General features: G+C 44.7%; 1 pseudogene; it reads left to right on the forward strand.

Moving 5' to 3' along the window:
* The first annotated feature begins 32,873 nt into the window (after positions 1-32,873).
* On the forward strand, positions 32,874-32,990 carry LOC136650066 (5S ribosomal RNA; annotated as a pseudogene).
* Positions 32,991-72,089: the final 39,099 nt, after the last annotated feature.

The raw sequence follows: 72,089 nt of genomic DNA on the forward strand, positions 1-72,089 counted from the left end.
AGCAAATATGGCAACCCTGCACTAAGTGAAGAGTGAAATATGTGCCTACAGCCAACACAGGGCCCCTCACCCAAGGTGCTAGTCCAAATGCTGTATCCCCTTACCTAGTGATGTGCCAGCCTTTGCTCCTCCCATTCCCTGAATTGGAAAATTAATACCAAAGAGACAGTGGAATAGAGCAGAAGAGAAAGTGTGGAACACCTCTAGCTCCGACTCTATACTTCCTCTTCTGCTCTGTCCCCCTCTTAAATTTCTAATTCAAGAGGGGGGGAGCAGCAACCCCCTACAGAAAGCGGTAAGTGCCCTATGTCTATGCATTAGGCAGCTGCATTCAATCAACCTCATACTTGGGGCAGACCTGCAGCTGCCTCCATTTTTATAACAGTTTTGTCAGTAAGACAATACACGATGGTTGTGCATATCTAACTACCACATTTGAAACACATGAGATGTTGTAAGGTGAATGTAACAATAATAGAAAGAATATACAGGTGAACCAGGATACCTAATGATTGATGCAAACCTGAAGGGAATGGGGTGGAAGAGAACAATTTCTACTCAGGAACAACTGTGGCCAATGTTTTCAAGAAACTGACAGTAGGTAATGGTCTTATTTAGAATCTCTTGCTGCCATTTCCTCTGAAACAAAACAGTAAATAAGCAAGGGCTACTCTGTAGAGGCCCTGGGCAAAAAAAAAAAAAAAAAAAAAAAAAAAAACCAAAAACAAAAAAAAAAAAAACTGCAGGCAAAGTCAATGTCAGATATACTGACAGAATCTTTTTTTTTAAAAAAAATACCATAAAATACAACCTTGAATTGACTCCACTATTAGCACAGTGGTCATGTTAATATCAACAGCCCTGTGCAAGAGAGCCAGGAAAGGGAGGCACATTCTATATAGACACCTGGTCCTAGTAAAGTTGGCAGCTGATTAGGAACAAAATGGACTAGCCACTATTATGCATCTGAACCACAGCTTGAGCTGCAAGAATGATTAGGTGTCCACAGCATGGAAAGAGGCATTATCATCTGCTAATATCAGTAGGTCAGGCTGTAGTTAAGGGCACAGAAACAGGTGGTAATCCTAACTCCTGGCTCAGCTGAACAGATACCGTACCATTTGGGTTTCAGAAAATAAATTAAATCCAGTTTCAAATAAGAGGTTGGAACACGTCTTCCATATTATGTCATGCAATTGTGATTTGTTTTTATTTAGTTGTTGATGGGTTTATAAACCTATGTCTTTTTAAAAAATCCCTTTTATACTGCTGTACGTTGGATGCTTGGCAGTAAAGCAGCTGACAAACTGCAGCTAGAAAGTTAGACAGACAGGCTGTTTGAAAAGTTTGGACCTCAAACAACTAGAACTCACTAACTTTTTGGCCTGGAAAAACAAAGACACTGAGACACAGACAATGACAATACCCCAGAATGCCTCAAGCAACTGGAAGTTGCAGAAGCAAACTGTAAGTGCCACTTCTGTGAGGCATTCTGGGGCCTGTGGAAGTCAATGGAGTGGGTTGAGGGTCTGGTATGTCCTGGAAGCAGCCTTGAGGGCTCTCAGAAATGCTTTGCAGTGCAATATTGAGCATTAGGTCATGACCCACCACTAAGGATGAGGTGGGTAAGAATGGTTAAAAGATTGGGAACTGCTGCTCTATTGCATACAGGAAAACGATCCTCCTTAATTCTTAAAGGTACAAGGGTACTTTCTTTTTTATCTGGTTACTCGTATATCTGAGCAAGGGTGAATTCTGTACAAATCACTTCCACTTCCCCTAAATGTAACTCTGTAAAGCAAATGTTGCCTGAGTTTTGAGACTGAAAGAGAGGGACCATCCTGTCTCTTGACTAGCTCATTATTGTGAAAGAAAATGCAGTTTTAACCCACTGCAGTTTATCCTGCCTGTTCCTCCACAGATCCTGTCACATACCCTTTTGTCCCACAAGCTAGCACAAAGCTTTCTGTTGCCCAGCAATTGAGAGGGAATGGAAGACACTCTACTAGAATAAAAAGATGGTGTAGAATTCCTGTTTTATTAGCCGTGAAGCTGAGAATGGGGTGGTGCTATATCTGCCACCATCTTTTTGCTAGTGTTTGAAATACACAGTCTCTAGTGCCTAATACATCACTTGAATAGAAGAAAAATAACAAAAGGATACCTTCTCCAGTGTCATTACCACCAGTGGTCTTCTTCACTAAGTCCAATCCTATGTTTGTCTACTCAGAAGTAAGTTCCATTAAAGTCAATGGTGCACACTTACAATGGAAAGTGTGGATGGGATTGTGGCCTCACTCACCTCTCAAGACTATGATTTCAGTGAGAAAGTGAAGCATGTGCTTAATTCTCTTGCATTAGAATAAGTGGGACTTTAAGGCTGCAGTTCAAGATACACTTACCTGTGAGTAAGTCCCATTGAACTTAAAGGGCCTTGCTTCTGAGTACACATGCATCAGTTTGTGCTGTTAAGTATTTGACTGTGGCTAGATTGTGCCCTATAGTTATCCCCAGAGGTCTATTTCAGAAGAATGCATCTCTGTCTTTCACTTTTTAAAATGTACCATGAGTTATCCCTCCCCAAAGCTGTCATGTCTTCATTCCTCTTCTGTTTAAATTCCTGAGTCTGGGCTAAACAGACCTTGAATAATACTCACATCTGTTGAGTTTCTGGTAAGGAATGTTTGTTTAAATGAGTTTGTATGATGAATAAAAAATCAGGGAGCTATTATATTGGGACAAACAACTTCTAAAGAAGTTTTGTAGCTATTAAAGAAGCTAGTAAAGAAGCTATTGCAGCAACTGTTACCCTGCACGTGCCTGATCTCGTCTGATCTAGGAAGCTAAGCAGGGTCAGGCCTTGTTAGTATTTGGATGGGAGACTTCCTGGGAATACCGGGTGCTGTAGGCTTATACCATAGTCTTTCAAGACTGAAAGTTGCCAGTCAACTTCTAAATAAGTCACTGTAATAGAGATTATGGTTTGGTAAGTAAAGACCTGGCAAGACAACACTATTTAATTGTTGGGGTCCTTTTTGGGTTACTTAACCCATTTCTGCCTGGCCAATGCTGTACACATTTGATCCCTGTTGCGTATATGCAATGTTGGGCAGAAATGGCTTAAATATTAATTTTTATTTTAATGTAAGGTTCCTTTAGCTTTCTTTGTGATTGGAAAGATGGGGTTAAAAAACATGCAGGCTAAAAGTGACAACAAACTTGCCTGTGCTTGGTCACAGAGAATGATTATTTTGGTTAAAGTTGGTCTTCCTACAGATGGGGAGAAGCAATCAATATGGCAGAGTTGTAGTCCTAAGATCTTTTATTCAATAACTTTTTATACCATAATAACCAGAAATAGAAAGGAGATGGCAAGGAGGGGAATCCTTTTTAGGAAATGGTCTCAAGGTGGCCAGGTTTCACACCAAAATGATGGCATCAAATTATTCAGGGCATTGAAAGTCAAAATGAATTGCAAAAGAAGAGGAGCTTCAAGAGGAGCTTTCCACATTGGATAAATGATCAACAAAAGTGTGCATGAAGTTCAATATAAAGTGATGCATATTAGTAGAAAATTTCAAACTTCACATATACACTGATGGGGTCTGAGCTATCTTTGTCAAACTGGGAAGGAAATCTTGGGTTGTGGTGGATACGTCAAAGAAAATACTGGCTCAGTGTGTGGCATTGATAAAGAATGCTAATTTCATGCTAGGAAAGGTCACTAGGAAAGGAAAATAAAACTCACTCAATCCTGTAAGTCCACATTGGCAGATTGAACAGACACAGATGGAGTTTTACTATCTTGATAAGAACTAGGCCTCCAGACTGGAAGAAATACAAAGATCTCCCTTTGAAGGGACTCTTTGTTAGGTAGATGTCCTTCCTCAGCTTCTCCTGTTGTCCTTCAGCCAAAAGTTGACAGTCATGGCTCTGCTCCTTGCCAAAGATTTGCTTCCACCATTCCAGGGTCTCCTTTGCAATATGATTTCACCGCCTCTCCCCTTGATCATAATACATTAATTAATTAAAGTATCTTAGGTCATCTTCCAGCCAGAGCTGCCAAGGGGATGATTGGTGCTTAATTTGTCAACTGAGGGCCCAATCCTATTCAGTTTTTCAGTGCCAGTGCAGCTGTAATGCAGCCCTGAGGAAAGAGAAAAATGCTCTCTTACCTGGAGGAGGCTTGTGTGATTGTCTCCCTTCCGCAGAATGTAGCAGGATTGCCCTGTTGGCAGTGCTGCATCAGCGCTGGAAAGTTGAATAGGATTGGGCCCTGAGGTGTCTGGACTCAAACCTCCTTAGAATCCATATTCTATGGCCTGGAAATCTTGACTCTTAATGCTAGATATATTAAGCCTAAAGCTGATTATTCATTGCAGCCAGGGACTTTATTCCAAAGAAATCTTGCATGAGCTTTAGAAGAAAATCAATAAGGCTTAAGGGTCTATCATTCTTACACTCTCCCCTACCATCTGCCATGTCAACTCGAGTAACACTTCCCTGATGAATTAATATAAGAAGACTGTATAACCAAGAAAGGGGCTCACTACTTGTTCTCCTATACTTCTGTAATGACAAATTCTTTTCTATGCTTCTTACACTGGTAACTCAGTGATGAAAGACTTTCAGGGGTCGAGCCCTTGTCCGACCCCTGCCTTACCTGGCTGCAGGCCAGGGGCAGAACTGTCTGGCCATACAGCCACCACCACCTCTCCAGCTGACCAGGTAAGATGTAGGGTAGCTGGGTGGGAGAGACCGATCCCCCCAGGGCTCACCTGACCTGAGCAGGGCCGGGTCACCATTAACCACCAAAGAGGAGGGAAGCAGGCCAGGGTCAGGGCCCCTTTAAGCCTAGAGGGGGAGGAGCCGAGGGTGTGGCTGGGGAGGATAAAAGCAGGGAGGCTTGTGATGACAGGCAGTTCTGGAGAGGGAAGGCAGGAGCCCTGCCTGAAGACCAAGAGCCGCAGGTCCTGCCTCCAGGGAGGAGGACAAGGGTGTTGTGAACCCCCTCCCCCTGGCTTGGTCTGAGGCTTCCCCTGCAAGGAACCCCAGGGGGGTGGACACCCCACCCAGGGGTCCCATAAGACCATCCAGCTGACCCTCGACACCCTGCCAGATGACGTCCTGAGACCCCCCCCCCTTTTCGGGGCACCCCTCACAAAGACATTTATTTTAAAACATTTCTACCATACTTCTCCACAGCTTGAGGCAGCCTACAGGGGATGTGTTTGTGTGTTAGAAACACTTCATTATACTAAAACACCAAGACTAAAATAGACCAATAATTAGAAATGAAGAAAAGAAAACTGTAAATGATCAATAAACATTTTCAAAAATCAACTGACACTGGTCTTACCAGGCACAATCTAAGATGTGTAACATGTACACACGGGGAAATCTATTTTAGGTGCAGAAGTCAAGTGCGCTAGCACATGGCACAACTCAATGGAACAACAAGAAATCAGGAACACGGCTAGGTTAAAGGTGCAACAATAGGTAGCCTTTTTGGGGAGGGATAAGAATAGAGGAACTGGTAAAGAGAAGTGAAAACAAAATGCAATGCAATGCAGAGGATTACCCAGGGGAGACAGGGACTGGCAAACCAGGGGTTAAGAAGTCGCAGGAAGTTCAGAGACAGAAGAAAGACCAGGAGAAAGAAAAGTAAAAGCAAGAAAACACCAAGGCGTCAAACAAGGGAATGAGACCTTTTTATTCTCTATAGCTTGAACGAGGTCTCTAGGCAAGGAGTGAGTCCCTTGGTGGGCTGTGAAAACATTTCACAGTCTTGCATTGAGAGGGTTAGGGTCTCATACAGATGCATTTTCTTAACTGGTATATAGGCCAAGGACTCCTCGGTCCCCATATACAGGCTCATCACAGCATACACACTAAGCGCTGTGGCTAGCCAGAACACTCCATTTGCTCCCTTCCATGCATTCAGGAATAACATTAGCCCAATGGTATAGATTGTAATACTCAATCCTTATATAAGAATGAATTTGTGTGACAGTATCCCTTGTATCCAGAAGGAAAGGCTCTCTGCACATGTTAAAATACATCCTCCTCTTCTACCTTTCTGCAGATAGAAGAAAAAGCCCCTGGATCTAAGTACGGCTCAAAAGCCACATTGAGATTTTTCTTTCTCCTATTACGCTATATCTTTTCCAGCTTTCTTAAATGTCAGGCAGCCCAATCTTGAGTGGCCAGTTGTGTGGGGCCGCAGCAGCGCCAAAAAAGGCTGCCGCTGCATCCAGCACACCCCAGGCAGCTGCTGCCGCCTCCTCGGGAGAAGGGGACTTTTGTCCCCTTCCCCCAAGTAAAGCAAGTATCCCCACAAAGGGGCTACTCAATTCTATGATGACTCAAGAGTCAGTGTAGAATTCAGAGCCTCTGTGTTGGGCGAATTGCCCTACATGGAGGCTTAGGATCCAGTGAAGCAAAGCTGGACTGGTCCTGTCTTCCACCCTGCTCCCTCCCCCAGCACGCCACCTCCCTGCCCTCTCTGCCCTCTCCCCACCTCCGCCATGCCAGACTGCCTCCTCTCCACCTCCACCACCTATCTCTCCACTGCCAAGTGGTCCACGTGACCGCCAAGCAGCAGAGCTCCAGGACTCCACTGGCACTAGCCTAGTGCCGGCCAGTGCTGGGATAGTACTGGCACTCCACCAGCACTAGGGCCCATAAATGTGCCTTACAGCACATTTGCAACAGTGCGTGCTTGCAGTGAGCTGACATGCACTGAATAGGATCGGGCCCATATCTGTTTCATAAATGAGCATTCAAACATTCCTTTTTAAAGGGTCAACATTGTTTAATATTATAAATTTTTAAACATTGAAAGGGTGTCTAAAGCTCCATGCTATACTCCCAGGAATAAATGTAACTTTAATTTCTGTTAATAAAATAACAATTGATTTTCATCTCATATTGGAATTAATGTAATTATCACATGTTCATCGATTAATAAATTCATCATGGTATTGCAGCTTTTATGGTTCAAGAAATGTTCCACTTAAATGATTCTCAAGTCGAGGATGAATCTATTTCTGAGTTATAAGTGAGTGCACATTCAGACAGAGCCTGGAAATAATTTAATATTGGGATGCCAAAGAAGTTTAATGTGAAGGAAAAATATATGGCAAATTGTAAAGGATCTTAATATTTTTTATTATACGTCTACATGTCACGACATCAATCTTACTTATACAATGCTACTGCCTAGAAGATATTTCATAATTTGGGGTGCAATCCAGACAAACAACAGAATCATTCTGTGGCAGTGCCTGGGAAGATTTCTAGATCCTGCACTATGATCAGAGTTTATTGAGTTTGCTCTGAGCATGTACAGAGTGCCTAGTCAAAAGAAAGAAGTCTATTCGACTTGCAGCTTGCTTCAGCTAAATGCTAAGAGACGTTTGTGTCTGTGCTAAGAGGAAATGAAACTTACCACAGACGAGCTGAAACCACAAGGAGTTATTTTGCAGAAGTTTTGTAATTCATACAAGAAACGCTAGCTTAACCGCAGTGCAGGTGGTCGGGGAGATAGAACTTTCCAGTTAGTGAACTACCACCTCCCTCTTGTATGCCCTATATGGTAAAATGTAAATAAGGGCTACGGGATGCTTTGGGCTGAGGAGTGAGAGATGTAAACAAGGGCGGAGCTTCACGTGATATGCTAGCGTTGCTGGGATAGGTTGCTTGTCATATGTCAATCAAAGCCGTGACTTGCCAATCAGAAGTGTAACCAATGCCTTGTAATGTAGTCCAATGTGTATAAAAGCTAGAAGCCCTGAGTCTTCGAGGCTCAGCCTTTGGAAAAAGATTTCAGCTGATACACATTGCTAGCAATGGAATAAACTTACTCTTTTTGACCTCCTTGGTGTCCATCTGATGCTTGCTTTAACCTGCTACAATTCTGTCCTGCTGGCTTTAGAAAGAGAGTTAAGAAGCTGAAGTGCTTGTCTGACCCAGTAATGTTCTTTTGTGTGGTGGAGGAGTATGAGTAGCTATGCCTCTTTTCCACATGGAGGGAAAAAAAAAAGTGTAACATATGGGTTTTGGACATACAACTACACTAGCCTTATAGTGAATTCCGGAGAGACCATGGGTTCATAGCAATCTGTTTGGGAAAGTGTCTGGGCTACTCCTCCAACAGCCCAATCCTAAGCTGCCTGGCACCCAGAGGAGCAGCAGTGCCAAAATGGCTACCACTGCATCCTATGGGCACTGCAGCAGCTGCCGGAGTCTCCTCAGGGGAAAGGGCGTAGGCCCCACAATGAGTCTCTTCCAGTCTACGCTGGCTATTTTGCCAGCACAGACTGGAGGAGTACTGTGTGGACTTTTCAGCCTGACATGGAGCATAGGATTCAGCGGAGCAAGGCTCTAGCAGTCCCAACCCCCTGCTGCCCCAGTTCCTCCCTTCTCCCCATCCTATCCCCACTCCAGAATCCCTCTCCCCAGCTCTGAAAAACCTTACAGCCACCCGGAGTTCTTCCCTTGCTCTGGGCAGCGTTTTTCCAGTGCTGGGCTTAGCACCAATGGGCCCTACACAGAGGGTGCCGTAAATGTGCTTTATAGCATGTTTACAACACCCAGCAACAGCAGTACACTCGTACCACCAGTGCTGAAGAGCTCAGGATTGGGCTCAAAAGGAGCTGTTGTGGGCCTGTCGTCAGGACTAGAGTTGCCACTGCTGACCTCTTCTTCCTCCCCAGCTCCCTGTCTGCCTACCTTTCAAAAGGCAGGGAGGGAAGGGAAAGGGAAGGAAGAAGTAAGGAGAGAAGGAACATTAGGAGGACATATAATCCCATGGACAAAATCAGCAGGATAAAATTTGGGTTACACAACTACAGCCTACAAGCGTTTCTCAACAGCAAAGATCATTCCATGCAGTACATGACAAGCATAACCAAAACATGTTATAGAAAAACAATAGAAATCTCAGGAAATTGTAGATATCTAATGGTGGTTTGCGAGCATCTGCAATATTATAGCAAAATTAATATTTCATGTAGAATAGCACAAGGGAGGAGAAAAATTAATTTTCTAGCAATATGGACATCTTTTCAACACCTGCAGAGAGATGAAAATGACCCAATGCATGGGATCATCCTTCTTTACTAAATATCCAAGCAATCAACACACTTTCCTCAATTGCTGCATGTTTTGAAAGCATTTTTGGCTGAGTGTTTCTTAATTAGGATGCTAAATTTAGCCATGAAGTGTATTTTGCTAGATAATTCTATGGAACTTTTTCTTCCCTGGTGGTGACGGTTCTTGTCTTTAGTATGCAGGTATTCCTGAAAACAAGAATTAAATGCATTTTTGGAAGTAGGCTGCAGGCAAGAACTTATAGCTTCAGACACATGACCTCTCCATGCCTGGTGACACTGAGCTGCGTGTTCCCATGTAATATTTCATATTGTACATGAAGAGCCACGCTACATTATATCATCCAGCATAGTGTTAAATGGTCCATATTTTATTTCTGTTTGATGTGTGAAGACGTGTACTTGGTGCTCAACACCTGCTTGAATAAAAAGGGCCAAACCAGTAATGTGCCTATTAGGTATATGCGGTTGGCATGAGGCCATAGATCCTGGCCAGCGAATGCATCTAAAACAATGACATTAGATGACATTTTGATTAATGGTCTATGACTCTGGCCACTTCCCACAAAGAACAGGTTTCAATGGACTTTCAATGGTTCTCATCAATGTCATAATGAATTTAGGAAATGGCTGTCCACTCACACCGCAATCCTATCCTGCACTGATACAGACAGGCCACATGGCCTGCATTGTATCCAATGCAAGTAGGAGGCTGCTGGAGGCCATCTTGGGGTAAGGGGATATTTCCCCACTCACTGCATGTAATACCCCAGCCTGCCTTAAGGGGCTACTACAATCTGTGCCAGCTATTTAGCTGGCACATATCTGAGGAGCTGGTATAGGGCCACCTGGCCCAGGAGTCAGGTTTAGGATACGGCATGTGCTACCGCCACCGATCCTTACCCTCCAAGCCTAATCCTTCCCTGTTCTGTCCTCCCCCACCCAGAAACACCCCCCAGAACACCATCCTGCCACCCTCTCCCATCCCCGGCGCCACCCAACAGAATCCTACTTGTGTCAGCCAGTGTAGCTACAGGAACTGGTGCCAGCAAGCCAGCACATGCCCTTGCAGCATGTGCCAGCTCTCTGAGTCAGTGCAAATGTGCTTTATGGCATGTTTGTGGCATGCGGGAGCTGGCAAAGCGCAGGAGGTCTGCACCGACACCATGTGCTTTAAGGATTGGGCTGTTAGTAAGCAAACCCTCAAGCTGGTGGGTAAGACAAACTCCTCATGTGTCTTTTCCTAACAATAAGAACCCTATGATTGAGTTACTCCAACAGAGAATCTCAAATAATTCAGTGGTGCAAAATTTATAAAAATCCTAGGCTTTTGAACTTTGTATTCTCTGTTCTTTGGTTCATATTTGTGTTCCTGCCCTGCAGCTGGTTTTTGGAACTTTAACCCACTGGTGGTGTGTTAAGCAGCCTGACTCCACCCTCCCTCCAAGAATTCCTGTGCCAGCTGGCACCCAAAATGGTAACTCCATGCAACCCCCTTTCCTTTCTCTCTTCTTCGGAGTGTTGCCAACTTATTGAAGCCCATATGGGCTAGTCAGCTATTTTGGGCTTCCTGCCCTACTTCCTTGGGCTGCTTGTCTTCTTTGTCCTAGTGATTTTCCCACGTCAGTATGCGGGGTCCGCTGTTAATAACAACAACAACAACAACAACAACAACAGGTATTTATATACCGCCTTTCTTGGTCTTTATTCAAGACTTTATTCAAGGCGGTTTACATAGGCAGGCTTTATTTAAATCCCTTATTAAATAGGGATTTTTACAATTTGAAAGAAGGTTCTTTCTTTCAAGAACCACTACATTCAGGTGTTTCATTCCGATCTGGCTTCACATTCTGGCCTCCATCCTCCCACGCTCAGAGCAGATGGAATAGCTCGACTTCAGCTTGTCAGCTGCTTCAAGGTCGCACAGTGCCGGTGGCCTCGAACTGGCAACCTTGTGGATGTTATCTTCAGGCAGACAGAGGCTCTATCTCCTTATCTTCAGGCAGGCGTGCGGCTTGTTCTGCAAGCCGTACGCCATTTGGCATGATCCAGGGCATCTTCTGGGGCAATGTCAAGTGCCTGCAATGTTCTTTGGGCCACTTGTATTTGTTGGAATTTTGGATGCAACTCTGCCTGCAGAGACCTCTTTACCTGCCCTCTATGATCCTTATGCCGCCCCCCCCAGCTCCATTTCTGCTCTCTTCCTTCCGAACTATTGACGCTGGAGGATGTGGTCTGCCTGTGCTCCATGCTTGCAATCCCTTTCACCCAGAGTGGACCACTCTAGGGCCCTCTGTTCAAAAGTAGTAGGAACCTCTGACCACTCAAATTATGTATATGCAACAATGAAACTGTGAGTAAAGTAGTGAACCCTCAGTATCTGTGGGAGATCCATTCCAGGACTCCCTGCATGGATTTCCATGGATAAAGAAATCTGTGGGGAGAGCCTCACAGAACCTCAATGTGCAAGATGGTCCAAAGCATTAAAAAACAACTCTTTTCTAACACTTTCCAGGATTTGAGGAACCTGCACACTCAAATGTGTCTGTAAAGAAGCTGTGGCTTCTTGGGCTACAATCTTAATCATATTTACCTGAGAACAAGCCTCATTGAACTAGTGGGATTTACTTCTGAGTAAACATGCATAGATTGTTCTGTTAATTTTGAGTGTAGCTCCCTGTGTTACAACAGAAGTAAGTTCCTTTACCACGCATTCCCCAAATAAATACAGCCGACAACAGGTATGGAATTAAAATTGGGCCACTTTATTGAATACAAAACATTGCAACAAGGCAGCAAAAGGAGTAAACAAAACCCATCCCAAGTGCGGGGTTCTACGCAGCAGAAACGGTCCTAGCCGTCTTCATCCCCCAATCTCAAAGGGCGTCCACCCAACTGCAGGCGTAACTCAATGGTTATTAAGCCCATCTTTCAACGTCGCCCGAAGAGGGTAAGTCAGCCGAACTGCTATGCCGTCAGGTCACCCCTGCAAGGCCCCCAGTTCGGACAAGGGGCTAGCCAGCCTGCCTCCTCGAGCTGGTCAGGCATCATGGGAGCGGTTCTGGTTCACCCCCTGTCCTTGCTGACTGAGATTGGACACTGAGAAGGTCTTCTGCCTACCCACCCCGCACTTCTACCACCAGTGACCAGGGCATTAAATGCCTATATCATAACCGAACCCGCTCCACAGCCAGTCTGAGGTAGGCGAAAAAACCACCATCATAGAGCCAATTTAGATGGTGATTAAAAATTCCTACCCAGCCCACGGAGAGCAACCAGCTATTCCCAGACTAGCTACAGGGCGGGTGGGTGGGCGGGCGGGGGTCGCTTGCCAGGAATGGACGGAGCTCCTATCAGTGCTTGCGCGCTGGAGAAGCTCTCCCGTCCCACCCCCCTAACAGCCAGCCCAGCCAGCCAATCAGCCGGCAGCAACTTCCCTGTTGCCGGCTGTCAGAGGGAAAGCCCAGCAATCTCTGCTAGCGTGCCAGGGAGGCACGCCAGCAGTCTTTCTATTGAAAGAGGCTTCTGGGGTGGCACCATTGAGGGCTTGCATAATGTACGTTCGATGGGGCTTATTTTCAGATGCCAAGGTGCAAGTGTAGGGCTTGCATGGCTGTTGGATGCTGGCCACTGTCATTTTTCACCACCCACCACTCCCCTAAATTCCTAGAGAATTAAGATCTCCTTCACTAGAGGAGAAAGGAACATATTCTAAATCTATTCATTATGGAAGGGATTTAAATGTAACACTGGTAATTACAAATCACTTAGCTTGAATGACAGAACTATTACTGATGGAAAGAATGAAGGTATGAGAAGAAGTAGTAAATAAGATAAAAGACAATCTGGACTCCCAAACAGAAACACAGCAGACTAATTCGTTATCTCTTGAAAAAAAGAAAAGTGAAAGAAATACAGTCAAATCATTTGATAAAGCTCCAAAAAGAATTTCTTTTTCTATTATGAACAGTGACAAACTTCAAAGAGGAAATAGTAGAGCTCCCCCAGGACCAGATTTGGAATCCATCCCATTCAATATTTTGATAGCAGCCTATCAAAACTGAGAGGGAAACTATTGATTCAGTTTGCAGATGACACAATATTGGGAGGACTTGTCAATACAAATGGCTCAGTAAGTGCTGTGAAGAGGCAGTGGATGACTTGTGAACCAGAGTAAGCAAAACAGAATAGCATTGCACTTGGGGATTAATAAAGGCTATTGCTGCCTGATGGGACTTTTCAGCTACAAACAACTAGAGGTTGATGAGCTAGAGTTAAGAACATTTAAAAGAAATCCATAAAAATGCACAAGGAATAACGTGATGTAGACAGTCTTCTGCTAGCATCAGGTTTTAGCATCAGCTTCCCCCCCCCTCAATCTACCTACTTTCCTAAGCCAAAGGATGTGTCAGAACAGGCTTTTGCAGGATTGGTTTCTTATGAGGAGAAGCGTCTGAAAATTTGTGGACTTTTTTGTATTTTTATGTTCCTAAAGTATACAAATTGATAACGGGGGGAAAAGTGTTACACAGTCAATATTTTATTTCTGTTTATTTTCTTTCATTCAAGGTGTGTAGGAGACAGGCCTCTGAACTTCCAAAATGCTCTTGTCTCTGGTTGAGCAGGTGGAGGGAAGGCAACAGCTAATAGTTCCAGTGGTCCAAATCCATAAGGTTCATTTGTGTAGGCATCCACAACCCCTAGATGCCTGTTGAGGAAGCAGTTTTAGCTAAGAGCCTAGAGCAGGGGTGCCCAAACCCCGGCCCTGGGGCCACTTGCGGCCCTCAAGGCCTCTCTAGGCAGCCCTCAGGGAGCCCCTAGTCTCCAATGAGCCTCTGGTCCTCCGGAGATTTTTTGGAGTCCACACTGGTCCAACACAGCTGTTCTCACCATGAGGGCAACTGTTTGGACTCTCAAGTGAGCTGTGGGAGGAGGGCTCCCTCCACTACTTGTTGTTTCACGTCTGTGATGCAGTAGCAGCAGCAAAGGAAAGGCCAGCCTTGCTTTGTGCAAGGCCTTTTATAGGCCTTGAGCTATTGCAAGACCTTCATTCATTCATATAAGTTCACCTTTAATATATTCATTTATGTAAATTTATTCAAATTTGAAATGTAAATTAATTCTGCCCCTGACACAGTGTCAGAGAGATGATGTGGTCCTCCTGCCAAAAACTTTGGACACCGCTGGCCTAGAGCAGTGGTTATCACACATTTAGCACGAGGACCCACTTTTTAGAATGAGAATCTGTCAGGACCCACCAGAAGTGATGTCATGACAGGAAGTGACATAATCAAGCAGGGAAATTTTTAACAATTCTAGGCTGCAATTCTACCCAACTTACCCAGGACTAAAAGTGTAAGCATAGTAGCCTGTTCAAAGTATAGACCTGTGACATTTCCCCAAATGCAGTCACATACCATGGTAGCATCAAGTCAAATATATTAAAAATAAAATATTGAAATGAATGGGGACCCACCTGAAATTGGCTCGCAACCCACCTAGTGGGTCCCGACCCACAGTTTGAGAAACACTGGCCTAGAGAAAAATTTACTCATTGGCAAGCGCCATCACGCTGGTAGAGTCTTTAGTGAGATCCTGCTATCTTAGAGAGACTTCCCTGGGAATCTTGTTGAATTCAATGGGGCTTACTTCAGAGTAGACATGCATAAGATTGCACAGTAAACTTAGGCTGGATGGACCTATGCACAGGAGTAAATCCAACTGAGCTTGGATGCACTGTCTGAGTAATCCTGCATAAAACTGTGTTGTTAATGGTCTGAGATCTGTAGGAATCAAATAATTACTATTGCCTAATGCCAAGCTTCTCAGGTGAGGTTTGATCATCCTGCTTCTTCACATAAATGTCACTTGAACTGGTATATGGTCTGTAAATAAGGCATAGTGCAGGGATGGGTAAACTTTCAAGTTTAGGAATCCTGGACCTTTAACAATTGTATAGAAGAGGGAATTTCAGCAGGTGCAGCTTGTCATCTGGGAGATGACAAGCTGCACCTGCTGAAATTCTCTCTTCTACATAATTGTTAAAGGTCCAGGATTCCTAAACTTTTGAGACTGAAGGTTGCCAACAGGGTATAGTGCATACAGTAAGCACAGAGACAACTTAAATGCCCACTGGTGAATTTTCTCTGGAGAAAGGCACACAGAGCCATATCTAAGGTGGAGCCTGTGGGGCACCCACCCTGGGTACTCCACCACGGCAGGGTGCAAGACTGGCTTCTCCCTACTTACAGTGTGTCCTGCAGTGGCTTCCTGCACCCCATTCCATCTCCTCTGGAGAGAGCCTGGAGGTGACTGCTTACAGCATGAAGATAGTCTATTCCAGGCTCTCCCTGGATGAAGAGGGGCTGCACATGCCTCTAAATGCACACATCCCTGCTGGGGATCCACAGGAAACATTATCACTGGTTGTTACTGTAGATTCTCTGTGGGTACCATTCACCTTTTCCCAGGATTGGATATTGTACAGGTATTTGTGCCACATCACAAGCACCTGTTATAACAGAAAGACAAATGGAATGTGTCATTCTATATATGAATCGGCATTTAACACATATGATTCCGCAAAACTGCAGCCAAATGTTGACATAGGTTCTGTGAAGTGCAATCCACCAAGGTCTGCTCTTATAGAACTCCGACGGAAAGAAAGTAGGGAGGAGGTTGGCTGATTGCTCACTTTGTTACTCTTGAGGGTTTTTCAACAGTTCCATTCACAGGAGCAAGAGACAAGTACACAAGTGGATGCATGATTTTGTGCAAGCGTATTTTACAATTGCAGGCAAAGCGATTAAGCGGCATTAAGAGAACTAATCCTATACTTTGAGCCCTGTGATTCTGGTAAGCTTTTGTCCAGTGACAACTTAAGGTCCACTTTTCTTCTAGTTAATGCAATTGAGCTAGAGGAGCTGGAATCAATCAATGATCATAGAAAGGAATACCCTTAATTGAAAGGAATACCCTTAATTGAAAACAGGCATTGGGGATGCTGACAAAAATGGGAACAGTGTACCAAACTGAATTGAGAGGAAAGATGCCTTAACAGAACATGGGCTGCATAAAAGCAACTGGAACCTTGTAAGAATTCTTCAGTGGCCCATATTTCTTACAGATAATGGCCAGCATGTCATGGGAGAAGGGGAAGCCTCTCACTAGTTTTGTCACCTATTTAAAGTTACCTGACAGGTAGCAATTCAGCAGGTCAATCACTACATCTCCCAAGTTGGGATCAGCTTCACCAATAGCACATCCATCTCTCAGACCCAAACCAAACATGCAGCTATGTTACCAGTGAGTTTTTGTTTTTTTAACATTACTTTGTCTCAGAGCACAATCCTAAGCGCTCATTGGGCTGGCACAAGTCCCTTGCGCCAACCCGGAAGGGTCGCAAACATGGCATAAAGTGCGTTTGTGCCTCCATGGGAGTAAGCCGCACCAGCGTATAGAGGTGCACCGGACCACAGAGGCCAAATCTAGCCTCCGTGGTGGCAAGGAAAGGTAAATCCATGCCAGCCAAACTCAGTTGGGGTGGGGGGCGGGCGGAGGGCAGGGAGGTGGTGGGAGGGAGGCATTTTGGGGCAGGGGGAGAGCAGGCAAGCCCATGGGCAGGAAGGGAGCAAGAGGCAGGGCAAGGACCTGGCGGTTATGCCAGATCCTAGCCCCCATTCCCAGGAAGTACAGAGCGACTCCTGGCTACTCAGTTCTGCTCAGATCCAAGTAGACCCATTGGAGCCACTGGGGTATGGGGAGAAATTTCCCCTTGCCCCTGGCTGAGCCAAAGTCAGCCCCAAACTTGCACTGTATACAGTGCAGGCCCCCTGGGCTGCCTGTTCCAGTGCAAGTTAGGGTTGCACTCTTATTCTCTCATATTCCTATAAACTATGAGCTATGTCTTTCTGAACCATTTTCCAACATCTCAAAACTACTTTTCCTAGAACTTACGTCAGGCGCTCAGAACACTGAACATCTGCTACCATGAAGCCAGCTCATGCAAGTCATATACTCTATAGAAGGAGATAAGACTAAAAGCTACTGATGTCACACTCTTCCTATTTGTGTTGTAACTGTTGTCCTGTTTGCCTGGCTGGCTCTGTCAACAGATAGATAGCACATACAGATCGATCCAGGGAAAGTGTGTTGATAAGTTAGGGTCTTCCCACTGGCCATGCTTTGGCTAGCATCTATGCACCCATACTCCCATAAACTTCGGAAGGAATTCAGTGATCCAAAGGTGAGGCAAGACCTGTTTCTTTGACCATGTTTATTTATTTATTTCACACATTTTTATACCAACCTTCCTTCAAGGAGCTCAGGGTGATGTACATAGTTCCTTGCCTCCTTTTATCTTCACAACAATCCTGTGAGGTAGGTGAGGTTGAGAGATAGTGACTGGTCCAAGGCTACCCAGGAAGCTTCATGACTGAGCAGGGATTTTTCCAGGTCTTAGTCCAGCTCCCAAATCACTACATCATCCTGGCTCTCCATAAGATTTTGTGGGTGTCCATGATGCTGCATGGAACCTACCTTGCCAGAATGTCACATTCTGTCCTCAGGGAAGGTAACTATAATTGCACTTTATTCCTCTTTCCCTCCCCATCAACCATCCTCTCTCTCTTTCCCATCTTAAGCCTGAGAACTGAAATCAAATGAGGACAGTTCCCATGAATTCCTCGTCAGATCGTGGTCCCTTTTCTTAGTTTTCCTGGTGTTCAAAATACACATTGCAAACATCATTCCACTACAAGAGAGTTATAGTTTGCACATTTGTTGGAGTTGAGTGATGCCTCTTACTGCATTTTTATTGAACTGTTGGTGAAAGGATAACGTTGATGATTATTTTTGATGTCTGTCCATTCACTATAAATCTTTAATCTTTTTGAATTGAAGCCCTCTTTCTCTACAGTCCCTTCTTTAAAAGGGGGATGCCCTCTCCACAGTGCTAATCTGCAACCAATCTAGATTCCTTTATCAACTGGAGCTGTTTTTACTATTTCTCCTTGGAAGGTGTAGGACTGGCCATCCTGTGTTCCTTGCCAGGAAGATCATTATTACATAATTCTTTGTACAGCTCCCTTGGTAACAGCTGTTCAGCTAGGTATAAAATACTCATACATCCATGTGTCACATCTGTGAGTTTCATCTCACATGGGATTTGCAACCACACATTCACTGCAATCCAGGACTTTCTTCATGACAAAAGCCGTGCTAATCCATCCGCCAGTGCTCCCCATCGTCTTTAGGCTGACTTCCTGTGTCTGCATGTATCCCAGGAGTACTTGTGAACCAAAAGGGCCAAGAACTTCCACCTGAGGACATGCCCTTCGAGAGCAATAAATACTGTGTCCTGCTCTTGCCAGTGACAGCAGGATTCACTTGCTGTCCCTGCCCCCCCCCCCAATGTGATTATGATAGGATCATTTACTGATGAAATCTGTCTTTCCCTGCTTGGAATGGGGGGGGAGCAGAGGAGAGCAGTGGCATCACTCGGGAGGGGTGTGGGGATGTTGTCTGCACCGGGTGACACCACTACAGGCCAACTTTTTAAAATCTTGGTATTTTTGAATAATACCATCATCTTATATTTCATTCAATGCATAATTTCATGCAGAATACAATGAAACAATTTGGTTGGCAACCTTCAGTCTCGAAAGACTATGGTATAAGCCTACAGCACCCGGTATTCCCAGGCGGTCTCCCATCCAAGTACTAACCAGGCCTGACTCTGCTTAGCTTCTGAGATCACACAAGATCGGGCATGTGTAGGGTAACAGTTGCTGCAATGAAACAATGAATGAATGAATGAAACAAACTGCATTGAAAGATCATGATTCTATCAAATAGCCAAAAACTCAGCAAGGGCCCACTGCCCAGGGCTTTGCCCCACCCACTCCATGGGAGGAGTGGGGGTGACATGCTGGCCTCTGGCACCAGGCAACACAAACCCGAGTGGCGCAACTGGAGGAGAGCTAGCATTTTATCCTGACAGGAACTTCAAAATCTGCTTCACAGTTTAACCTCAGGCAAAAAGTAGGTGGCAACCCAGTTAAGTCCCCACTGTTTTAGTGTTGATGGATTGGCACCCCAAATAGATTCTGGGCTGAAGCTCCACTGGGTCCCCGGCTCACATGTTGACTGGTGGAATGTTTGTGTTTCAAGAAACGCTGAATATAACTCCCTAAACAAAGAACCCTGGAGCATTAATGAACAAACATAAATAAAAGTGAATTACACAGATTTTGAAGCAAGAAATTGATTCAGAATCAGGGGAAGTTTCTTTGAATGCATGTTTGGTTGATTTATTATCACCGTACTCCAGAAACTTACAAAAAATGCATTCCCATCCATCATTCTCGTTCAAACCGTTGATAGAAATCAGCCTTTATGCCAAAGTAAAGAAATACTTGATAACAACAGACTCCCCAGATAACACAATGGGGTGTAAATCAAGTCAGCCTGATCATGTGATTGAGTCCTTTGAGACTGGCTTTACCTCATTGCAATCGACAGCAATCTCTCTTTGTTGGTGTACGTTGGTCATGTAACATTTCCTATGGTAGAGACACACGATGCAGTTGGCATTTAAGTTCAGACAGCCCCACCCCATCTGTAGCTAGAGTCAACAGGTCTATCTAAGGTAGACGGAAAACAAAGAAGAATGAAAAGTACAGGGGGCGCTCCGTATCCATGGATTCACTTATCCGCAAGGCCCCCCGTGCATCTCCGCTCTGGAGACAAGGGAAGCTCTTCTCTCATCGCCTCTGGAGGGTCCTCAGAGCCCAGCAGAGGCTGCACATGTCCATGTGTAGTCTCTGTTGGACTCAGATGTTTTTAATGCCTTATAAGTAGAGGCAGTCTAAAACAGCTTTTGTTGTGTGTGTGGATGGTGGTGTTAACCTAAAAAAAAAAAAAAAAAAAAAAAAAAAAGGCTGAAAGCAGTGTTATGACAATGTTATGATGTGTTTTGATTCCAAATTAATATTTGAATCAATTTTAAAGCATTTTTATCAAGTGTAATCACTGTCATATAGGTAGTATATACTCTGTGTGTGTGTGTGTGTGTGTGTGTGTGTGTGTGTGTGTGTGTGTGTGTGTGTGTGTGTGTTTTATCCCTGCGGCTGTCAGCAGACATGTTACCAAAAAGGCTGTTTTGTTTAGGGGAATTATTTATATTAGCCTTCTGGAAACTTTTGGGACCATAGGCTGGATACAAGACAGCGTAGAGCAAAGAAATCCCTTGTTTAGCTTAATGAGGAGACTGGGAGGAAGGTAACTTTCAATCAAAGGATTATATTTTTATTGCAAAAACACACAAAGGTAACATAATACACATGGAGAATCGATAAGTATATACTTTTCTGGTGTACCTAACTCGTGGTGGATGCATGTGCTATGTATCTGAGTGCATCCGAAAAGGAAACAGAAATGGTTAGGGTGTAGGAAGGTATTTTAGGGGTTCCTTAATCTGCTAAACCCAGTTGCTGACTAAAGATGGGGGGAGAAGGGAGGAATAGGTAGGGAAGAAGGGGGGGAAGTTTTGATGCACGATATATTTATCTGTGGGGGGGGGAGCAGTTGGATGAAGAGAGTCCTGTGTATGGCCCCTCTAGCAGGTGGGCAGTCAGAGAGAGAGAGAGAGACCTGAGCTCTGCGTTCTCTCTTATAAGAGTTGTCTGACCTGGAAGTCAATCTAAACTGACCGGAAGTATCCCAGAGCTGTGGGCATGCCCAGTAACACACAATGGTACACGTGGAGTATGTGATGAACCGGAAAGAAGGCAGCTTACCAGCCAGGCTGACCTTCTGGGGGAGGGAGGCAATTTGCATAAGAGTGTTAAAGCTACAACAAAAGAACAATAGACTTCCTCCTCCGTAGGTGCATGCTTGTTTTGCATAATCAGGAGACACAGTGATGAGGTTCTACATTGACCTGCAAGGAATTGGGGGTTGTGTAATTCATGTGCTTGTAGCTTGGCCATGGCCCTTAGAAACATGTGCTGGGGGAGGAGTGGCCTGCTTGCTTGGTCTGTATAGTCCAAAATACATAACTAGATATAAAAACACAACTTGGAAGGAAAAAGGGGATTTTCACGTAACAGACAGAGCCACAAAACTAAAACAGGCATAAAATACACTCACACAACCCAAAAGAGCACAACTACATCGTCATCTACTTGAATTTAACTCACAAGAACAATTTAGGATTTGCATGCTGCTTGTATGAAACACTACAGTGAACCTAATGCTGCCAAACACAAACAAATTAAACATTGCCAAATTGAAACACTGAGAAGATGGCAACTTGAATCAACAGAATTGAACATCGCATTGAATTGCTATGGAAACAAATTGTTTTTAAAGTGCAGGGGGGAAAAACACACCACATAACAAGAAATCGTTAAACCAGGGCTTTTGAAACTGGGGTGTCATGACGCCCCAGCCTGTGGGCACTGACCTGTTTCCCCTTAAGGGGTGGGGGCAGCCTGGAGGCAGGGAGGAGGTAGCAGTGCGATCCCCAGGATCACGCTGCTCAAGGGGGCTGCAGGATTTGGGTCCACTTACCCGAGCCTCCTGCAGCCTCCCCACAACTTTGAAAGTGAATCTGGAGCGATTGTGCCCTGCCACTGCTATAGCGGAAGTGGAGCACAGTCGCTCCACTTTCACTTCTAAAGCTGTGGTGAGCCCTGCAAAAGGTCGTGCAGGGCTCCCTGCACCCCCAGGAGCCTGCAGGAAGCTCAAGTATGTGCAGCCAAGCCCTGCAGCCCCCCTGAGTGGAGCAATCCTGGGGACCAAGACTCGGTTGCCTACACACAAGTAAACATGCACTGTGGCTCAGTTTTGCTTTCCATAAGGCTCCATGCATTAAAGCAGCCAGTTAAAGCAACCAGTTAAAGCAGCAGAGCTCCGAGGGGGTTATGGACTTGGAAACACAATCAGAAGCACTTGGGATGATCTACAGATACTCTGCAGCTACTTTAATAGGTACATGTCATTTTTATTTAGTTAATTGAGCAGAATATCGCGTTTTATTGTTTTGCCTTATAGCGGTGTTATTTCCCAATGTTGCATTATAGCCGTGTTATTTCGTTTTTACTATTTTAGACTTCTCCTACTTAGAAGGCATTAAAAATATTACTTCTGGTTTTACGAAAAACCCAGAAGTGACTTTTTTTCATTCTATGGGTCAGTCTGAGCCCAGCAGCAGCCGCGAATGGATGTGCACACCCTCTGATGGGCTCAGAGGACCCTCAGAAGGCAAGGTGAATGGAGTGGAGTGGAGCTCCTCTTGCCTTGGGAGGGTGGGGGGCATTCCCTGTTATCTGTGGTTTCAGTTAACAGAACTCCTGCGGATACCGGGGCATGCCTGTAATTCTGTTCTGTCCATAAAAGAAAATGTTAACACCTTGTGAAGGGTGATGAAAGAGTGATTGGGAACATTCAGTTAAAGACCACAAGATCCTGCTTGGATGCTTAGGTTTTCAGAAGAGGTTCTTTTGCATGACCTACTCCTGCCGTACGCAAGGGTCAGTTACAGGGATCTGTGAGAAAACTCTCTGGGTTGCACCAACTTGTTGGAACTCCTTGCCATGTCAGATCCACATAGTTCCCCTCTGTGATGGCATTCTGTTGTCACTGATGATTGATTTTGTTTGGACTCTTCTTGTAATTTTAATTTTTTGGACTGATTGATCTGCTGTGTGTTTAAACATATTTTTACCTTGAAGTTTTAAATGTCGTTGTTAGTTACCTTGAGCGGTTCATGATTTGCTGCATAAATATGTGGAATATTGGCCATGTTTGATTACTACATTCAAAAACCTTTTTTTGGGGGGGAGAAGAGTACTTTTCACTGAACAAGAGCACCTCTTATTGAAAAAATACATCTTTGTGACATATCATCCTGTACGGCAGTTCCCTAAAGGTGTCCCCCGCCCCCGCTACTTTCCACTGATATTACAGGTGATTGCTATCTTTGAGAATGTGAGATGTCATGTGAAGATCAAGACATCATTATGTCAGTGGATGTAATCACAAGGGTCAGCTGTTCTCAACATTTCTTTGACCACAGCCACTTAGGCCCCCTAGGAGCTCTTCTTAGGTTTCAGGTCCCCCCCCCCATCAAACAAGACCCTGGGGCTCCCACTCTTACAGTTTTCAGTCTGTGGCCCACTTCAAATGTGCCAGGATTCCCCAGGGGCTAAATGGTTCCCATTGAGAATGACTGCCTAGATCAGCCAATTTAGTTACACTGAACCCTGTGACCTATTCATACATGTAAGAAATCCTGTGTAGTGGAATATTACATCATTATATCAGCAACCATCAGCACAAATGTTGCATCATATAGCATTCTAACAGCTCAATCCTTACTTGCCCTGCAGCAGTCAGGCAGGCTGGCCTGCACTGCATCCAGAGCAGGGCTGGGCTGGTTTTCAGCACAACTCAGAGAAAGGGAAATTCCTTCCCTTTACCCTGTGTTGCTTAGCAGCTGCCCCATTTGCCCCACTGAAGAGGTGGTGCAGATCCGAGCAGCCCGGTATAAGGCCGGTCCACCTGGGAGGGGGGTTAGGATATGGCCTACGTTCCGGATCCTGGTCCCAACCCCTCCCAGGCCCAGTCCTCCTACCAGCCCATCCTGCCACTCACCCTCTTTCCGCCCCACAACACCCCAATTCTACCCTTCCCTGCCCTTCTCATTCCCCTGCACTGGCCTGACCTGGCTGGTGTGAACTCACCATTCCACCAGTGCAGTGGGGCTAGATTCTGCCTCCAGAGGCTGGCAAACCATATGGCACTTTTGCAACACCTCTGGTCTAGTGCAAGGGTCTTGCACCGGCCCAAAATCGCTCCTGGATTGCGCTCTAAGTTTACAATGGCACATCATACCTGCATTACATAACTATATCAGTATCAGCAGTGCTGTTCAAAATGCAGACAAACATGGATGAATATTTTGAGTAGATCACCCAAGCAATTTTGAAACAGATATCACTTTTCGGCAAAAGTGGAAACAAATTCAAATGTATGCCACGGATAACGTTCAGCTTGGTGCTAGAATATTAGCATCCCTAATGAAAATGGATTTTGTTTAGGTACAGTGGTAATGACTCTGACTGCCTAATTGCCGTGCACTGACTGCCAGCTATTAATTAATTATTATTTTATTCCATTATTTATTTACCCTGGAAAACCCTGCTTAAACACAGCATCTGTTTCCCTCTGAGGTCTCAGTCTGACTTAATTTTACAGTTGAGCAGCAGGAGGAACATGGAAGTTACGTTAACTTGTCCAAGGTCACCAAGATTGTAATCAGCTTTGATTAGAGCCAGGCATGATGATTGGTTAGAGCTTCAACTCTGGTCACAAGAATCTGTTCGCAGCTTCTTGCAAATGGCATCACACAGGGATACAATGTGCTCCTGGTCCTAATATCTGTTTGCTGCACCTGAGGAAGCTTGAAGGATTGGAAGCAAATGGGTAGAAGCACAATAAGTTTTCCGTTGATGAATTCCTCACAAACTGTCTCCTCAAGGACAAACAAGGGCCAAGGCTTTATAGCCTTATAAAATGTGACCAGAGTTTCATCTTCTCACTGTGTATGGCTTCATACAGTTCAAGGGCTGCAATATCCCTGAACATTATTTGAGATAGAGGGTTTCAAATATTCTACCTTCAAAGGGACCACTTCCACATCAATTTGTCTGCCAAGGAATCCTTATTCACCTTCCATGGGACCCCTATCTATTTGAAGAAGATTCTGGAGGCATATACCTAGAACAGTGTTTCTCAATGTTTGTCCCCCGCCATACCACTTTGCATGGTCCACATATTGGAAGTAACACCAGAAGTAACTGGCGATTGTGTCATAGCCTGGATAATCTGGATTGGGATACCAAACGCAACACAACTAACACTGATAAGAGGCTCAGGGTGGCTCAGGGCACTTTTTTTGCACATGTGAAAAGCTCTGCTGGAGCTCTGCCTGTTGAGCCAAGCTTCCTATTTCTGCTAGTCACATTGCTTTGCTGGTCTTGCTGCCAGGTGGCGGGAGTCTGGAGGTCCCACATGTACCACTGGACACCACCTCAAGTACCACTGGTGGTATGAATTCCACTGGTTGAGAAATGCTGACCTAGAGCTTGTCCAACACTACCTGCTACCTGTGCATTGCAGGGGAGCTCAGTAAAGCTGTCTGTGGGGAAAGCTTATCTGCCAACAGTGATTTTCTCATTGAGTAATTCTGCATAAGCTTTCAAGAAACACTGGCAAACACCAATTCCCTACCTCCAGGTGTCGTACTCCAGCTAAGAAGCACTCCAAGAACCCCAGAGATTCTGCAGTGCTCTTTTAAAAATATACTCAGTACCAATGTTTCATTTGTAGTTTCTGTGCAGATGACTGAAATGTCATCAATTAACTTTTTGGAGTTGGCAGTTGCTCCGGCAAAGAATTTAACTCATTTCCACCAATTTCAGTCAGCGACAAGCAAACTCGGCTGGCCGGCACAAACACATTTTCCCTTCCTTGTCACCCTCCTGGGACAGCTGGATAAGAAAAGAGAGCAAACATATTTGGAAATGTAGGGTGATTTGGATTGTCAATCTGACCACAAGGCTAAAGGAAGGCCTCTGAAAAGCAATCTGTTCCAAATCCTCATCCCTTTTAATATGGCACTGTCTTGACAACTCTTCAGTATTGATGCCTGTCATGCGAGCCCAGCCAAATGAGGTGACAGAAGAAGGGCACAGCTGACTCATAAGCTCTGCCACCAGTCACAGTTGGGTTCAACTCTCGTTTCATTAAAAATTTAATTGGAAGCAAACTATGCCGTCATGGCGCTCATAAGTATTTCCTGCTCGTTCCGCTTAAGAATCAGATGTTCAAGTGATGGCAAATTAGCAAAGAGCATGTTTACATTCTGCTCCCCTATTACAAGGAGCGATTATTTGATAAACAAAGTTCTGCATCCAGGAAGAGATGCCAACATTTGTTGACGGATTCAATGATGTGTCTCGCTGATTGCACCTCATTCCTCTGGGTGAAGGGAATGGTGCTGGAGGCAATTCTCCTGCAGCTAATGAACGTGACTAGGAAAGCATCCTAGATGTCAAAAAAGACTCGGTGTGGAAGGACAATGAGTTGAGGATCCTAAGAATCTGCATGAACATAACTGCATTGTAAACAAAGAGCTGGCACACAGGTACAATATTTGCATTGCATTCTTTCTGTGTATTTGATTATGCTACACCAGTGGTTCCCAAACTCCTTCAGGGGAATTGGGAACCAGGTAAGTATTTGCGTGGGTGGAGATAGGGGCAGGGAGAGAGCAGCAACAGTGCTGCAGAGATTGCAGCGCTACCGTTATCCCGCACTCCCCTAAACAAAGACACCAGACTGAGGTTTGGGATTAAATGGGCCACATTACATTACATTACATTAAATGGGTCACAACATTACAAACTGCAGCAGGGCAAACTACCAACAACATACTAAGCTAATGTGTGTGTACTTAATTGGGTGAAATGGGTCTAGCCGTCTCCCTCCCTCCCCCTCCTAGTTCTCATAGGGCATGCCAACAGACTCAAGGCCGTACTCTGTCGCAGACAGAGCCCACCTATCATTGACACCCCCGTGGGGGCAAGCCAACAAGACAAGCAGGCTTGTGGGGAAGACCACCACACCACCTACAGGTCCAGCAGTGGGGTTAATGCACACCACTTGGAGCCAGATAGGCATTACAAAACTGAACACTGGCACCCCTCTACCTTTCTAGCTTTAGTTAGATACTGAGATTTTTATCCCTGCCTGCCCGGCCCCGCACATAATCTGCCATGAAGGCTGGACAGACTAGCGCTTGTCCGGCTTCACCCACCACTCAAAAATACCCAAATGTCCTGCTGCAGGTCAGCTAGGAAAAGGTCATTGCCCAACAGAGACAAATGCATGCCATTGTCGTGGTACAGGACAGGTTGATCGAATCTGATGGCTGGGTGGTGAATCACAGCCCTGCCCTGAGCCAATATGATCCTCCCCATGTAAGCATTGAGCCTTTTTCTGGCTACATCTAACCCTCGAATACTGCGCACACCACGCCAGACACAGCGTGGTAGTAGGTTGGACCACAGGATACAGAGCCCGGGAATCCACCGGGTCAGCCGCAAGAAGTCCTGATGTGCCTGCAGTCTTAAGGACATGCCAGTCCTCTGACCGAGGTCATTCCTACCTAGATGTACAACTATTTCTTGGGGAGGAAGGTGTGCTTTTAAATAAGCTAGAACCGCTGGCAGAAATTGCCCCCAGCGCATGCCTCTCTTGGCCACCCAACTGATGCTGGCGATGCCTCCAAGCCCCAGCTGGGAGCTGAAGCCACTGTTCGAAGCTCTTTTCCTGGCCCAAAAAACGATGGAGTGCCCGCAGACCAGAATACAAACAGGGCATGACCATGGCCGACCTGTTGGAACAAAGAATCATACATAATCAATACCTAGAAACAACACTAACTTAATACCAATAACAAGGAGCCACATGTGTGCACCCATGGCATCTCGAGACCAGTAAGGATTGGTCAGCACACCCCACCCTCATGGGGGGGGGCAACAGAGGACATGGCCTCTCAGGGATCACTGGGGGGCCCTACAGTTCTAATAATACCTGAAGGCTCCAGAACACCAATGCCCAATACGTTGAATGGCGGCTGCCAACAACCCTAGGTGGGCAGCAACCGAGGCAGCCCTGATTCGAAAAGAGTGCAGGCTATAAGTGTTGTCACGCAACCCAAGTCTCCGTATGACTAACTTGAAAACCGCCTGAAACTGATACCTGGTCAAAGGGGCTCGGTCTATATGCCCAAAAAAGGGACCATCACTGCTAGGTGCCACTCTGCGGTAGTCAGATAAGACCTGCACAGGGCAAATACCAACATTGGTGGCTTTCCACAGGTGTACCCACTGTCCAAGCCCCCTTTGGTCAGACTTTGACTTGGGCAAAAAGAGGGAAACCCTGTTAGGCCTGAATTGACAATCATCTCACTGCAAGGCTCGAGAGCCAAGTGCTCTCTTGGAAGCGGCCAGTACCTCACTGGCACGAAAGGCTTCATAAAAGAGTCAATGCTGCTGCCCTGTAAAGTACAGGCTCAAATGACTAAAGGTAATCTTAACGCCTTATGTCAGTGCTTTCCAGCACTGGCATATTAGTGCCAATGGGATATGTGCTTCATCCTGCAGCTGGGTGTCACTCATGGAGGCCTCCTCAAAGTAAGGGTATGTTTGTTCCCTTGCCTCAGAGTTGTATTACCCTTATGTCAGTGATGGAAAGCACTGACATAAGGGATTAGGATTGTGCCCTAAGTGAAACTCCCTGGACAAACTGTACAGTATGGCTGGCGTGGTGGGACGTTGGTCATCCAATCGTGGAGGGCATGTTCACTTAAAGCCATCCAGCATGCGCCTTATCTGAGTCACCAGAGTTGTCACCAGCCCTAGCGCCTTGGACTGAAAAGCAATGGCAGCCATGTAAATAGCCATAGACTTGGTTGATAGCCCCCTGTCTTTTAAAAGGAGCAAAAACTGCATCAGGTGTGGGGTGGGTACTGGCCAAATCTCAGAAAGGGGAGCAGCAGCCTGAAACACTTGGAATTCCTGGATCTTACTCTTATAACTGTCCTTTGTTGAGGCAGCTAAGGAAGCCCAGATGACATTTTGAAACCGGTTCTGCCAAGGTTCCAGAGGCATTGAGGCATCAGCTTGGGGTCCCGACAGGCCTCGGGGCCAGCTACCAGAAGCGCTCCTCCTGGAAACGAGAGAGAGCATCGGCGATGCTGTTCTGAACCCCTGGAACATGCCAGGCCGAAAAAAGGGTGTTAATGGATAGACACTGCAGGACAAAGGCCTGCACCAGGGACATCACCTTGGGTGACCTGAATGTCTTTTGGTTGATCACTGCAACCACCGTGAGGTTGTCACATCAAAAACATTCTGAAGTGTTTCTGAATTCTGAATGCAGATAAAAAATCTGTGGATAAATAGGCTGCACCTATATTTGAGAGGGTCTTGATCTGTACTTCCTCTATAAAAAAAAAAATGAACAGTGCCTTTTCTGTTTTAGCACTTAAACTGAATGATGTCCCCAAAGAATCAGTGCACCTCCCTTTTAGTTTTTTTTTTTCTCTAAAGAAGTGCCTACTCCTTTAGTTTTGCTTTACATTTCACTTTAGGCAAAATTAAATAACACCTTTGTTATTAGATGGGAGCAACTGTAGTTCAGTGACAGAGCACACAGCAGGATCAGAGTGGCATCACTAGGGTTGGTGTCAACGATTTCTATAACTAATGATGTCACTCCCTGTAATGGAAGATCAGAAGATCATCAGGTGGATGATGTGGTGTTGTCAGCGATTTCATGTTTTGACAGCTGTTTGACAGCTCTGGGAAGGGCAGGGCTATCTCCACAGCTGTAATCAATCAAGGCTATTGGAAACTCTGATGGACACCTAAGCTTCATTTGACCTTGATGGGACTTTGAATGGACATGGACTGAAAGGATGGCTCACCTGAGCCTAATTTGGACTTAACAAGGGGCTAACAAGGTAGCTCACAGGTGAGCTGCATTTTGGGGTTATGAGATACCCAAGGATAAAAGGCAGCTTCAGAAGGCAACAGAGCTACCCTGACTCAGAGGGAGACACTACCTGACCAAGAGGCTACCTGATCCCAGACCTACAGGACAGACACATGGGAGAAGGGGAGTGCCAGGACCCTGCTGGAGAGGACACAGAGAAGGGACTCTGCTGCAGAACACTGAACTGGGAAGACTGGACTGTGCTTTGGAGACTGGATTGGACTTGAACTGGAGGCTTCAGACCTCTACCCACTAAGTTAAGTGGAGTTTTGGGGAGGGAAAGCCTCTGGACAAGAGGACTTGCAGGGAGTGTATGTGTTTGTAGCAATAAATTTTGTTAATTGCACAAATTGATAAGGAGTTATGTTTGTTTCCTTTGCACACCGCAGCTGTTGTTCTTGGGAAAGAAGGGTGTTAATTAGCCAAAAAGCGGGCGAAGGGAGTTTGAATATTTGGACGGGACACCCTCATTGACTGCAGCTGCCCTGGTGCTCTGCCCTGGAGCTCTGGGTATGCTCAATCTGCCCAGTTGGCCATCTGCCTCCCATTGGGTAAACGTGGTCTTGTGAAGAGTGAAAGATGGAGGTTGGGTCAACCAGGTCTACCAGATGGGTAGACCTGGGCTCAACATTAGGAAGCCTGGTAGATCTGGCATCTAGAGACTTTTCTGGCTGCAGCTGGTATGGCAGAAGCTTTGGCCTCTCCATGGCCACTACCTTCTCAGGCTTAATTCCGGCCCTTTTCAGGCTTGTCAGACTACTGAAAGACTGAGGCCAGATCTGCAAACATTCATGTAGACTTGGGCTCTGGAGCTTTTGGTGTATGTCCCCCAGTGGTGTCATCCAGTACAGTCTATACTGAAATAGTGATGTCACTGAGAACACATGATCTGCAGCATGCAGAAGATCCCTGACTCAATTCCTGGCATATCCAGATCAGGTTTCAAAAGACTGGTATTTTATTGTGTAATTATATACACTTCCAAATACAGTTGAGTTTTCATGCATATCTGTGATGTCTGATTATTTCAAAAGTTATATTATTTGCATTTATTGTAATAATTCCCTTGAGATCATCGGATTTCAGTCAAAATACATTGGAAATAAAGCTAGTCTTTTTTCCAACTCTACCTACTTCTTTTTCTCATTGTTTTTGGAAGGGCTTTGAATTATCCGTTTCTGAAACTCTGGAAAGTCAGTCAATGATATAGACATTGCTGTGCACTGTGACCCAATGAAGCTAACTCAGTAAAAGGCAAGTTGATGTGCTCATCGCTTAGAGAGGCAGAACTGTGGAATTGCCCGAGAAATGTCATCAGTCTTATCAAAACATGTTAGGGCCATATCATACCCAATTTTACAGTACTGATACAGCTGTGCCAATGGGGTGTACACTGCATCCTATGGTGGTGAGACAGTCATAGAGGCCTCCTCAAGTTATGGGAACATTTGTTCCCTTACCTTGGGGCTGTATTGTGGCTGCACCGGTGCTGGAAAGTTGAATAGGATTGGGCCCTTAGTTATCCTTGAAATTCCTTTCATGTCTTTCCTCGTGAGGAACTTCCATTTTACTTAGGCGAAACCTGTTGAAGGGGCCAGCCCAAGCCTTTCTGGCCCAAGGGGTGGCACACCAAATGCCATACCTTGCACAACAGCACACCAACCCCTGCCATTTTTTTCTCCTCCCACTTTCTGGATTCAGAAAAGAAGAAGGATGGAACAGAAGTGCGGAGGAGAGGAGAATGGTACGCACAAGCATTTTCATTCCCTTTGTAATTTGAGGAGTGGGAGGAGAAGTGGTGGAGATGACCAGGTAAACAGAAAACAGCTAAAAGATTTGCAGGACCTCATTGAGAAAGTTCACAAGCCTATTATTATTATTAATAATAATAACAGTATTTATATACCGCTTTTCAACTAAAGTTCACAAAGCGGTTTACAGAGAAAAAAATCAAATAACTAATGGCTCCCTGTCCCAAAAGCTCCCTGTCCCTGCCACAATCTAAAAAGATGCAAAAGAACACCAGCAGACAGCCACTAGAAAAGACATTGCTGGGGTGAGGTGGGCCAGTTACTCTCCCCCTGCTAAAAAGCGGAGCACCCACTTGAAAAAGTGCCTCTTACCCAGTTAGAGTCTGTTCAAAACTCTTTTGGCTTCTCTTGAAATGTTTTGCCTTAAGATCCCCCACAAGTGTTTTAGGCAGCATTTCTATGGCGACTCCAGTATCAGTCAACAAACAAAGGTGTCTTATCAGTTACCTGATAAGATCACCTTTCCTCAGGCCAATGCCTTTGAGAGTCTATCGCATGACTGAGGTGTTCAGAGGGATGTTCCACTTCCTTGAGAACAAGTAGTAACCTCTCTGAACATCGCTACAAGGGGCCTTTTTTAGTCTCTTTTTTTGCAATCCCTTTTCTCAAGTTCCATCTGTTCTTTCCAGCATACTGTAGAGCAGGGGTGCCCAAACCAAGGCCCTGGGGCCACTTGCAGCCCTTGAGGACTCCCAATGAGGCCCTAAGGGAGCCTCCAGTCTCCAATGAGCCTCTGGCCCTCCGGAGATTGCTGGAGGCCGCACTGGCCTGATACAACTGCTGTCAGCATGAGGGCGACTGTTGGACCTCTCGTGTGAGCTGTGGGATGAGGGCTTCCTCCACTGTTTGCTGTTTCACGTCTGTGATGAAGTAGCGGCAGCAAAGGAAAGGTCAGCCTTGCTATGTGCAAGACCTTTTATAGGCCTTGAGCTCTTGCAAGACCTTCATTCATTCATATAAGCATCTTTAATATATTCATTTATGTAAAGTTATGTAAATTTATTCAACTTTTAAATGTAAATTAATTCTTTTTTTTCCTCAGCCCCCAACACAGTGTCAGAGAGATGACACTGTGTCATCTCTGTTTAGCCCTCCTGCCAAAAACTTTGGACACTCCTGCTGTACAGGATGAGAAAAACTCTTGGTGAGGAAAACAATACACTTAAGTAAATAATTCAAGATTAGGTACTCAACTCTTTGACACTAAAATTGGTAATTAATTCTCTTTATGAGTCCAAAAGCAATATAAAACCTTCCAGTCAATGATGTTTTTGATGTGAATATATCACACAACAAATAGGATTACAGTATACTGTACTTGACCTTTCTCCATTACCCTGCACATGCCCGATCTTGTCTGATCTCAGAAGCTAAGCAGGGTCAGGCCTGGTTAGTACTTGGATGGGAGACCGCCTGGGAATACCTGGTGCTGTAGGCTTATACCACAGTCTTTCGAGACTGAAGGTTGTCAACCACCATGATGATACTGCACTCAGAAAGCAAAAGTTTGCATGCAAAATTGAATGGAGGGGAGGTGTGCCAGAGGATAGCTCAGGCCCAGGAGGGGGACGGGGATTGCGGCAGAGGCTGCTGCCACATCCTATCCCCTTTCCCAGGCCTCCGAGCATGATATGGCTAATCTCTGAATAGCTGCCAGAGCTCTGAATAGACTCATCAGGGCCATCAAAGTTCTACACAGGGTAAGGAAACCAATGTTCCTTTATACTGAGACCTCCAGCTGCTTCTTTGGCCTGCAGGATACAGTGGTGGCCATTTCAGCCCCACTGTGCTGTGCAATGCCAGAGGAGCATAGGACTGGGACCTAATTTTCTTAGCTATAATCTCTTTATTATTCCTCAGGAGCATCCGTGTACCTGGTTATTATGAGAAATGAAAAGGCAACCACAATGAACACTTAAATCACACACTGCTTTTTGGAAAAAAAACTGAATGAAGAGTGGGCCTTGAAGCCTTCCTATTAGTCTGCACCTATGTTGAAACGTCTTTCCCCCACTGCCAATGAAAACTGAAATGGACTAGGTCTAGCGACTCAATTGACATAATGCTGTATTTCTAGGCACTGGATGGATTTTTAAAAATTACTTTAAATTAATGCCACGAAGGTTCCACTAGTAGATTCGGCAATTAACATTTTCGTTGATTGATCAGTGCAGGTCATTTGTGAGAACACATTTTAATTGGTGGCAAGAGTGTAAAGGGCACACTTTCTTCTTAAAATTATTCTTATGTGTTAATACAATAGGGAATTGAAAACAGGAAATTAACAATTTCCTGCAATAGTAAGTAGTAGCTTCTGTTTATTAAATTGAACATTCTCAACCCGTTTTCAGTATCTTCAGTGAGACACCTAAATTTGATAGTGTGGGCTTTTGTTTATATTTAATTGACATGTTAATATATTAAAACAGGTGTTTAACCTTTCTTGAATTGGCACCCTAATCTCTCTCTCTCTCTCTCTCTCTCTCTCTCTCTCTCTCTCTCTCTCTCCCCCCTGCACAAATATATTAGGCCCTTATATTTCTGGTATGAGTGTTCTGGCAGCTTACGACTCTTTACAACCGTTCACAAAACACAACACACCAGTGCAGTTTGGCCACTGCCGCAAGTAGTGAGAGATTGGGTCCATGCATCAGTTTTGCCAGAGGACCTCTGTTGGTGCCCGTAAGTCAGTGTAGGAGGTGGGAGGGATGTGGAGAGGGGGAGGTATGGAGCGGAAAGGGGTACCAAGGAGAACTGATTGAGGATGAGAAGGGGATTGGCCACAGTGGCATCACCAATATCCTATCCACCTTCCCAATCTTGATCGCCCTGGGGACCCAGGAACCTCCAAGCTCATTCTCCGTTCCATTACACTACACTAGTTGTTGCTTAAACTGAGAAAGCTGAGAGATATGTAGTCCTCTGATTCTGTGCTTTTACCCCTTGGATTTTACTATTTGCTTTTCTTCCCAAGAACCCATGGTAGCAATCATATGATTCCTAGGTGGCCTTTTATTCAGGCTCAAAATTCTCTTCATATATCCTCATGGTGTTACCCCCTTTTCTATCCAGGAATGCAACCAGCCTTCTTTGCTAAGCAGGGAATCCACATTTCTAGGTGGGTCATTCAAATGCACGAATGGGTCATTGATTATTTCCATAGAACCAACATAAATGCACATAATGGGCAATGTCCATGGGGCAAATGGTGCATTTCTGAGATGCTAGTAGACCTGGCCTGAATGAAGATTGGATGCCCAGATAATTGAATGGTGTCCTGTTGTGAGTGAGCAAACTATGCTTTGTCCATGTTCTGTTTAAACATACTGTGTATGAGTGTCAGCCCCTGATTACTCAACCATACTTCACACCAAGATAAAACCAACATGCATCTGTGTGCTCACTAGTGATAACACTGAAGCTTGTGGCTGCCTTGTACATTTTATATGTAAAGATAGATAAATTGGTACATGAATTTGCACAGTTCTTATCACTGTGCAGTATTACAAATCAAGCCCCATTTCCTCCAGAATTTCTTGTTTGGTTCAGAATATTAGATGAGATTCTGCACATAGGTCTTTAGCATTCAGCAGACCAGGCACATGACCAGAATGACCCCAAATTCTTGTAGGGAGACCAACATCCAGTTCACTCCATCTCTTGCCAGCTTGAGCAGAGAGGCTCTGCTATGCTCCAAGCCCATCTTCATACTGAACAAAAAATGGCAAAACTCAACTCCATGTTTGGTCCTCAGGCTAGGCAGCTTCTAGCAATGAGTCAAGAAAAGCCAGCACCCATGTCTGCCTCCACTTCAATCATGTGCATGGTACTAAACTACTCTACAAAGTTGTGATCAGCCCAGTATGATAATGCAAATACATATGGCAGCTCTCAGTGTTCATTGCTAGGAGCCAGAGAGAAATCTAGGAACAGATATGAGCCGTTTTCATATGCTTGCCGAGTAACCTTGGAAAGACTGAGCTAATTATGCATCAAAGCGAGGTGAGCCGGGCCACCATTTGTTTCCACAAATGTAGATGCTAAGGCTTGGATCCACTAGACTTACTTGGAGATGCCTAGTGGAAACTGACTTTTTCATGTTGAGTGACGGATCCCCATGCCTTATCTCAAACTGCTTTTCAAACTTTCCTTTGGTGTAAATTTTAATTGCTACATTTGCCCATGTAAGTTAGGGCAGCGGTTCCCAAACTGTAAGTCCAGGACCCATCAGTGGATCATGACTTAATTTTTGGTTGGTCATGAAACTGACAGGGCAGACTAGGCTACGTGCATCAAGGATTAAACAAGCTGCTACTTGGAACAGGGTGCTGCCCAATAACCACTATAGCTACACCTCTTGGCATTTAGAAATCAAGCAGCAGTCTCTAGGGCCTCTAAAAAGTTTGGGAACCACTGAATTAGGGTATGATATATAACTTTGAAAGACTGTGTTTCTTTCAGCTACCTGCGATAAAAAAAGTATTGAAGGAAGGAAGTGGGTGGGTGAGAGACTCATGGAAAGAAAAAGAATTACATTATTCAAAAAAAAAAAAAGTTCCACTGTCATTATATCTTATTCTAATCAATTTTGAGCTAAACTTTTCTTTTTATCATTTCAGTTAATTTGCTTCTTGCACTGCTGAGTTCTATCCCATGCCGAGTGCCACAGCAAAAATCCATTGCATTACCCTAATATTTCCTAGGAATTATGAGTCATCCTTCATAAAAGCTGTTGCAGGCAAAAGTAATGAAGAGATGAAATCAACAATTTTATTAATATAAAAGTCCTGGCAGGAGTTTCCATGCAGGAAAGTGAATCTCAACTTTCATTTGTTTTTTAACCCTTCATCGTACTGATTATAAAATTATAATAGCAGTTATAGAAGGATTAAGGATTATGGAACCCTGATGAGACATTACAATAATCTTACTGATGCTCTTGTTGAGATTTGAGATATTCCAAACCTTCAGTAGCACATCTTCTTCCAATGACAGACAGATGATTTCGCACCCTACCTTGATTTCCTGGTCTGGGTCATCCTGTGTTAGATGACCATTGTAATTACAAGGAGCTCAGGTGAACTTTCACAATTTGTCCTGCTTACCAGTTCAGTGACACCTGGAGTTCTGATGAACTTCACCTGTCTGCCTGCTTATTTAGCAAGCCTTGGAAATGTTAAGCTCACAGCCACTGGCATGGCTCGAGGGGTGTGGGCTGCACCGGGTGACGAGAGAGAGGCACGCACACGCACACGCACACGCCCTGGGGGTGATGTGCTAACATTGCGGCATTAGGGGCTACCCTGTCATGCCATACACCTTTGGATGCAGAATGTCCAGTGGAATGCAATACAAAAAAACAGAATTGAAATTGCTCCTTTCCTTCAAAAGTTATGGCCAAAAAACATAAGGAAAAAAATGCATGGAGCCCTATGGAAAGTGAAAGTGAGCCTTATTGTGCATTTACTCATGAGTAGGCATACTTGGAAAGGGCAGGCTGAGAGGAGTCCAACGACACCTGAATGGTCCCGATCCACTGAATGCAGCCCCCAAAAAACACCCAAGGAGGTCCCTGCCTGCCTCCCAGCTGCGTCTATTGAGCCAGAAACAAAGCCAACGTGGCTGCGTTTACTCGCGAATAGGCGAACTTGCCTTAGCCCATCGGAAAGGGCAGGCAGAGAGGACTCCAAGGACGTCAGAATGGTCCTGATCCAATGAATGCAGCCCCCAAAACACCTGAGAAGGAAGTCCCTCCCTCCCTCCCTCCTGCAATCTATTGAGCTCCCTTGAAAGCAAACTCAGTCACGTGGTTGCATTTACTCGTGAGTAGGCAGACATGCCTTGCCTTTTGGTCAGGTCAGGCAAAGGGGAATGTGAGGCCACCAGAAGGGTCCAAATCCGATGGAACTGGAGCACAACAAATGCTCCAGAAGGCAGCCCCCCACTAAGAAGGACAAAGAAAAGAGGCTTCAACTGGTAAGGGGAAAGTTTTCTATTTTTCACTTGCAAAGCCAGGAGGGTCTTTATCTTGTTATGCATGAAATAGAAGAACTTTAAACTGGGCACTGGGGAGAGCTGGAAATCACACTGATTATTTATTTATTTATTTATTTATTTATTTATTTATTTATTTATGGGGGGGGTTATTGCAGGCAGACTACAGAGTAAGCTCCATTGACCACTATAGGACTTACTTCTGAGTAGACATGCCTAGGATTGGGCTCACAGGTTGCAATTCTACCCATACTTTCCTGAGAGTAAGCCCCATTGACCATAATAGGACATACTTCAAAGTAGACTCACTTGGTGGAACAGGACTGTCTCCCCCTTATTTAATTCTTTATTAAAAATTTAATTATAATTATTTATTTTAATTTGCTTAATGATGTCACTTCTGGCCATGACATCACTTCCAATGGGTCCTGAACAGATTGTCATTCTAAAAAGTGGGTCCCAGTGCTAAAAATTTGAGAACTGTTGCAATAAGGTGTTAGTAAGTTGACACGGGTGTGTGCGTGAGAGACTACAAGTTTTCAAAATCACTAAAATCAGAGTTTGGAGCAATAATACCATCATGTTATATATCAATCAATGTGTAATTTCATGCAAAATGCAATGAACCAAACCACATTGAAATATCTGCGTTCTGTCAAAAGGTACAGCCAAAAAACCAGTGGGGGCAGAGTGATGGCACATCACCACGTCCACCACCTGGAGCGTTGGCCCGCCCACTGCATGGGTGACACGCCCACCCCACACTGTGTGACACGCCCACCCCACACTGTGTGACACAAATCCTAGTGATGCCACTGCTCACAGCTGTTGTTTCCTGTAGAGCTGTGCCTAGCAAAGTTATCTTACTGCATAGTTTAGAAAAGGCAATGCCAAAATGGGAGGAGACCTGTCTGTAAGACAAAGACACTAGAAGCTTTCTCTGTATTAGATGCCAAGTTTCCCTGAGAGAGTATATAACCCTTAGAAATGTTCCTGCCCTTTTAATTTCACTGATGGATGAGGAATTGTGCAGATGTGCCCTGAAACTTGCCCCATTAGTGTCCATCTGGTGATGTTAAGGAATCCCACTCAAAAGCAGTGTGTGAGTGAGATGTGTTGTCTGTTCCATGCAACACCTGCTGCTTATCTCTCTAGCAATCCATCTCCCCAAGTGCTGTTCCCAGTTGGTTATGCTACTGAGGGAAAAATGAGAGGCATGTGATGGGTGGGGAGGAGGAGGAACAGGGCAGAGGCAGGAGTAGGGGAGTTCTGGGTGAGGGTTGTTCATAGGTGGGAGGAATAGTCCATTATTTCATCCCAGTTCCTTCACCTGTTCAGTCTTCTCAGACTTAAGCCAGCTCTAGAGCTGGTATAGGTCTGAAGAGACCCATCAGGGACATTGAGGCAAGGGAATAAACATTCCCTTTCCTCGAAGAGGCCTCTGGTACTTCCCGCATTGTAGGATGCAGTGTGTGCCCTATTGGTACAGCTGCATCAGTGTTGGTGGTGGGGGATAGGATTGGAGCCTTACTCCCAGGAAAGTGTGCATAGGAGTCCACATAAATCAAGTATTTCCATGAAACAATATGTTCTAATTTAGTCCTAAAGCCTTAGGGGGGGATGGTGGTCAAAGTTGAATAACTTCAACCTTTTACCACAGTCTTTTTGAAATTATCTCAACCATTGCTACTTCAGAAACACAGTTATTTTATTACATTTTCAGTAACCAGGATTCCAAAGCCATATTTTAAATAGACCTGGGCAACCCTGATGAGAAAACCTGCAGCTTTTAAAGTATAAGTTCCTTGATGTGCCTTAGGTTTCTAACCTAATTAAAACTCAAGAGGATTTGTCAAGTCAGGAAGATGCAAACATGCAAACACTCCCAATAAATTAATGATGGAATATTTATGTAAGAGGAAAAACTGGAATAACAAAAGAAATAGGTCATTTCTCAAATGCATCTGGACTGAGGATAAAATGAAGCTGAGTTTATGATTGATGGGAGTAGTGATGACATTGGTGATAATTTTGAAATGTGCTGGGCACCATAGTATGTCCTGAAACATGTTACAAATCAGCTCACTATTTTAGCACTGTGTGTTTCCGATTGTGACCCTTTTCTGATTTTTACTGAACTCTTGTATATGATGTGTACAGAGACATTTGTGTTACTTACACCACCACTACCATTCCCACCTCCTTGCATCAGCATTCAAATATTAATTTCTTACTTTGCATTCACAGGTTATGCTAATCTGTTTTAGTACATGGAAAGTACGGTGTATACTGCAGTTGTACTTATTTGTATGCATGTACTTCATTTGCATGCTTTAATGCTGAACTCAGTAAGTTTGAGACTATGGAATGGGATGGAAGGCTGACAGTAGGCAATGGTATATGTGGGGCTGCCTTTCATCCAAAAGGAAGAGGGAAGTAGGGGCAGCTGAAGATACAGAAGCAGTCTAAGAAGTTCAACAGACCAGCTCACACTGACTTCAGCTGTTTGGGTAGCATTTGAGAAGCTAGACAAGGAAAAAGTTGGAAAGGAAAGGGATTTGCAGGATATTGTGGGTCTAGGTGCTGGCTGGCACAGTGGTTCTGAGATTGTTGCATAGGTGCGGGGCTTTGAGATGCCTTAACATATTTGGCAACAGCAGGCACATCTGTGGCTGCGCAAAGAACGCTTTGCTAACCTTGGTAATGTGTTGAGAGTCTAAAGCCCAGTGCGATGGTATGTTGGAGAAGCACCCCTTATCAATGTCAATGGAATGTTGTGGTTAGCTAGAAAGCCAGCTAGAGACAGCTGGTTCCATAATAGTGTAACCTTCAGTAACCCTCTTTATATTGCAAGGGATTGTGACATGTTTTAAGAATGAAGAAAGGCAAGAGAGGGAGGAACTCAAGTCAGAGTCAGATCAGTTCCAGCCTCAAGCCTCTCTGCTCTCTCTGAAACCTGGCTCCCAGCTTTCATTCATTTACTGCACCAATCTCATACTCTTTTAGCCTCAGTTTCCTTCCTTACTTCTTCAGTGCCCTGCACTCATCAAGCCACTAAGCCATAACAGGCCTAGTGGGCTTCCCAAGCAGTATCAAACTGCAACATGAGATGGAGGCTGGAATGGGGGTGGCTTGATGCAGCCCCTGCAGGTTAACAGCCCACACTCAACAAGGCAGTGTACAGACAGTGGAGTCAAAAACAAACACAAGGATCTAAAGCCAAGGGTTTTTAGCAGTTGTTGCTTCATAGAATCCTATGTGATACTTAGGTGGGGCTACTCATTTGGGAACTGCCTTTATTTTCTTACTGAGTTGAGGGTGTGGTAACTAGATGCATCATTTTCTACATTGGAGTTCAAACATGAGATTGGAGAGGCCTGTTGGGGGTGTGATGCTTTTCCTGTGGTTTGCAAAAGTTGTTGTTTTTCAAACTCAGGAGTCTAGAAAAATGGCTTGGGTCATAAACCATCAAATGTGCTGTTTCAGCTGGATTTAGGGCTGGAGAGCTTCATCAATTTGGAAATGTGAAGACTACATTAACATTTGAGCAGTAAATGGGTCTCTGTTCAAATTTGGAGCATTGAACTCCATGGATCAATTATGGAGAGGTAGTGGTGGATGACATGGCCTTTGAATCAAAGTGTGGCCTTCCTGGCTTGTGGATCAGTGGCTTCTTGCCAGTAGCCTTTTTAATAGCCAGATTACTGGTCTGGCCCCTTGCTCTCCTGAAAGGCATGTATATAGAGATGCATGTCTCCTGCATGACTTGAATTAAAGGGAGCAGAAATTAAATATTGACTATGTAACAGGTCTGAGCCTGACTCAGATTGAGATGATTGTCTTCAAATGGGGGGGGGGGAGAGAGAGAGAGAGAGCTTGCATTTTAAATCCCTGCCTCAAGTCAAATTTTGTTGCTACAATGTCATGGTTCTGCATGGAACCCAAAGGTGTATGCCGTCTTGTCTGCTCTGGGTCAGTCATGCATTGCTGCTTGACTATCATTGAAACAAGGATAGTAGTGTCCAAGGTGAGATAGGGAGGTTTTCTCCCCACCACAATGGCAGCCATTTATTCCCATGGAAGTATCTAGAATGATGCTCTTGAAGATACCATGCCTTGGCTTTCTCAGCCACAGCTTCTTCTCTCCAAAGTTCTCCACATATGCCTGTCTGGAAATTCTTCTGTATAGCTTCTCTTTTATATTAAAGGGCCTTTTCGTAGGTGCTGTCTGATTGTGATTTGTTAAATTTTGATTGACCTCTGTAGGTTTTTTTTTATTTTTTTGGTATTTTTGGTATTTCCTTTTAATCTCTTTTAAATGTGCCATTTTAATCACTGTGATTTTACATTGTTTTTTTCTTTTTCATTATTCATTAATTTTTTCACATTTTTATAATGCCCTTCCTCCAAGGAGCTCAGAATGGTGTGCATGGTTCTGTTCCTCCTTTTCTTCTGTGAGGTAAGTGAGACTGAGAAATAGTGACTGGCCCAAGGTCACCAAGGAAGCTTCATGGCTGAGTGGGGATTTGAACCTGAAACTTCCAGGTCTGCGTCCAACTCCCAAACTGCTACACCAGCACTGCTCAAACTTTCGAGCACTGTGCACCCAAAATTCAGTTCCCATCTGGATCACATCTGAGTGTTCCACGAAGCTGCCTTGCAATGTCCGCCCCGTTCAGAGGAAAAGGATGCTCTGGGCAGTTGCATTGTTTTCCTGGCATCCCAGAATGCCTCGCAACAGGACCTCCAGGCAGATGCGATGACCCAGAGCATCCTGTTGTCCGAATGGGGAGGACGTTGCATGGCAGCCACGTGAAACCAAAAGGTCACTCACTGGGTGGATGGATCCACGGCGATGTTGGCTCTGGCCCTCGGGCTGTGGCTTGCCCTCCCCTGCACCACACCATCATTTGTCAGTCACTTTGGGAATAGTGCTACAGGAACATGACTAGCATATCTATTGTTGTTGTGGTGGTGATGATGATGCTTATGATAACCTCCTCATTGTCAGAGGGATAATTTTTAATCTCCCAACACTGTCCTTGAGAATAGTTCTGGAGTTTATCCCAAGTAAGTGAGTGGCTGTCAATTTTAAAGAAGAGAAGAAATTTTAGTTGGGAAGGTAATCCAGGCTATATGAAAAGCAAATAAATGATGGGTTTGAACAGGTTAATATATGAAGATATTGAAGGAGAAATCATAAAATTATTTAGAAGAGGAACGGAAAGTTCAAAACCTCCAGTAAGAATATGTTAAGTATATTAGAAGCAGAGAACTTGCCAGATTATCAATAAAGCCATTGTACCCTCAAGGTGAAAGAAATGCAGTCAAGGATGACAGACATTGCCGAGAAGCTAAATGAATTATTTGCATCTGTCTTCATAAAGAGGGACATGAAAAAAATATTTTTTTCACTGACAAATTAGTTTTTCTTTTCAGATGAAATGTTGGAGGCATTTCTGAAAGAGGTTGCAGAGCAAATAGATAAAACAGGAAGAAGTTGACAGCACCAGACAGTCTCCAGCCAGATCTTAAACTGCCGAATTTCTAAGGGCACTTCTCATCTGCATATCCAGATGACAGAATATGGAAGCGTCTGCACATGAAAACAGCCTCCAGAGGCCAGATAAGCCTAGGTACTTGGGAGTTGCATGTGTGTAACTATTTCTCCCTGCTGTTCCATGATCATGCCAATTCCATACCGCTCTAGTCCTCAGTCATGGGGTGGGCAGAAGGGGCTAGATTGATGGTTTTGACCACCTCAGGTTTGCAACTGCACCCTGGTTGCTGGATCTGAGGTGGTCACTTAACACCTGTCAACCTCCTCTCTCATCCCTTCCTTCAAGCCCTCCAGTCAAAAAGTCATGAAGACTTGCAAATCCTACCTTTGCACTCTGCACTTTTGCAGTTTCAGTGATTTTTTTTAGAGACAGCACATACTCAGTGTGTGGGAAATTTACTAGCAGCAGCAGCAGCAGCAGCTACAATTTTTCCTCAAAATGCCCCTCTAGGAAATATGATATCTTGCTGCATTGTTTCAAAAGGCATTCTGGAGGGGAAAAATGCAACTCCCAAGTGTTGGCTTCCAGGTGGAACATAGTCAGGTGGCAGCAAAGAAAAAACACGAAAAATGTGAAAAGCCAAGTCCTATGTAAGCCTCCCATTTTGCCGTAGGGTCTAACATTTGAGCTGAAAGCTTGACTATGAGAACTTTCAGCTCTGTGTTATTCCTTCTTGCACCCAGGCCCAACTGAAATCAAGACAGAGTAGACATCAGTAGTGTAGCTAGAAGGATGCAAAATGGTAAGTAGTGCAGGCTCCCAAACTCGAGTGTAAGCAGCCCCTTCTACTCAATCATTGCTGTTGCGGCCTGAATGGCTCCAAGAGAAATGGGGGGGGCTGCTTGCAGTTTGGGAGCTTACTACCTACCATTTTGCACTATAGCTATGCTACTGGTAGACATATTTGCTCCTATTAGCCCTGGCTTTCTCCCTTCAGCCTCTTGTTCATTAACCTATGTGACCTTCCTCTTCTCTGTGCTCTTGTTTTCTTTCTTGCCACTGAAATGTAGAAGCTATGCTTCTGCCTTTGTGAACTTCTGTAAGGCACTTTGCGCATTGATAGCACAGCACAAATGCTTATAACTCTAATTGTATATTACCTGTTTTTAAATAATCCACTTGAAATGTTTATGAGTCAAGGGGAGGGTGAAGTGGAGACTCTTCTGTTAACAGTCGTCTGTGCCCAATAAATGAACACTACTATAGCTGTGAGACGATCACTTCATACCCCAACTAATGACACAAGGCATATAAGATGAAACACTGTTATTAGCAAATATTAACTTACAATCAAAGACGGTATTTGAAACCATTTGCTGTTGAAGCTGAAGATTACTTTTCCCATCATTCTTGCATGCGTTTTTAAGTACACAGTCTCATTATTGTATTATCTACATTTTATTCCGACATTTTAACTGCCGTGAACTTTTGGCTTGTTTCCATTATGATTATTTTCAATTACAGAATGGCAAGTAATAAACAGTCATCCATTCTAGTGAATTTGTTCAATTGATTTTCCTGTAAATATTTGTGATTGTGCATCCACTTTCATTAATTGTTTTGTTTTGCATTCTAAATACCTTCTCTTTGGTGGTGAATAAAAAGATGAAATCCATGCTGTCCTACAGACCCAATATAGAGAAGGCTAATTGCAGGTATAATGTAAGATTTATACGGAGGTTTTTTTCTGTTTTCTTTTTTTAAAAAAGTGTCCAAATTCTCTAGTTGCTTCACTGGAGATTGGAATCTCAACCTGTCCTTAACTGTGGTTCTCAGCTCTGGACCCTGTTGATTCTCCTGGAATTCTCTGAGACTTTTAGTACCATCAACCATGGTAACCTTCTGATCCACCTTGCTGGGATGGGGCTGGGGGGGGGGCTTGTGGATCCAATTTTTCCTGGACACTGGGCCCATAAAGTAGTGTTGGGAGTCTCTTGCTCTACCCCAGTGTCATTAGTCTTTAGTGTACTGCAGTCATCCATCTTCTCCCTCATGTTATTCAACAACTACATGAAACTGCTGGGAAAGGTTTGGAAGTTTTGGCTGAAGTTTTGGCTGAAGTGTCAATGATATACTGATGACACACAAAGATATGTCATATTTTCAACATCTGATTCTAGGGAGCCAGTGGGACCCTGAACCAATGTCTGGAGGAAGTTTGGACTTACTTGAGGATAAACAAACTAATGTTTAGTCCAGATTAGATGGAAAGCTTGTTGGTTGGGAAGTCCCTTGATCTGACTTGAATTGTAGCAGGATACTATGCTCTCCAAATTCTTCCACCTCTGTCAACCAGGGTTTCATCTTCTAAGTCAGTGATTTTCAACCATTGTTGTCTCACGACACACTGACAAGGTATTAAAATTGTCAAGGCACACTATCAGTTTTTTGACAATTGACAAGGTGCACCATGCTGTTGGTGGGGGGCTCACATCCCCCAATGGCTCTCCCCCAAACTCCCACGGCACACTATTCACAGCACACCCATGTGCCACGGCACAGTAGTTGAAAATGGTCGTTCTAAGTTCTGGATTAGCTGTCTCTCTGACCAGACACACTCCTGTCATCTAAAAACCATGAGGTTTTAAGTCAGAGGTGAGTGCAGTGCAGTGAGTGTCAACGTTTCTCAATAATGAAAGTGTGGATAACCTCTGGGAACAGAATTAACTGATCCAATAAATGACAAAACAATGCATGTACAGACCATTCAGAACTTTGTAAATGCATGTATAGATCATTGAGAACGTTGTAAAGGCACAATTTACACTGGCTTCTATGCTATAAAATGTATAAACATGTGAAAGGTGATTAAAACACAAGGGGATTCAGTATAATTTTCAGTAATTTCCCGCCCCCACCCCCCAAAGAGTAGTATCATTCAACTTAGCTGTGACAAGCCAAAAGCTGAACTTTCCACAGTCTGATATCTGATCCAATCCATACAGTTATTTTAATTATCCCTTTTATTTCTTAACCCCTGCACCTTCAAGGAAAGAAAAAAATTGTCTTAGAATTGCAGTTACAATACTAAAAAGAAAATTTAACAATTACAAATCCAGCAAGCAGCAGAATGTATTTTAGGAATAGGAGAAGAGGTAAAAACACTAAGGGCCTAATCTTATCAATGTCCCAGCATTGATGCAGCTGTGCCAATGGGGTGTGCTGCATTTTGCAGTGGGGGTGGGGGGTGGGAGAGGAAGACACAGAGGCCTCTTCAAGGTAAGGGAACATATGTTCCCTTTCCTTGGAAGTGCATTGCAGCTGCATCAGCACTGCAAAGTATGATTGGGTCCTAAATCATTGTTTTAAAATGCCTAGAAAAACCAGAAAGGTTTAATCAGTTACTAAAAAGAATGGTATATGAGGTGCCAGGTGTGTTAACCTGTGGGAGATGTTCCATAATTGCACAGAGCCTGTGTATAAGAAAATAAAGCTGTGTGCATTTTATTCATTACATTTGTCTCCTGCCTTTCCTTCAGCAATCTCATGATCTAGGTACCATTGTTGGATCAGGCACCTTCAGTCCACAGGTGGCACAAGTGAGTCATTGTAGTTGGCCATGTAGTTGGACCAGTCAATCCATGTACTATTTGCCCAATGGGTATGTTGCATGCAAAACAAACAATGCTTCAAGTAGTACATGCCTTTTCCTACCCAAATATCTCCCTGAAAAATGTATATAGAATTATTTGCAAATTTAGAATTTTAGAATTCTTTTAGAATTCTTTGAAAAAGTCTACAGGCATGTGGATCAGGGAGAACCCATGGACATTGTATATCTGGACTTTCAGAACACATTCAACATGGTCCCTCACCAAAGGCTACTGAAAATCTCCACAGGGAATTAGAGGGCAGGTCCTCACCTGGATTGAGACCTGGTTGAAGACCAGGAAACAGAGAGTGCATGTCAATGAGCAATTTTCACAATGGACAGAGCTGAAAAGCGGTGTGCCCCAAGGATCTCTCCTGGGACCGGTGCTCTTCAACTCCTTCATAAATAACCTGGAGACGGGGTGAGCAGTGAGGTGGCTAAGTTTGCAGACGACACCAAACTTTTCCGAGGGGTGAAGACCAGAAGTGATTGTGAGGAGCTCCAGAAGGATCTCTCCAAACTGGCAGAATGGGCAGCAAAATGGCAGATGCGCTTCAATGTCAGTAAGTGTAAAGTCAGGCACATTGGGGCAAAAAATCAAAACTTCACATATAGGCTGATGGGTTCTGAGCTGTCTGTGACAGATCAGGAGAGAGATCTTAGGGTGGTGGTGGACAGGTCGATGAAAGTGTCGACCCAATGTGCGGCAGCAGTAAAGAAGGCCAATTCTATGCTTGGGATCATTAGAAAAGGTAGTGAGAACAGCTAATATTATAATGCCATTGCACAAATTGATGGTAAGGCCACTCCTGGAGTATTGTGTCCAGTTCTGGTTGCCGCATCTCAAAAAAGACATAGTGGAAATGGAAAAGGTGCAAAAGAGAGCAACTAAGATGATTACTGGGCTGGGGCACCTTCCTTATGAGGAAAGGCTACAGCGTTTGGGCCTCTTCAGCCTAGAAAAGAGACTCCTGAGGGGGGGCATGATTGAGACATACAAAATTATGCATGGGAAGGATAAAGTGGATAGGGAGATGCTCTTTACACTCTCACATAACACCAGAACCAGGGGACATCCACTAAAATTGAGTGTTGGGAGAGTTAGGACAGACAAAAGAAAATATTTCTTTACTCAGCGTGTGGTTGGTCTGTGGAACTCCTTGCTGCAGGATGTAGTGACAGCATCTGTCGTGGATGCCTTTAAAAGGGGATTGGACAAGTTTCTGGAGGAAAAATCCATTACGGGTTACAAGCCATGATGTGTATGCGCAACCTCCTGATTTTAGAAATGGGCTATGTCAGATGCAAGGGAGGGCACCAGGATGCAGGTCTCTTGTTATCAGGTGTGCTCCCTGGGGCATTTGGTGGGGCCGCTGTGAGATACAGAAGCTGGACTAGATGGACCTATGGCCTGATCCAGTGGGGCTGTTCTTATGTTCTTATATATAGCATGTGATGTGGCTCACTGTGCTTTTATATGCTGAACCAGGGCAGAAACTTTGACTTCCTAAGCACTCTGTTTATTATGGCAGAGCTGACCTTTTTGAACTGGGATGATGAAGCTGTTTAAGGCTGACTAGCCTAGCAATACTGCCAGGCATTCTTTTGCTCCGCTGCCTGATTTACTACTGGCAAGAGAAATAAACCCAGGAGAAAAAGCATGCAACAAAGAAGGGAAAATGAAAGCAAGGCAAAAATAAGTTATCATTTCCTTGTCAGTAAGAGTTCCCTGTGCACAAAGAAAGATGCACCACTGCTTTTATTATTTATTAATGTGTTCCTTGTTATCTTGCTTTACACCCTTGTTCTCTATCTAGGTTAGTCCTTTTATCCGTCAACCTATGAATCTGAAAGCACGGTTCCATCTGGTATCCCTAGCCCATGTTTGCCTCTGAATTTATAGTAGGCTTGTAATGAGATTTTTCATAAAGTACTCAAATGCTAGATTTCTACAGTTTGCTCAGAAGCAGTTGGAAGCAATCATCCCTTGGCAACATATTGCCACATTTAACAACTGGTGACTGGTGCCACATTCTTGTTGCCAGTCTCCAAATGGAATAAAGTGGTGGTGTTAATGGGGAACCAAGGTCAGTTAACATCACAGAGCTATATTCTAAAGCAGTGTTTCTCAAAGTGTGGGTCAGGACCCACTAGGTCAGTCACAAGCCAATTTCAGGTGGGTCCCCATTCATTTCAAGGTGTATTTTATTTTTAGTATATTATATTTGATGCTTCCATAGTATGTGACTGCATTTCGGGAAAATGTAGATCTGTACTTTTAACAGGTGACTCTTTATTGTTGGCATCCTTCAGTCTCGGAAGACTATGGTGTCACGCTCTGAATGGTGGTTCTGGAACACAGTGTCCTCTCCAGTGCGCGAAGCCTGGGTAAAGAAGGTATGGAGGATAGGCTGTTACCCATGCAGCAAATCCCCCCTCTCCACGTCGCTGAAATGGTCCAATGGAAAGGCAGAGGCCAATACAGTTGGTTCCAGCGGCGTCACAGGGGTTGCCAGAACGTGACTGTGTTCAGCCATGAACTGCATCAGGGACTCCGGCTCCGGATTTTGCCTCGAGGTTGACTCCTGAAGCCTTTTCCATAACTGGATGTAGCCACAAGGCAGTGGAGGTTTGGGATCAGAGTTTTCCTTCTCTCAGATGAGCTGCCTTTCCAGGCTGATGAGTCCCATCTACCCGGTGGCTGTTTAGTCACCTCTTACGACAAGTACAGCCAAACCGAGGGCCTATTCTTATCCCCAGCCCCCAGGGGAAATGAGTTTTTTTGACTCTTTATATGCTTTTAATAATGATAGTGGGGCTTACTCCTGGGTAAGTGTGGATAGGATTGCAGTCTTTGGGATGTTTGGGAAATTTTTTTAAACAGATCAGCAACTGCTTGTGAGAGTTAGGAGGGTTATTCTTTATTTTAAATACATTTTAAAACTTATTTTAACTTTTAAATTACTTAGGCTGCAATCCTATGTATGTCTACTCAGCAGTAAGTCCTGTTATAGTCAATGGGGCTGACTCTCAGGAAAGTGTGGATAGGATTGCAGCCTTAATTGATTCGATTTTGTCACATGGGGAGCTGTAAAAAATTTCCCAGTCATGACATCACTTCCAGGTTAATGACATCACTTCTGGTGGGTCCTAAGAGATTGTCATTCTAAAAAGTGAGTCCCGGTGCTAAAATGTTTGAGGACCATTGTTCTAAAGAAAAGCAATTTGGTGTTCAGGCATATCACTGATGGCTGGGAATAAATGTCATCTATGGAAATAATGGCTTTAATGACATCTAGCAGTGTGGATGTTTTTTGCACTCTTAGGGCCACAGCAGCTCATGTTGCATTCTATATACTACCATGGCATTTTTATTTATACATATTCTGCCACAGAACTTCAGGTGTTCCTTACCATTTAGTACAAAACAGATTAAGGGCGCAATCCTAACCAACTTTCCAGCACTGTCATAGCTGTGCCAGTTGGGCATGTGCTGCATCCTGCAGTCAGGGGGTAGTCACAGAAGCCTCCTCAAAATAAGGCAATGTGTGTTCCCTTACCCCAGAGTTGCATTTCCCTTACGCCAGTGCTGGAAAGTTGGTTAGGATTGCACCTAATAAAAACTGTCAGTCTCATTTTTTTATTTTATTTTTTTTTACTGAATAAAAACAAAACATTTTGTCTAGTAACACCTCAAAACAAGGCAGAAATTGTCACTGTATACTATAATTTAAATTATAGCATCATATACACCTTAGGGCACAATCCTAACCAGGTCTACTCAAAAGTAAGTCCTATTTTGTTCAATGGGGCTTACTCTCAGGAAAGTGTGGTTATGCTTGCCGCCTTAATCAGCAAAACACCTGCTTTTAGGTGGAAAGTGGAAAAAGGGCTTGTAAAGCACAAGAACCCCAAGGGTATGCAGCACATTTGAGATGCGAGAGGGTATCATAGAATGATAGAATCCTCATAGAATGTTACTGACACCTTCCATCACTGGCCACCAACAGGATGCATATTGTGATAGAAGCATTGCAATGTACTGATGAAAGGACCTTGAACAGAACATGCGGAATAAACCATTAATCTTCCCTAGATGGGCTTTTCTTGGGTCTCCACAATCCATTTCATTGATGTGCTCAGTGATCGGCGCCAAAAGCTAATTGTCGAAGTGTTATAACCTGTGGAAGAACATTCTGCTCACAAACAATGAACAAATAAATCCCATAAGACACTTGATGCTTACAGCAATGTAGCTCACTTTACAGTAAGCCTGACTTCTTTGTGAGGCCCTTTGGCATTACCTCATAATTAACAAGTAGATGTGTTTATTGTGGAAAAGGCGAAGGACGAAGTTCAATCCATTTGCTAAATGTTGAACTGGCGCACGACTCGCTGAAGTGAATGGAATCTGCCACTTCACAGTGAAAAGCTCTAATCTCTTTAGAGAAAGACATGTCTGGTTTTCTGTTTGTTCAGCACTTATCGTTAAGTGGTTCACATTATATAAAGGCAATAGACTCTTCCTGCCCTGAAAAGCAAAGGCTGTAATTAAAATGTAAATTCAAGTCTATGAGCCTGTGTGGAACAGCATACGGCACAGATCTGTGACCCACTATGATCAAAGCTGCTCACCAGCATATATGTGGTCTGCAAAGTGACAGACAACCCCGTCTCCCAATTCCCTATTGTTGGCAATCCTAAACAGGCAGGTGGCAAAAATTGGACTTTGTTGAGCCACATTACATGGCTGGTGGTTTGTCTGCAATAGGCTTGGAGAATCTCAGTTTGCTTGGGCCTGGACTATAGGGTGCTCTGCTTGTACCTGGGAGAGCCATGAGCTAATTAGGGCTCTGTGTTTCGTTTTGGATGAAGACCACAAAAACTTCAAGGATGTGCTATGCAGATTTTGGATCAAAAACCAAAATGTTTTGGGGGCTAAGATGTTTTGAGCGAAGCCCCACAGTAGGATGTATATTGTATAATTCAGCATCCTGCAGGCAGCTGGAGAGTAGGTGGGGGCAGAGAAAGAAGTAAGATAATGTTTTACTTACCTTCGTCTTCTTCCATATGGTTCCCAAAGGGTCTAGTCAATCCTGCACCAGCTATTTAGCTGATACAAGTTTGAGTAGAGCAAAGGGTGCATCAGGGACAAAGCGGGGGGTAGGATAGGATATAGTGGAGTTCTCCCTGCTGAGATCCACCCCCACTTGCCTTGACACACACTCCAATCCACCCACCCCACCCTATTCTTCCCATTCCCCACCCTGTTGTGCCCACCTCCACTGGTGGTTTACCTTTACCAGCAGGGGCACTGATGTCTGGCAATCTTCCAGTGCTTGCCACCTCTTGTGCTTGATGGCCTGATCATAGCTAGGATTGCGCTATAACTGTGCTTTATTCTCTGCTGGATTGTGGCCCAGAAGTTTCATATTACAGAGACCAGTCTTTTATCACAAGGTGCTCTTCCTATGATGGAATTACAACAGCAGGGCTTTTCAACTTCCACTGGGTCAAGTGCCACCTCTTGCAGGTACCATGTTCGCAAGTACCACAGGAAATGGAAGCTATGCACAGAATGATCAGACATTCTCACCCCCTCCTTGCTTTTTTTGGCTACAGCCTCTTACAAACTCTTCTCAGGCTCCAGCCCCCACTCCCAGTCAAACAAGGATACAATAGGAACAGATAAACATAAAATCATTTATTATTGAACCCCTTATGTAACTCCCTTCAAATCCCGTGTGACTCCTATTAGAGTTAAACATCCCTGTCCCAAGAAGCTCACTAACACACTTTAACACCTTAAGGCCTTAGCTGACTCAAAATCCTGAGGCAAGGATTTCCAGAATCTACCCAAAGTGCTAAACTAAATAGCTGCAAAGTAAAGTTCATCATTAAAGATATGGCTGCATTTTTCTTCAGAGAAAATAGCACTGAAGTGCTAAGAAAGAAAAGTCTTGTTGAAGGAACAATATTACTTTTTTCATCACTTCTATATGAAATTTAGTAGAACAGCACAGAGGTGGGGGGGGGGGAGACATCATTTATCTTTTGTCTGAGAGGAATTTGTGTTAGTGCTTTAACTTGAAGCTTACTTTTCCCCTGTGTTAGGGAGCAGATATTTAGACCCACTTCTGTTTCTGGTAATAAGAGTGTGTTCCTCATTCAAAAACTGTTCAGTGTTTTCAGAAGATGTATATTTGGCATGGATACAGAAAAGATAAAATACAATTTAGAAATCCTAATTGTTTTAAACCCAAAGGCCCAACTCTAGGGCTGTTTTAGAAACAAAAACCATCTTTTCTGAAATTTGGTTGGTAAAACACAGCTAAATGTAGGAGAGCTCCAAAGAAGAATGATCTAATGTAATTAGAATGATTTGATCTGGTTTAACAATATTATGTCTTTGGCAGAAGACCCGTTTTAAGGCTTGGCAGTACTGCTAACATTTGGGCTAAATTTCATGAAGAATCCTTTAATGTGAAATTGACTTTAAGAGCCGCTGCGCTCAGAATACTGTGAAACAGGAGAAAGAGGAAAATTGATCAGATGATGCATTATTTGCTTTAAAAAATGTGTCTAAACTTTAAAAAAACATTATAGGCACACATAGATTCCTCTCTTCCTTCTCTGCCTTCATACACATCAATCACTGATCAGAAGGAAAGACTTTTTGCATGTTTCTCTATCCACCCATTCAACCATCCAGCCATTCATCCCCCTTCAACCCAGGGCTTGACCTGATGATTTGTGAGGTTTGTTGTACCTTTGGTGACTCATGAGGGATTAACAGCCCAATTCAATGCTTCCTAGGGCTGCAGCTGCACCGAAATGGCTACCACTGCATCTCTTGGGGCTGGGAAGCAGCAACAGGGCTACTACGGGTAAGGAAGCTTATGCGCCCTTACCCCATGTAATCCCCAGACGGCCCAGTGGGTCTTTTTGAATCTGCGCCCACTATTGAGCGAGCACATATTTGAGAATGGACACCTATGTCTCCCGAGCTGGGGGGAGGTAGGATAGGGCGGCAGGGTCTGCCGTCATCTCCACCCCCTTCCAGCCCTGCTTCCTCGCCCACTGTGCCTTCCCCCTGCCCTCACCTCACCCTGGAATGCCTCCCCCCACCCAGACTTACCACTCCACTGCCTGGCGCTCACCTGGAGCTCCAGGTGGCAGTCCCCCGTCCTCTGCCTGGCACTGGCTCAGCACAGGCTTGCGCTGAGCCAGCTCTGGTGTTGGACTGGTGCAGACTGTCACAATTGTGCCTTACAGCATGTTTGCGGCACTGCACACCGGCGCGGGCCAAACTGGATTGGGCCTTAAACCCAAAGTCAAAAAATCTGGACAACATGCACTCCAGAAAGAATGCACATATACATTCAACATATACATTCACAACAAGAACCCAGCCACATATGCAATAAAACATTATCCCCAAATCTGCCCAGATAACATCCATTCCCAAAAATATGGACATTGGTTACAGTTTTATCTCAAGCCTCCTCCAAGGTGCTCATGGCAACACACTCCGTTGCTTTTACATCCTCACAAAAGCTCTGTGAAGTTGGTTAGACTGAAAGAGACTGGCGAGCTCTAGGTCCGTCAGTGACTTTGTAAACCAGTAGAGATTTGTACCCTCATTTCCCTAGCCTACATCCACCACCACATCACACCAACTTTCTCAACACTTTTCTCACAAGCAGTAAGCCAAAGCTCCTACTCTCTTGGCCTTCTTTTTCTCCCTCCTTAGGGCGCAATCCTAACCCCTTATGTCAGTGTTTTCCAGCACTGGCATAGCGGTGCCAATGGGACATGTGCTGCATCCTGCAGTTGGGTGTCACTCACAGAGGCCTCCTCAAAGTAAGGGAATGTTTGTTCCCTTACCCTGGAGCTGCATTGCCCTTATGTCAGTGCTGGAAAGCACTGACATAAGGGGTTAGGATTGCGCCCTTAAACATTTAACCAATTTTAAAGAGTTCATCATTTTAAAAAAATGTTTCAAAAAAGGCATAATTATTAACTTTTTAAAAAATTCTTCTTCAGAATTTAATATAAAAACATGGAAACATTTAGGAAAAATGAACTATAAGTACTTCAAGAGGTGCACATGAACTTATATGAAGGATGAATTAGTTTGCTGACATACTTGAAAAGGTGTGAACTGAAGCTGGGGAGACCTCACTGGCCCCAGCAACAGCTGCACCATGTCCTGAGTGAAACAGGCAGCCATTGGGCTGCCATGATTTTCCCACCACTGCCCTGAGGCCATCCAGGGAGGCTGGACAAATGACACTGGGGCTATAGGTGCCCCAGCACAATTATTGTTATTAAAATTCCTTATTAAAGGTTTATTTAAAACCCTTAAAATGAGCAGTGCTCTTTAAGCAGTGTAATAGATAGATGTCAAGGAAGGCGAGGGATTACTACACCTCTGTTAGTACAACACTGGATTCTACAACAGATCAGGCTGCAAATCTCATTAGCTCACAAGCCCTTTTTGCCCTGACCTACCATTTTCTGAAACATTATTTTGCTTTCACCCCTTCCCCCGTGTCTTGGCACATCAAGTCTTTAAAGCAACAGATTGTTTCTGAATGAACTATCTTGCAACGTCTTTTAACATCCTACCCCAGCCTCCTGCCACTGCCCCCTGCCAGGAACTTGGCGTTGTCCTTGAAAATGGAACTGTTATTTTTTTTTTTTTTTTATGCTTGTGCATGCATTTGGCACTTAAATTCCTGTATATCAATTTCAGTTGGAAATGGATTTTCCAGTTTCCGGATGCCTGAACGCCTCACTCTTACTAAACAGACCACAACCTAGTCTGTCATAACAGTTGTCATTTAACACAGCATGAAAATGCACAATTTCAGTTTCTTTAAAGCCACTGAGAGTTATGAAGACCCCCCTCTATCTCTTATTATATTAGGATCTCTCAACAATAACCACAGATTTTAGATCAGGAGATGTCAAAGTCCCCATACCAACCTCTTCCTGTTCTTCTGTCAGTCTTCAGAAAGGTGATATCACAGGACTGGGTCTCACATAAATAATGCAAGTAATTTTTATATGCTTGATGAATGCCAGTAGAATGTCTGAAATGTCTACACCAGTGGTTCTTAAACTCTCTGGGAGCCACTAAGTTCTTGCGTGGGTGGGAGGGGGGAGGCAGCAGGGGTGGGGGAAGGCAGCCAAGTACCCACATACCCAAGCCCCTGCAGCCTCCCGGGGGTGCGGGAAGTCCGGCGCAACCTGCAGCAGGGCTCCTCGCAGCAGTGAAAGTGGATGTGGAGCGATCACACTAGTCCTGTGTGAACCAGCCCTGAATTCCTCTTCATGCCATTTTCTAACAATGTACTTCTCTGTTCTGTTGTCCTTCAAGTTGCACTACCTAGGAGATTTGCTAATTCCTTGGCTGCTCTGTGATTACTTTTAAGAGCTTATTGCCAATTCTGATCTCGGAAGCTAAGCAGGGTCAGGCCTGGTTAGTACTTGGATGGGAGACCACCTCGGAATACCAGGTGCTGTAGGCTTATACCATAGTCTTTCGAGACTGAAGGTTGCCAACCACCACCACCAACATTCACCCTGATTGGCTAAGGATGAGTGTGTATGCAACAGATCATCTTCTACAGTTCTTACCAGGACTTCCTGAGTGCTGCCTGATTTGATTCTGCACTAATGCCACTTCTCCCTTCTAAGTGTGAATCTCACCTATGCTGTTTTGACACTGATGCAGAGATGTGCATTCATTGCAGGTATCTGTTCACTCAATACAACGAGTTGCATCTAGCTGTGTGAGGTGTTTCCAGTGAAATGACAACCTTTGTGTTTGAAGTAATGTGAGCATCCTTGTGTATATGGAAGTCACTCTTTTTAAATTGCACCACGCCATAGCAATGGGGAGGATGCCTAATATTCAGCCCTGTCAAAGTAACATATGATTTCCTGCTGGCCATCTCCTGCAGGCATCTTTGAACAGGCACACAAGACTCAGGAGAAAACACGAAGACACATATGCAAGGAGCACAGTCATAGAAGTCGCAAGTCCTCAGAAGAACTCAGGAATAGCACTGAGTTCTTTCCATTGGTTGTGATGAGGAGGAACATCCATGAGCTGGTGTGGGTCCATGGATACTCTTTAACAGCCAGGCGGCCTATGGAGAGGTAAGCATAGAATATTTTTTACCTCTCCCGTCCACGACTACCACCAAAGCATGCAGTACATGCTCCATCACTGTATTGCATGCTGTAGACTAGCAGGGAATAGGATTGGGTTATAGAAATGTTATGAAACATTGTGTTTTGGCACTTGTGTTTTGGGTTTTTTTTCTAGACCAGTGCCAATCATATGGGATCCCACTGTGAATTGGCAGCACTGTGAATTCTTTTAACAGAATTGTTATTCCTTTGTTGTTTCTAGAACACTGTGCCAAGGACAGGTTGTAAGATTTCCATGACAAGTAAATTTCCATCTGAAGAGATTTAAGAACATTTCCCCCTTTTAATGGTATGAAATATGAGAGTAGAGATATAACAACTTCACAGCAAAGGCACGTTTATAGAAAGAAAATATTTAAAGCCATTTGGTAAATTGCAATGTTCATTTTATTTTATTTTGTTTTTGAATCCATGGCTGTTCTAGAAAATAGACTGTGAAGTGATGCTTAGTCAACTATGCCCAATTTTCCAAGCATTTGCACTCATGAATCATTGTTTTATATTGTAAAATAAAATATAAATATGTCAGAGAAGGAAACGTGAACTAGAACATGGTAATTTAAGCCACTGCACTGTCAGCTCTGTAGACTTTATTTGTGTCCATTATTTTATGGTCACGAAGCACAAATTTTCATTTATGTCAGCTTTGTGTTACATTGAAAACTCTCTCTCTCTCTCTCTCTCTCTCTCTCTCTCTCGAGAGAGAGAGAGAGAGAGAGAGAGAGAGAGAGAGAGAGAGAGAGAGATGGGGTGCTGCTATGGTTAAGAAAGATCACAGCTGATAAATACATGGTGGTATAAAAACATGAGGAGATTACGTAACGCACCACACGGAGCAACTTCATTTTCATCTATGTTTCAAGAAAGATTAGCACTATTTGTCTAACTTGAGCTAACACTGTCTTCCCTCATTTCCACGAATTTCTACTGAGGCTTTCGGGTGGAAACCTAACAAGGGATAACCAAAAGGCATAAATGAGTAAGGCTATTCCATGCCTCAATTTTAGAGAGTCATTCAGCCAGTCGAACAACCAAACATTTATCCTCATAAATAAAACCATACAGACACCACTGTTATGTAAATGTTTCGAGATATACCTTACTAATGAATTCATCCGAGTATAGCCTTATACAAGCATTCATTTTGAATGTCACTGGGCACATGTTCAAACTAATCCATGGGTATAGGATGCTCAGATTTAGCAGGGGCAGCAGCTTGGTTTGCAATTCCCTTCTCCATAAAATAAATTGAAATCAATTTCTGCAAAAGGCTTATCTGGTCATTAAACCACAGCTGATGAGGCAAGCGAAGACTCATGTTATCTTGTACAGGAATTGGAGGAAGAGGTGACACCACAATTGTGGTTGTGTTTGTAGAGATGATGCCCATTGTTTGCTCATGCAGCAAGACTGCTGCTGGAACAAATGACAAATAGTTTCTTCACCTATTTGAAGTACCACCAGAAGTAACTGCTGATGACAGAGCCAGGGTGGTGTAGTGGTTTGGGAGGTGAACTCAGTCCTGGAAGATCCAGGCTCAAATGCCCCCTCAGCCATGAAGCTTCCTGGGTGACCTTGGGCCAGTCACTTTCTTTTAGCCTCACCTACCTCACAGGGTTGTTGTGAGGACAAAGGGAGGGGAGCATGAGCTCTTTGGAGGAAGGGCGGTAATAAAATGTGAAAAATAAATAAATCATTGCCAGTTACTTCTGGGTTGGGAGGCCAGATGTAACATGACAAACACCAGTAAAAAGCTCAGGGTGGACAGGAGGGCTTTTTCAAGCATGGAAAAACATGCATTGGAGCTTCCTACCATTGTTTTGCTGTGTCATGTTCCTGGTCTCACTGCTAAGCAACAGGTGGAGGAAAAGTTCATTACGGGTTACAAGTCATAGTAGGTATGTGCAAACTCTTGGTTTTAGAGGCAGGCTGCCTCTGATTGCCAGATGCAGGGGAGGGCACCGGGACACAGGCTGTGTCTGTTGTCTTGTGTGCTCCCTGAAGCGTTTGGTGGGCCACTGTGAGATACAGGAAGCTGGACTAGATGGGCCTTTGGCCTGATCCAGCAGGGCTCTTCTTATGTTCTTATTTTCTTAGGTGTCAAGGGGTCCCACGAGTACCACCAGACACCACCTCAAGTACCACTGGTGGTACCTGTACCACTGGTTGAGAAACACTGCTCTACAGTATTAAAAGAAATCAGGTCTTTTTCCTCCTTAAATACATGATTTATAGAAAAGAATACACTCTCAGGTGTTTTTCCTTCTTCTTTAAATACCTTTTGACTTTCTGGACACATATCTACCGGTTTATATATTTAAAATATTGAAAGACTAGATAGTGGTGCTTTCTTTGTGAGGAACAGTTTTTTAATCTATGTTTGATACCTATGTTTTAGGTACCCCATGAGAATTACAGGGCTGAAAATTATAGCTGGCATTCATTCTAAAGAACTCTGCATCAAGAATAAAATGTTTCTGTACATAGAGTCACTGTAGCAAAGAGGTAAATTCAGAAAGGGATGTAGTATGTATTTATTTATTAAACTTATATCCCTCCAGGATGCTTAAAATAGTTTGCTGATTCTGCTTGGCTATATGGAACAAGAGAAAATGCCAGCTGATTCGAGTTGTGAAAAAAGGGAGATTTTTAAGAACATAAGAACAGCCCCGCTGGATCAGGCCATAGGCCCATCTAGTCCAGCTTCCTGTATCTTACAGCGGCCCCAACAAATGCCCCAGGGATCACACCAGATAACAAGAGACCTGCATCCTGGTGCCCTCCCTTGCATCTGACATAGTCCATTTCTAAAATCAGGAGGTGGCACATACACATCATGACTTGTAACCAGTGGTGGGATTCAAATAAATTAACAACAGGTTCTATGTCCTAATGAGCAATGAGCAACTCAGCTTCAATTGTCTGCCGCAAAGGAAGTTGAAAGACTACGGCTACACTCCTATACTGTACAATACACACTTTCCTGGGAGTAAGCCCCATTGAACATAATGGGACTTACTTCTGAGTAGACAGTCATAGGATTGCACTGTAACTTTAACCAAGTTACTGTAACTTTAACCCAATGTCTAAATCCAAATTGCAAGGCTGCAATTCCATCCTCTATAATCATACTTACAGGCCTCTGGCCACTAGTTTCCAAGGAGGATAAACATGCGGCTGAAATGCACACTTCAAATGGACATTTTTTCTTGAATTCTCAAGGCAGTTGTATAATGAAGTCAGGAAGGCACCAAGAAGAGGAGGTGGGAACTGCCAGGAACCTCTGGAGACACCACAGCAGCATAGCACCTTCACATCTGCACAAACCAACTTGCTGCACTGGGCTTTGAGCTGGGCCACCTTCCTTCTCAGTGGGAACTTGGTGATTTTTACCAGAGCAGTCTATCCTCTCAAGGATCTGGTTCACTTTTAGTGGTGAACATCTGGTCAGCAAAAGAGCACTGAGCACATAGTCTGACACCTCATTATCAACCAAAAGCAACAACAGCATAGTAACATCTTTACATCTCCCCTTCTTTTTTGTTCTATAACAGCATTCCTCAGCATCTGCCTCTCGCCCGCTGTACCATTTTGCATGGCCCACCTCTGGGAAGTACAACTGGAAGTAACTGAAATGACTTTATCACCAGTTATTTCCATACTAAGAGGCCAGACATGATGCAACAAACAGTGGTAGGAGGCTCAGGCTACAATCCTATCCACTTTTTCCTGGTAGTAAGTCCCATTGACTATAATGGAACTTACTTCTGAGTAGACATGCATAGGATTGGGCTCCCAGGGTAGATGGGAAGGCTTTTTTGAGTGCAAGAAAAGCAGAACTGAGCCTCCTACCACTGTTTGTTGCATCGTATTGCTGGTCTCACTGCCAGGCAGTGGAGGTCTGGGGGGGGGGGTCCTGCCATGAGTGCCACTGGGCACCACCTCAAGTACCACTGGTGGTATGAGTACTACTGGTTGAGAAATGCTGCTCTATTGCTTTTACTACCCAGCCAAAAAAAGAATTCCAGTGAACTCTAAAGCTTCCCCCTCCAACTTCCAACTCTGCAATCCAATGCACGTCTACTCAGAAGCCCAACAAGTTCAAGGGGAGTTGTTGACTTCTAGGGTTTGAGAGAGAATGGCAGCCTTGAAGGACAGTTTCACTAATGAGCAAAAAAGTACTATGAGGGGACTGTTCTTCTAGGTTGCTTTCCGAAAGGGAACAGCAGATACCCATCACTTTGGTCTACTCTAGTGGTGATTCTCCCACAAGTTTGAGGGCTGCTACTGACCAAGGAGTGCAAAGCAGGGGACTGCAGTGGGTGGGAGGCAGGTGAGGCAGAACCTCCCCACCACGGTCCTTTGAAAGTGTTGCAGCTGTGTAGGTGCCCAAGCACCCACAACCCAGCCTAACAAGCCTTGCAGGTTTTGAGGTTTGCCCTGATTACAAGTTCTTCCCAGTGCTTCTCCAGTTCTTCTTCATTAGGTAAACCCAATTTGCAAACTTGTTCAAAAAATCTTCAATTCCTAGTCAGCCTTTCACTTGCAGGGGGAGAATAACCTAAAGGAACTTTTCTGCTAGAGAAAGAGCAATGCTAACTGTACCATCCTCAGCACACTTACCTGGGAATAGCAGCCCAATCCTATGCAAGCCTACACAGGAGTAAATCACATTATATAGTCAATTGGACTTGCTTCCCAGGTGTGAGTAGGATTGCAGCCTAAGGGCTATCCAACTTTCCAGAGCCAATGCAGCCACATTGCAGTCCTGAGGTAAGGGAACAAACATTCCCTTGTCACAAGGAGACCTCCAGGACTTGGTGCTGGAAAGTTACAGTTAAGAGGACTTAGGACCCAATCCTATCCAATTTTCCAGTGCCAGTGCAGCTGTACCAATAGCGCATGCACTGCATCCTGTGGTGGGAGGCAGGGAACATTTGTTCCCTTACCTCAGGGCTGCATTGTGACTGCACAGGTGCTAGAAGAAAGCCTCACTGAGCACACTAGGACTTACTTCTGAGTAGACATGCATAGGATTGTGCCCTAAGGCTGCAATCCTACTTCCACTTTCCTGGGAATAAGCCCCATTGGCTATAATGAGATTTACTTCTGAGTAGATATGCATAGGATTCTGCACAAAGGCTGCAATCCTATCCACACTTTCCTGGGAGTAAGACCCATTGAACACAATAGGAGTTACTTCTGAGAAGACCTGCATAGGATTGTACCCTTAATGAAGTAATGTTTTGTGCCACATTCCTGCCTTTTTTTAACCTGAGGAATTTCAGCTGTGGGAGCATCGCCTCTATGTGTCTGATAGTGTATTATACAATCATTGTGTAACAACACGTTGTATTGCAATGAAAAGATCCCAGGCACAAAACTGCATTCCCAAACCCCAAAGATGAAAACCAACCCCGTGGTGCAGTCCTGTGCTTGTGGGAAGTAAGAGCACAATCCCTATGCCCATCTACTCAGAAGTAAGTCCCATTATAGTCAACAGAGTTTACTGCAGCATGAGAGCCCAAGCCTATGCATGTCTACTCATTATAGAGTCTCATTATAGCCAAAGGGGCTTACTCGCAGGAAAGTGTGGCTAGGACTGCTGCCTTTGAGCACAATCCTGTGCATGTCTACTCAGGAGTAAGTCATTATAGCCAAAGGGGCTTACTCCCAGGAAAGTGTTGCTAGGAGTGCAGCATTTGAGCACAATCCTATGCATGTCTATGCAGGAATAAGTCATTATAGCCAAAGGGGCTTACTCGCAGGAGAGTGTGGATAGGATCACAGCCTCAGTGATGAGGATGAGATGCTTCCTTCTTCGCCTTCTGATTGACAGTGTCTACTCAGAGGTAAGTGAGACACTGGGAGACTGACCCTCTTGCCTGGATCAAAGGTGGAGGGGGAGCTCCAAAAACTTCTGCAGTCTGGAGCTGGAAGGACGAGGTGCCCATTGGCGGTCCAGGGGCTGCGTTTCATTTTCCTCCAGACTGACAATGCAATGCTAGGCATGTCTACTCAGAAGTAAGCCCCATTTTGTTCAATGGGGCTTACTCCCAGGAAAGTGTGGATAGTATCGCAGCCTCAGTGAGGAAGATGAGATGCTTCCTTCTTCGCCTTCTGACTGACAGTGTCTACTCAGAGGTAAGTCCCACTGTATTCAATGGGGCTTACTCCCAGGAAAGTGTGGCAGAGTTTGCCACACTTTCCTGGGAGTAAGTCCCATTGAATACAATGGAACTTACCTCTATGTAGGCACTGAACACAATCCTAACCAGGTCTACTCAGAAGTAACTCCTATTTTGTTCAATGGGGCTTACTCTCAGGAAAGTGTGGTTAGGATTGCAGCCACTGTCAATCAGAATGTGAAGAAGGAAGCATCTCATCTTCCTCACTGAGGCTGCAATCCTCAGGGCGCTGGACGGGCAGCTGAACTGCTCCTCGTCAGCGAGGCTGCATGCTGACTGCTCCTGTTGCCCTCGTTAGCGGGAGGGGACACATGGCGGCAGGGGGGGCTCGCCCTCGGGGGCAGCGGGGGCTCTTTGAGCGGGAGCGGCTCCAGCATCCCCCTCTTCCTCCCGGGACCCCCGACCCACGGGAAAGCTGAGCCAGCTAGCTCAGCCGGGGAGGACAGGCGCGGGTGGGCAGCTGCTCCTGTTTCCCTCGTTAGCGGGTGGGGACACATGGCGGCGGGGGGCTCGCCCTCGGGGGCAGCGGGGGCTCTTTGGGCTCCAGCGCCCTCCTCTTCTTCCCGCACCCCCGACTCACTGGGAGTGCTGAGCCTAGCCGGGGAGGAGAGGCGCATGGCGAGCAGCCGAACTGCTCCTCATCAGCGAGGCTGCACACTGGCCGTTCGCGCCCTCTCCTGCATTCTCCGCGCAGTCGCAGGAGGGTCATAGCTGCGCGTGCGCTCCCCAGCCAACAACCGGTTCTCCGAACCAAGAGGTGAACTAGGAAGCGGTACTATAGAACCGCCGCGAACCAGCTCAATCCCATCACTGCTTGTAACCCGTAATGGATTTTTCCTCCAGAAACTTGTCCAATCCCCTTTTAAAGGCGTCCAGGCCAGATGCCATCACCACATCCTGTGGCAAGGAGTTCCACAGACCAACCACACGCTGAATAAATAAATATTTTCTTTTGTCTGTCCTAACCCGCCCAACACTCAATTTTAGTGGATGTCCCCTGGTTCTGGTGTTATATGAGAGTGTAAAGAGCATCTCTCTATCCATTCTGTCCATCCCTGCATAATTTTGTAAGTCTCAATCATGTCCCCCCTCAGGCGTCTCTTTTCTAGGCTGAAGAGGCCCAAACGCTGTAGCCTTTCCTCATAAGGAAGGTGCCCCAGCCCTGTAATCATCTTAGTCGCTCTCTTTTGCACCTTTTCCATTTCCACTATGTCTTTTTTGAGATGTGGCAAACAGAACTGGACACAATACTCCAGGTGTGGCCTTACCATCGATTTGTACAACGGCATTATAATATTAGCCGTTTTGTTCTCAATACCTTTTCTAATGATCCCAAGCATAGAATTGACCTTCTTCACTGCCGCCGCACATTGGGTCGACGCTTTCATTGACCTGTCCACCACCACCCCAATATCTCTCTCCTGATCTGTCACAGACAGCTCAGAACCCATCAGCCTATATGTGAAGTTTTGATTTTTTACCCCAATGTGCATGACTTTACACTTACTGACATTGAAGCGCATCTGCCATTTTGCTGCTCATTCTGCCAGTCTGGAGAGATCCTTCTGGAGCTCCTCACAATCGCTTCTGGTCTTTACCCCTCGGAAAAGTTTGGTGTCATCTGTAAACTTAGCCACCTCACTGCTCAACCCTGTTTCCAGGTCATTTATGAAGAGGTTGAAAAGCACCGGTCCCAGGACAGATCCTTGGGGCACACCACTTTTCACCTCTCTCCATTGTGAAAATTGCCCATTGACATGCACTCTCTGTTTCCTGGTCTTCAACCAGGTCTCAATCCAGGAGAGGAACTGCCCTCTAATTCCCTGACTATGGAGTTTTTTTAGTAGTCTTTGGTGAGGGACCATGTCGAACGCCTTCTGAAAGTTCAGGTACATAATGTCTACAGGTTCTCCTGCATCCACATGCCTGTTGACCTTTTCAAAGAATTCTATAAGGTTCATGAGGCAAGACTTACCCTTACAGAAGCCATGCTGATTCTCCCTCAGCAAGGCCTGTTCCTCTATATTTTTTGAGATCCTATCTTTGATGAGGCATGTCTTACCCAGTATAGATGTTAGGCTGACTGGCCTATAGTTTCCCGGGTCCCCCCCCCCTTTCCCTTTTTAAAGATAGGTGTGACATTTACTATCCTCCAATCTTCTGGCACCGTGGCTGTTTTGAGGGATAAGTTGCATATTTTAGTCAAGAGATCTGCAACTTCATTCTTCAATTCCTTAATAACTCTTGGGTGGATGCCATCAGGGCCCGGTGACTTATTGATCTTTAATTTATCAATAAGATCTGAAACATCTTCTCTTTTAACCTCTATCTGACTTAATTCCTCGGTCAGGAGGGGCCATTCAGGTATCAGTATTTGCCCAAGGTCTTCTGCAATGAAGACAGATGCAAAGAACTCATTCAATTTCTCTGCCAACTCTAAGTCTCCTTTATAGCTGTAATGGAAATGTGCAAGATCCCTTGAGGAGATAGGATGTGGTGTCAACAGTGGCCACTTGCTCTGGCAGGCAAGCAGGGGGTTAACAACAGGGCCTTAGATGACAGTGGTGTGCTGCACAGCTGCAGCCACTTGGAGGCAGAAATGCTCTCAGGGTTAAAAGCAGCACTTGCAAGAAGGAAAAGGGGTGTGGATAGTAGGAGGAGAAAAGCTTGGAGGAAGGAAACTGAACTGCATTGAATGAAAAGATTAATGGACTGAGGAACTACTGGAACTGCTGATGGACTAACTAAAGAACAGATGGGTGAATAGACTTTGGAGTCTGCTGGAGACACTGGAGATTGGTATGTGGCTGCTATGCCCAAGACCTGCTGAGGACCAAGGTGTTGCTGTAGTAGCTGGACAAGCTGCTCCAGGAGAGGGGAGGAAGGAGGACCTCTGCAAGTTGAACAGACAACCCCTGGTGGTGGGGTCCAGCAGTGCTGCAGTACAGAACTAGGGCCATTGCTGGGAAACACAGAGAAGTTAATTAGCTTAAAGTGGACATAGGTTCTCTAAGCAAAGTTTGGCCTGGGGATCTGGCAAAACATGAGCCAGAATGGGAGAGACTGGAGTTGCACTATCCTCCAGGTTTCAAAACAGAGCCTGCAAGCTCTCATAGAGTAGCACAGATTAGAAACTCCATTCCCATGCACCAGTGGCAAATGAGTTTTCCTGCACATGAAAAGAGAAATGCAAAGGGTTATGAGAACATCTGGTAGCAGGCCATCCAGTTTGAATTCCCCCAGTCTTGTGTGGGGAGATGCATTATCATCAGTCTAGTGAGGTGAACGACCATCACATTAACTTCTACTCAAAATGCCTGTCAAGCTACTGATTAAATCCTACCAACTGTGGCTGAAAGCCAAGACTAATTACCAGAGCAGATAATGTCTTTGACCTTTGCTCCTGGAACATATGTTTTCCAGCTTGGCTACTAAGGGAAAATTCATTGATGACAAAAGGTGTAGAGGCATTTATTCTGAACTGAAAACAAGGAAGTATTTGTGTTTTGTTTTTAACCTGGGTCATCCTTGCCTTCTCCAGCAAAACCTGTAGGAGATCAGTACCTGCTTTAATTAGCATTTTGTCTCCCAGACAAGTCTCATTCATGAGAGCTGGGAGGATGGCAACCATGTCCAGCTTTTCTTCCACCAGTGCAAAGTTTTCTGCACCTAGGCTAGCCACTGATACCTAGATTTACGCACTGCAACCCAGAGATCTGTGGAACCTGATCATTTCTTTATCTTGAATCATACCATTAAACCTGGCACAGTCATGATCTAACCATAATTTTGGACTTTCTGATTTTAAAAAAAATATTTTATACAAAACAAAGCTGACATTCTAAGATTTGCTGACTATTGTTCCATTTTGCACTTTCTGATTTTTCACATGTACTTATTAAATGTTTAAGCATGGTTTAATTTCTGTATACAAAAAAAAAAAAAAAAAACCCACTGAACACAGGACTACTGTATACTAATATATCAGGGTGTGACAACCCCCCTTCTTTGCAATCATATTAGTTATGTAAGATTTTATTAGATACCCTTGGGATAGGTAACACCCTGGAACACTAAATTAGGCATAAATTAGGAACTCGTGCTCCAGTAGTTTAAGGTCCTTTTCAGTAGTGTAAAAATGACTACAAAGGGTGAGAGGCACAACATTCATGGCAACAGCTCCAGGAGACTCCATAGGCACTGGAAAGTTGGAGGTGGAGGTGAGAAGGGGGAGATCTGGGGGCATTCTAAGGAAGGAATGGGGCAGGGTTGGGGAGCAAGCCAGAGGGGGAGGATCTCAGTGGCATATGCACATACCAGATTCTATCTTCCATTTTTGACCCTTTTTCTCTATTTGAACATACACCAGCTATTTATCTGACATGGGTCCAAGAAGACCCATATGCCATCTAGGGGGCCTAGGCAGAGGTCAGTGAAAAACACCTCAGGCAGGCTTACCGATTGCTCCCAGTGTGTGTTCTACCAGCACTGAGCAGGGGATTGGACAAGATGACCTCCAAGTTCTCTTCCAGCTCTAACATTCTATGATTCTATTATATTGTTGCCCCCCCCGACCTGTTCCATCTTATCCCATCTCATTTTAAATATGGTGCACAGAACTGAACATAGTATTCTAATAAAATTTCTTAGAAAAGTGTCCACACATTGCTACTTACACTATCACTGTAGGATCAATAATTTGATATGGCACAATTGTAGGTGCTGATACAAGCTGAGGTTTCTCCCCCTTTTCACAGCTCCTTGTGACCCATTGACCGTGTGACTTCGCGCGATAGTAGTCACGATGTGACTCCTTGTGATGCATTATCCTTCAAATAGTGTCAGCAGCATTGATTTTGTGCTATTTTAGAAGTCATAGTTCACACTGACTCAGTGGGAAGTATCACAATTAAAACGTGACATTGTTTAGGTATAGCAGCAACATGTGCAAGACCTGGTGTTTTTTTTTTTTAAAAAAAAGGTTTTTTTCAGCCCAATCCTGAGCTGCCCAGTGTATGGAGCTGCAGCAGTGCTGAAAATGGTTGTCGTTGCATCCAGTGTGGCCCAGGCAGCCGCTGCTGCCTCCTCAGGAGAAGGGGACTTTCATCCCATTCCCCTGGGTAAGGTAAACAGCCCCACAATGGGGCTACTCAATCCCACGGCAACACAAAGATCAGTGTAGATTAAAGAGCCTCCGGGTTGGGTGGGCAGCCTCCCTCCTGCCCTACTCTCTCCCCGGCACATCTTCTCCCTGCCTTCACCCCACCCTCCGTCCACCTTCCCCACCCTGGAATGCCTTCTCCCTGCCTCTCCCCACACCCCACCTACCTCTCCGTTGCCCAGCGGTCCACGTGACTACTGAGTGGTGGAGCTCCAGTGCTCCACCATTACTTGCCCAGCACCAGCCAATGCTGAGCTATCACCAGTGCTCCACCAGTGCTGAGGGCTGCAAATGTGCCTTATGGCATGTTTGCAACAGTGGCACTGCATTGGATTGGGCCCTCAGAGCCTAATCCTATGCATGTCTACTCAGAAGTAAGTCCCATTAGAGTCAATGGGGCTTACTCCCAGGAGAGTGTGGATAGGATTGTAGCCACCATCACCTTGATTCAGTGTTAAGTGTCTATATACCAGATTGGTTCTTCAAGATCTACAGCAGGGGTCTCTAAACTTTTCGGCCAAGGGCCGCATCAAATAGCTGGCACAGTGTTGAGGGCCAGAAAAAAAGTTAGATGTAAAATTTAAATAAATACATTAGAGATAGAACTTAGATGAATGAATAAATGAATGGGCTCAAATGTCCAAGACTTCTTCAAGCATGAACACAGCCCAAGAAATAAAGCACGCATTTAAATGGACCCCCATTCCCCCACCCCACAAGCATAACTCTGGTTGTGTTTGGTCTACTGGGCCAGAGGCTCTCAGGGGATCAGAGGCTGACCGCGGGCCAGATAGAGGCTGACCGCGGGCTGCATCTGGCCTCCGGGCCAGGGTTTGGAGACCCCTGATCTACAGCATTGACCTCTTTATAAAATAATTGCTCCAGTGCCTGACTTTACTGCAGTAATTAAAATCAATATTTTCCTTAAGCATGGGCTACAGTGGCTGAATGTCAGATGTGATATGACCAAAAGAATACTGCCTTATAATCTCGTGAGCTCCCGTGTGACGAAAGGCAACTTTGTAACTCCAATGTAGTACATCAGAACATTAATTGTGTTGAATTATTGAAGGCAAAGCTGCCTGCTGCAGCTTCCAAACTTCCACAACCACAAGAAAATAGTTTTGCAATGGTTGCCTTCCCTGGTGAGGCATTTTCAGATTTTGCAGCCTCTTTAAACCAAAGCCTCCCCTGAATTCAATAGGAATATTGAATCAGAGCTAGCGAAAAACCAAGCGGGTTCTAGGACTTGCTTTTCCTTTGAGGCAGTATTATCAAGCTTCCAAAGCTTCCCCTCCCTCCGCACCAGCATCTCCTGTGGTAACTTATTGCCTGGTAAATGGTCATCTATATTTGCTCTCAGCCACTGGCATATTTGTAGCAGTCTATTAACCAGGGAAATTCTGTAGCAATCTCTTCTGTCATAGCATTTAAGACTCCCCTTGAACTGTTGCCTCAGTTTGTTCCTCTTAACAAAAGCCATAAAATAGAGCTAATTTTAGTTCTAATCTTGTATTTTCAATCAATTTGGTGGGGTGGATGATCACCATAGTTTTCTGGTGATTTTTGTGTTCTTTATTAGGATGCATTGTAGAAGCTTAGAATTTATGAAGTAGCTGGAGAAGGGGGGGGAGAACAGTTGAATAACCTCCACACACAGTGTTTTATTTAATATAATTAGTTTGTCACTGAAGATTTATAAGCCATTGTATTATGTGGAAAAGTTTTTGTGTTGCCATAAGAGCTAGACTAGCTGGAAATGAAATATGCCAACAGAGAAATTTCCTTCTTAAAACACTGTGAAATCTAGTTAAGGCATTTTTATTGCCTGGGAACAATGAATGCTATTAAGTTGTGATTTATGCTTTTAACATAATTGCCCACTAAAATGAATGGAAGACATTACTCAGTATAAGTAATGGGAGGCAAAAAATAAAAAAAAATAAATTAAAAATGGGCAAAACCTCTATCTCAAACATGAACTCAAGAGATCCTCTCTTCTTAAATTTTTAGAAATACCATCTGACAAGGCCATGGTTATGCCAAACTAATCTGCCACCTTAACACTCTTGTCTCTGTGCCCAGGGGATTAGTTTGAATAACCCAGGTGAGAATAATGTGATATATATATGATGTACAAAACTTGGAAATCACAGAGTGGAACACAAAAAAAAGAAGACGAAACATATTTTCAGCATGTAACTGTCTGTAAAGAAGGAGCTTGTACTTTAAATTTACTCATGAAGTCTTAATACAGATGCTTGCCAAGAAGCATGTATCAGACAAGCAGCTAAATTTTATTTCAGACAGAAAAATCATATGAAGGCTTTTATTTGAAATGTTATTTCTGGTGTTGACATTTTGCACCCCGCATCACTCTCTGAGATGGAACAACTGTGTACAGTATAACCGAGTCCAGCCGAGAATCAATGCCCCGATACAGCATGCAGGGCCTCCCTATGGAAACAGGCTTTTGTCGGCAAAGGCAGTGCAGGTGCTGGTATGTGTCCATTTTTTTCATTGCAGTGCTCACCTGGAACCTGCTGAACAATCCAGAAGCATCCTCATCATGGGCCGCCATGCTGAATTCAGAAGTATGGGTAAGATGACTTCAGTGCAGTAGTATAGCCAGAGGGAGGAAGCTGTAAGCACTGTAGGCATTGCAATATACCATCTAAGCATTGGAAAGGCCCATCAGGCCCAGCTGGGGGTCTGGCTGGCTGAGGGGTGGAGTCTGCAAGCTTGTCCACCTGCTTGCCTGATTGCTTTCCTCCTCCCTTCCCCTGGCAGGTACTTACATCAGTGCTGGGCTCGCCAGAGGCGCGAGCCGAAGGGCAAGAGCCAAAGGGCTCTTGGCCTGGGGCTCGTGCCCGGAAGATCTGCTGCCATCTTGAACAGGGTCCAATCAACAGTCGTCGGAGATTCTCCCCTTTTGTTTGAGGCTGGGGAGAGTGGAGCAATAGTTATTTTAACAGCCGAGGATCTGCCTGCAGGCCAGTCTCAGAAGGCGGGCCTCGCCACATGTCTGTTCTCTCGGGAGGGAGCTCAGGGGAAGGGAAGGGTGCCACTATCAAGAGTGTGACGGGCCAGGGGAGATATGGTGGTGGGGGTCAGACAGGCCGTTACAGGAGAAGGAGAGCTCATCGTAGGCAGATTATCTCCCCTTCTGGTCCTTCCCCCAATTCTCGGGTACTTGGTGGTCCTGGCAGTGAGTCCCTGGATCTGAAGCTGCTGCTTTTGAATGCCAGGTCGGTGAATAACAAGACCTGTATCATCCGGGATGTGATCCTGGATGAGAAAGCCGACCTGGTATGCATTACAGAGACCTGGTTGGACGGGGAGGGAGGCGTTAGTCTCTCTGAACTTTGTCCGCCAGGTTTCCAGGTGTTGCAGCAGCCAAGATTGCAGGGACGGGGAGGGGGAGTTGCAATGGTCTATCGTGAGTCCATCTCCCTCACCAGGTGCCCTGTCCAGCAGTCTGCTGGGTTCGAGTGCTTGCATGTTGTGTTGAGAGGGCCGGACAGGATTGGGATTCTGTTGGTGTACCGCCCGCCCTGCTGCCCAACAGTCTCCCTGCCTGAGCTGACTGGGGTGATCTCGGGGGTGGCATTGAAGGCCCCCCGCCTGTTAGTGCTGGGGGACTTCAATGTTCATGCCGAGGCCCCTGTGGCAGGTGCAGCTCAGGATTTCACGGCTGCCATGACAACCATGGGCCTGTCCCAGAAGATCTGGGCCCCGACACATACAGCAGGACACGTGTTGGACCTGGTGTTTACAGCTGGGCATGGGGGCAATGATCTGGAGGTAGAGGAGATCA

Source organism: Tiliqua scincoides, chromosome 4 (genome assembly GCF_035046505.1).
Source record: "Tiliqua scincoides isolate rTilSci1 chromosome 4, rTilSci1.hap2, whole genome shotgun sequence".
In the NCBI taxonomy this organism is placed as follows: Eukaryota; Metazoa; Chordata; class Lepidosauria; order Squamata; family Scincidae; genus Tiliqua; species Tiliqua scincoides.